Source organism: Rattus norvegicus, chromosome 3, assembly GCF_021556685.1.
Source record: "Rattus norvegicus strain SHRSP/BbbUtx chromosome 3, alternate assembly SHRSP_T2T, whole genome shotgun sequence".
Classification (NCBI taxonomy): Eukaryota; Metazoa; Chordata; class Mammalia; order Rodentia; family Muridae; genus Rattus; species Rattus norvegicus.
Genome location: NC_141536.1, coordinates 71166159 through 71238247, shown reverse-complemented (window position 1 = coordinate 71238247; position 72089 = coordinate 71166159). Strand labels below are relative to the sequence as shown.

The following is a 72089-nucleotide window of genomic DNA, read 5'->3' as shown; positions in this document are numbered from 1 at the left end:
CAACAAAGAAAGATTACTTCAGACAAATTTTGGTTATGAATATTGTGGCAAAAATGGTCAATAAAATTCTGGCAAACATAATCTAAGAACACACCAAAACTATCGTTCATGATAATCAAGTAGGCTTCATCCCAGTGATACAAGGATGGTTCATTACAAAAATGCATTAAGGTAATGTACTATGTAAACAAACTCAAAGAAAAAAATCCCATAATCATAATATTAGATATTGAATAAACATTTGACAAAATATAACATGTAAAATGTATTGGAGAATTCAGGAATTGAAGATCCTTCCCTAAGCATAATGATAGCAATATACAGAAAATAATCAGTCACTGCCAAATTAAATGAAGAGATACTAGATGCTATCTCATGAAAATCAATAACATGAAAAGACTGCTTACTCTCTCTGTATCTATTCAGTTTAGTACTCAAAGTTCTAGCTAGAATAATCAGACAAATGCAGATCCAGGGAATACAAATGAGAAAAGAAGATTTCAAGATATTAGTATTTGGAATGATGTGAATCTATACATAAGAATCCCCAACCTCTACAGCCGATAAACAATTTCAGCAATGTGACTAGATATAAAATTAACTCAAACAAATCAGGAGCCTTCCTTTACACAAACGATAAACAGATTAAGAAAGAATTTACAGAAACAGCACTTTTGAAAATAGCCATAAATAATATAAAATATCTTGGTATAACTCTTAAGCAACAAGTAAAAATTTGTAAGTCAAGAACTTCAAATCAATGAGAAAAAGAAGTCAAAGAAGCCTTTAGAAGATGGACAGATCTCCCATGCTCATAGATTGGTAGGATTATGATAGGAAAAATATTTATCCTACCAAAAGTGATCTACAGATTCAACACAATCCCAATCAAGATTGCAAGATAGTTCTTCATAGACATGGGTGGATCAATTTTCAATTCAATATGGACAAACAAAAAACACAGAATAGCAAATTAACAATTCCTAATAAAAAAAGAATATCTGGGGTAGTAACCATTCCTGACCTCAAACTGTACTAAAAAACAATAGAAATAAACAAATACATTTTATTGGTGCAGAGACAGACAGGTCAATCAGTGGAATAGAACTGAAGACCGCAAAATAAGCCCAAACATTAATGGACACTCGATCTTTGACAAAAGAATACATTGGAATAAGATCCATCTTCAATAAATGGTGCTGTTCTAACTAATGGTCTGCATGTAGGAGAATGGAAATAAATTCATATTTATCACATTTCAAAAGGCTCAAGTCCCACTGGTTCCAGAACCTCAACATAAAGCCAAATTCTTGAATGGAATAGAAAAAAAAGTGGGAAAGGTCCTCAAACGCATTGGTACCCAGGAAAATTTCCTAAACAAAATCTAATGAATCAAGCTCTAAGATCGTCAATTGAAAAATGAGACCTCATGAAACAGAAAAAAAAATCTATAAGGCAAAATACCGCCAATTGGGTAAATTGACAAGCTAGAGAATAGGGAAACTCCTCATTGACCCTACAAGTGATGGAAGGCTACTACATAAAATATAAGAAGAGTACAAGAAGCTCACTTCTAAAACAAGACCAAACAGCCCAATCCAAATGTGGTATAGAACTAAAATGAGAATTCAGAAGAGAAGAATTTCCAATCTCTGAGGAGAAATGTTCAAAGTTCTTGGTCCTCAAAGAAATGCAAATCAAAGGACACTAAAATTCCATTTGACACCAATCAAAATGACTAAGATAAAAATTTTCTATTACTGCAGGTGCTGGCAAGGATGAGGAAAAAGAAGGACACTCCTCCATTGCTTGTGGAATTGCAAAATGGTATAACCACTATGGGAATCAATATTGTGTTTCCTCAGAAAATTGGAAATAGACCTACCTGAAGACTTTTGGGCATATACCCAAAAGGTTCCCTAGTATACTAGAGAGACATGTACTCCATGAGGGTCATAACAGACTGATTTGTAATAGCCAGAAACAGGAAACAGCCAAGTTTGACATAAACCAAAGAATGGACACAGAAACTCTGACTTATTTGCACAATGGAATATGAGGACATCATAAATTTTGTAGTCAAATACATGGTAGTAGATAATATCATCCTGAGTGAGGTTACCTAGGAGCGAAAAGAACATACATGGTATGTACTCTGTAATTAGTGGATATTAGCCAAACAGTACAGAATACCTAGGATACAACTCACAGTAAAGATTTCTTTATTTATTCTGTATATAGAATTCTGTTTGTATGTATGACTGCAGGCAAGAAGAGGGTACTAGATTACATTAGAGATGGTTATGAGCTACCATGTGGTTGCTGGGAATTGAACTCAGGACCTCTGGAAGACTATCCAATTCTTTTTTCTCTTATTGGATATTTTCTTATTTACATTTCACATGTTACTCCCTTTCCCAGTCATCCCCCAGAAGCCCTCTATCTACCCTGCTTTTATATAGGTGCCCTCCCAATGCTCCTGCACCTTCCCACCCTGATATTCCCCTACATTGGGGCATCTAGACTTGACGGGACCAAGGGCTTCTCCTCTCATGGAAGCCCAACAAGGCCATCCTGTTACATATGTGGCTGGACCCATATGTCCATTACTATGTACACTTGGGATTGTTATTTAGTCCCTGTGAGCTATGGAACAACTGTTTGTTTGATACTGTTGTTTTTCATATGGGGTTAAAAACCTCTTCAGAACCTTCAGTCCTTTCTCTAACTACTCCATTAGGGACTTCATTCTCAGTTCAATGGTTGGCTGCAAGCATCAGCTCAGTATTTTTCAGGCTCTGACAGAGCCTCTGAGGAGACAGCTATACCAGGCTCCTGTCACCATGAACTTCTTGGAATCCACAATATTGTCTGGGTTTGGTGGCTGTATATGGAATGCAGGCCAAGGTGAGGGAGTCTTTGGGTGGACTTTACTTCATTCTCTGCTCCATATTTTGTCTCTTTAATTCCTCCTGTTAGTATTTTGTCCCCTTCTAAGATGTACTGGAGCATCTACTCTTTGGTCTTCCTTATGCTGAAGCTTCATGTGGTCTGTGAATTTCATCTTGGGTATTCCGAGCTTTTGGGCTAATATCCAATTATCAGTGAGTACATATCATGTGTGTTCTTTTGTGATTGGCTTACCATACTCAGAATAAAATTTTCTGGTTGCATCCATTTGCTAAGTGTTTTATGAAGTCATTGTTTTTGATAGTTGAGTAGATCTCCATTGTGTAAATGCACCACATTTGCTATATCCATTCCTCTGGTGAAGAACATCTGGGTTATTTCCAGCATTGGGCTAATAAATACGGCTGCAATGACAAAGTGGACTATGTGTCCTTGTTATATGTTGGAGCATCTTTTGGGTATATGCCAAGGAGTGGTATAGATGGGTTCTTAGGTAGTACTAAGACCATTTTCTGAGGAACTGCTAGATTGGTTTCCAGAGTGATGATTCCAGCTTGCAATTCCACCGACAATAGAGTAGTATTTCTCTTTCTCCACATGCTAGCCATTATCTGCTCTCACTACAGTTTTTAGTCTTAGCCATTCTGCCTGATGTGAATTGGAATCTCAGAGTTGATTGATTTGAATTTCCCTGATGACTATGGATGTTAAGTGCCTCTGGGCCATTCAATATTCCTCAATTGAGAATTCTTTGTTTAGATCTGTACACCATTTTTAATAGTATTATTTTATTCTCTGGAATCTAACTTCTTGAGTTCTTGGTATATATTTGATATTAGCCTTCTATTGGATTGACAAAAGATGTTTTCCCAATCTGTTGGTTGACATTTTGTCCTATTGACAATATCCTTTGTCTTACAGAAGTGTTTCAATTTTATGAAGTCCCATTTGTCAATTCTTGATATTAGCGAATAAGCCATTGGTATTCTGTTCAGAAAACTTTCTATTGTGCTCATGTATAAGAGTCTCTTCCTCACTTTTGCTTCTATTAGTTTCATTGTATTTGGTTTTATGTAGAGGACCTTGCACCACTTGGACTTGAGTTTGGCATAAGAGAATAAGAATGGATTGATTTGAATTCTTCCATATGACGACCTCTGGTTGAACAAGCACTTTTTGTTGAAAATGCTGTATCATTTCCATTGGATGGTTTTGCTCCTTTGTAAAAGATCAAGTGACCATAGGTGTGTGGATTCATTTCCCAGTCTTCAGTTCTATCCTATTGATCAGCCTGCGTGTCTCTATATCAATACTATACAGTTTTTACCCCAATTGCTCTGTTATACAGCTTGAGGTAATGGATGGTGATTCCCACAGTTCTTTTATCATTGACGATATTTTTTAGCTATCCATGGTTTTTTGTTATTCCAAATTCATTTGCAAGTTACTGTTTCTAAATCTTTAAGAACTGAGTTGGACAAGAAGGATGATGAAAATGCGGATGCTTCACCCCTTCTTTAAAAGGGGAACAAGAATAACATTAGCAGGGGATAGGGAGGCAAAGTTTAGAACAGAGACTGAAGGAACACCCATTCAGAGCCTGCCCCACATGTGTCCCATACATATACAGCCACCAAACTAGATAAGATTGATGAAGCAAAGAGGTGCAGACTGACATGAACCAGATGTTTATCTCTCCTTAGAGACACAGCCAGAATATGGCAAATACATAGGCGAATGCCAGCAACAAACCACTGAACTGAGAAAAGGACCCCAGTTGAAGGAATCCGAGAAAGGACTGAAAGAGCTGAAGGGGCTTGAGACCCTAAATGAACAACAATGCCAACCAACCAGAGCTTCCAGGGACTGAGCCACTACCCAAAGGCTATACATAGATTGACCCTGGGCTCCAACTGCATAGGTAGCAGAGAATAGCCTTGTTGGGGCACCAGTGGAAGGGGAAGCCCTTGACCCTGCCAAGGCTGGAACCCCAGTGAATGGGATTGTTATGGGGAGGATTGTAATTGTGGGAGGATGGGCAGGGGAACACCCACATAGAAGGGGAAGGGGAGGGACTAGAGGGATGTTGGCCTGGAAACCAGGAAAGGGAATAACATTTGAAATGTAAATAAGAAATACCCAATTTAAAAACGTGGGGAAAAAAAGGCAAGACAATGGTGTGGGCTGATTTTGTAAATTAAGATCATTTCAAGGGTTAGCTACAATGCTGTGAAGAGTAAATACATTTAGAAACAAATCTGCAACTTTTCAGGATATTACACATTCATTTCTTCTGTGAGATTACATGGTATTAAGTTGCAGTCAGAAAAGATAAGCCCAGGAAAATACTAATAGGATTTTTAAGGAGACCAGGAAAGGGATGCTTGTCATCAGAGTGCTCCACGCCAATGACTATTTAGTTTCCCCTTTTGAGTATGATTCACCCATCCTCTGTTGGAGCCTGTTTATTATTGAATTTCTTTGGGTCTGTAGATTGGAGAATGGTTATCCTACATGTTGTATATAAAAGTGAGTATACACCATGCTTTTCTTTCTGGCTCTGGTTTACCTAACACAGGATGATATCCACAAGTTCCATTCATTTGACTGCAAAATTCATGACGTCTTTGTTCTTAAGAGCTGAGTAGTATTGTGTGGTGTAGATGTACCACATTTTATTTATCCATTCTTCAGTGGTGGACAACAAGGTTGTTTCCAGGTTCTGGAATAAATCTCTTATGAACATAGTTGAGTCCTTATATAATGTTGGGGCATCATCTTTTAATTATTTGATCAGTAGTGATATAGCTGGTTCCTGAGGTAGAACTATTCCCAATTTTCTGAGAAACTGCCAAATTGATTTATACAAGTTTATATTTGCACCTAAAGTAGAGGAATGTTCCCTTTGCTCCACTTCCTTGCAAGCATGTACTGTCACTTGAGTTTATGATCTTAGGCATTCTCATGGTTATTAGGTATAATGTCAAAGTTGTTTTGATTTTAATTTCCCTGATAACTAAGGATGCTGAAAAATTTTAAGTGCTGTTCAGCCATTCAAGATTCCTCTGTTGAGAATTTTCTGTTTAGTTCTATATCTCATTGTTTTTTTCAATAATGTTGTTTGGTTTGGTTAGTTGTTTGGTTTTGGTTTTGGATTTTTGTGTTTGTGTGTTAACTTCTTGAGTTCTTTACATATTTTAGATAATAGCCCTCTGTCAGCTGAAAGGTTGCCAAAGTTCTTTTCAGAGTCTGGAGGCTCCTACATGTCCTGTGGCCATTGTACTTTGCCTCACAGATGCTTTTCATGAGGTCTCAATTGTCAGTTGTTTATCTTAGAGCCTGAATCATTGGTTAAAGAAGTTGTTTTCTGGACTAATGTATTCAAGTGTATTTTCCACTCTATCTGATTTCTCATATATTGGTTTACATTGAAGTATTTGATTCACTTAGACTTGAGTTTAGGGTGCAGGGTGCAGGGTGATGAGTATGGATCTATTTGCATTTTTCTACATGCAGACATCCAGTTTGACAAATTCCATTTCTTGAAGATGCTGTTTCCCTGATTACAATGTTTTCAGTACTATTTTTTGAAGAACTTTTTCCTTCACTGTAGTGTTTTGGCTTCTTTGTCAAAATCAAGGATCCATAGATGTGTAGGTTTATTTCAGGGTCATCAATTGAATTTCATGTATCATCTTGTCTTTTTCTATATGAATGACATGCAGTTTTTATCACTATTGCTGTAGTAAAAGTTGAGATCAGTGATGGTGATACATCCTACTGGATAATTGTACAGGAATACTTTAGCTTCTTGCAATTTTTTCTTCCACATCAAGTTATGAATTATTCTTTCACAGTCTGTGAGGAATTGTGCTAGAGTTTTGATGAGAATGACATTTATGGTGTATATTGCTGTTAGTAAGATGGCCCTTTGCACTACATTAATCCCATCAATCCATGAGCACTGCAGATCTTTCAGTTTTCTGATATCGTCCTTAATTTATTTCCTCAGAAACTTGAAGAGTTTTTTTTTTTTTAGTTTTTTTTTTAAATTATGCGTGTTTTATTTAGGCTATGATGACACTTTGTCTTGGATACTACATTTTGTCAGTAATATTTTATTTATTCATTTATTTACTTATTTATTTATTTTTAAATTTATAATTTATTTATATCCCTATTGCTACTAGTCTCTTGTTCCACAGTCACCATCTCACAGAGTTCCTTTCCTGTTTCCCACTGCTCTGAGAGGATGGTGTCCCCTGGTTATCCCTCAACCTTTGGGGAACAAGCAACAGGATGATTAGGCATATCTTCTTCCACTGAGGGCAGACAAGGCAGCCCTTTGTAACATATGTGCCAGCGTCCAAGTCTAGTCCCTGTATAATCTTTGGTTGGTGCTTCAGTTTCTGAGAACTCTCAGGGTACCAGGCCTATCGAAACTGCTTGTCTTCCTGTGGGGTTTCTGTCCCCTATAGGGTCTTCAGTCATTCCCCCAACTCTCCCATAAAAGTCTCTGATCTCCATCTAATATTTGGTTGTTGGTATCTGAACTCATTTCTGTCAGCTACTGGGTAAAGCCTCTCAGAAGTGTGTTATGGTAGGCTCTTGTCTGTAAGTATGATGGTTTATCATGAGTAGTGTCAGGGATTGACTTTTGCCCATGTACTGGTTGATAATTCCTTCCATCTCTTTTCCATCTTGGTCCCCTGCATTTCTTTTAGACACCACAAAATTTGGGTTAAAAGTGTTAAGGTTGGGTTTGTGTACTTACACACCATTGGGGGTCATGCCTGAGTACAGGAAGTGATCTCTTCAGGTTCAATATCCCCACTGTTAATCATCTCAGCCTAAATCACCTGCATTGACTCCGGGCATTCCCTCATTCCAGGTCTCAGAACTTCCTAGAGATTCTCTCGCCCATCCCTACCCCATGGCCAGCAGCTGCAAGTTTTTATTCATTCCTCTGGTCCTCAGAGATTCTTTTCCATTCTCTCCCGACACCCGATCCTGCCCCCTCTATCCAAGAAGACAATAAGCACCTAAAGAAACGTTCAACACACTTAGTCATCAGGGAAATGCAAATAAAACAACCCTGATATTGCATTTCACACAAGTCAAATGGCTACAATCAAAAACTCAGAAGATAACAGGTGCTGGTGAGGATTTGGAGAAAGAGGAACAGTCTTCTATTGTTGGTGGGATTTCAAGCTTGTACAATCATTCTGGAAATCAATGTGGAGGTTCCTTACAATATTGGACATAGTACTATCTGAGGAACCAGCTATAGCCCTCCTTGGCATATACCACAAAGATGCTCCAAATATAAGAAGGACACATGCTCCATTATGTTCAGAGAAGGCTTATTTATAACAGCCAGATACTGAAGAACACAGAAGTCCCTCAACAGAGGGATGGATAGAGAAAATATGGTAAATTTACACAATGTAGTACAGTTCAGCTATTGAAAACAAAGACTTCATGTAGTTCTTAGGCAAATGGATGGAACTAGAAAATATCAGCCCAAGTGAGGCTACCTAATCACAAAATACTCACATGCTATGTCCTCACTTATAAGTGGATATTATCTCAAAAGTTCGGGATACCCAAGATACAATCCACAGACTACACGAAGCTAAAGAATTTGGAAGACCAAAGAGTATTTGCTTCAGTCCTTCTGAAGGGAGAACAAAATATTCACAGAAGGAAATGCAGAGACAATGTATGGACCAGAGACTGAGGGAAAGGTCACCCAGAGATGAGCCCACCCAGGGATCCATCCCATATATTATCACCATACCCAGATAATATTGTGGATGCCAAGAACATGCTGAGTGGTGCCTGATATAGCTGTTTTCTGGGAGGTTCTGTGAGAAACTAAGAAATACAGTCAGATGCTCTCAACGAACCATTAGACTGAAGATAGGGCCCCCATGTAGCATTTAGTGAAAGGAAAGAAGGAGCTAAAGGGGTCTTCAACGCCATCAAAGAAAAGCATTTTTAGCAAATGTTGCTGGTTCAATTGGAGGTCAGCATGTAGAAAAATGCAGATCGATCCATGCTTATCACCCTGTACAAAGCTTAAGTCCAAGTGGATCAAGGACCTCCACATCAAACCAGATACACTCAAACTAATAGAAAAAAATGTGGGGAAGCACTTGGAACACATGGGCACTGGAGCAAATTTCCTGAACAAAACACCAATGGCTTATGCTCTAAGATCAAGAATTGACAAATGGGATCTCATAAAACTGCAAAGCTTCTGTAAGGCAAAGGACACTGTTGATAGGACAAAATGACAATCAACAGATTGGGAAAAGATCTTTACCTATCTTACAACATATTGAGGGGTTATATTAAAATATACAAGGAACTCAAGAAGTTAGACTGCAGGCAGACAAATAACTCTATTAAAAGTGGGGTTCATAGCTAAACAAAGAATTCACAGCTGAGGAGTGCCAAATGGCTGAGAAACATCTAAAGAAATATTCAACATCTTTAGTCATAAGGGAAATGCAAATCAAAACAACCCTGAGATTTCACCTCACACCAGGGAAAATGCCTAACATCAAAAACTCAGGTGACAGCAAATGCTGACGAAGATGTGGAGAAAGAGAAACACTCCTCCATTGTTGGTGGGATTGCAGACAGGTACAACCATTCTGGAAATCAGTCTGGCGGTTCAGAATGTCCAATCAGAAAATTGGACATTGAACTACCTGACCCAGCTATACCTCTCTTGGGAATATACCCAAAAGATGGTCCAACATATAAGAAAGACTCATGTTCTCCTATGTTCATAGCAGCCTTATTTATAATAGCCAGAAGCTGGAAAGAACCCAGATGCCCTTCAACAGAGGAATGGATACAGAAAATGTGGTACATCTACACAATGGAATATTACTCAGCTATCAAAAACAACGGCTTTATGAAATTCGTAGGCAAATGGTTGGAACTGGAAAATATCATCCTGAGTGAGCTAACCCAATCACAGAAAGACATACATGGTATGCACTCACTGATAAGTGGCTACTAGCCCAAATGCTTGAATTACCCTAGATGGCTAGAACAAATGAAACTCAAGACGGATGATCAAAATGTGAATGCTTCACTCCTTCTCTAAAAGGGGAACAAGAATACCCTTGGCAGGGAAGGGAGAGGCAAAGATTAAAACAGAGACTGAAGGAACTCCCATTCAGAGCCTGCCCCACATGTGGCCCGTACATATACAGCCACCCAATTAGACAAGATGGATGAAGCAAAGAAGTGCAGACTGACAGGAGCCGGATGTAGATCGCTCCTGAGAGACAGAGCCAGAATACAGCAAATACAGAGGCGAATGCCAGCAGCAAACCACTGAACTGAGAATAGGACCCCCGTTGAAGGGATCAGAGAAAGAACTGGAAGAGCTTGAAGGGGCTCGAGACCCCATATGTACAACAATGCCAAGCAACCAGAGCTTCCAGGAACTAAGCCACTACCTAAAGACTATACATGGACTGACCCTGGACTCTGACCTCATAGGTAGCAATGAATATCCTAGTAAGAGCAGCAGTGGAAGGGGAAGCCCTGGGTGCTGCTAAGACTGAACCCCCAGTGAACTAGACTGTTGGGGGGAGGGCGGCAATGGGGGGAGGGTTGGGAGGGGAACACCCATAAGGAAGGGGAGGGGGGAGGGGGATGTTTGCCCGGAAACCAAAGAATTATTATTAAGTATTAAATAAATTTAAAAAAAGGAAGGTGGAAAGAACCCAGATGCCCTTCAACCATAGAATGGATACAGAAAATGTGGAACATCTACACAATGGAATACTACTCTGCTATCAAAAACAATGACTTTATGAAATTCATAGGCAAATGGATGGAACTGGAAAATATCATCCTGAGTGAGGTAACAATCACAGAAAAACACACATGGTATGCACTCATTGATACGTGGCTATTAGCCCAAATGCTCGAATTACCCTAGATGCACAGAACACATGAAACTCAAGAAGGATGACGAAAATGCGAATGCTTCACTCCTTCTTTAAAAGGGGAACAAGAATACCCTTGGGAGGCAATAGGGAAGCAAAGTTTAGAACAGAGGCAGAAGGAACACCCATTCAGAGCCTGTCCCACAACCGGTCCATACATATATAGCCATCAACTTGGTAAGATGGATGAAGCAAAGAAGTGCAGGCCCACAGGAACCGGATGTAGATCACTCCTGAGAGACACAGCCAGAATATAGCAAATACATAGGCGAATGCCATCATTAAACCACTGAACTGAGAACAGGACCCTCGTTGAAGGAATCTTAGAAAGGACTGAAAGAGCTTGAAGGGGCTTGAGACCACAAATGAACAACAATGCCAACCAACCAGAGCTTCCAGGGACTAAGCTACTACCCAAAGACTATACATGGACTGACCCTGGACTCCAACTTCATACGTAGCAATGAATAGCCTAGTAAGAGCACCAGTGGAAGGGGAAACCCTTGGTCCTGCCAAGACTGAACCCCCAGTGAATGTGATTGTTGAGGGGAGGGCGGTAATGGGGGGAGGATAGAGAGGGAAACACCCATTGAGAAGGGGAGAAGGAGGGTTTAGGGGGGATGTTGGCCTGGAAACCAGGAAGGGGAATAACAATCGAAATGTAAATAAGAAATACTCAAGCTAATAAAGATGAAAAAAAAAAAAAGAACAACAATATCTACCCACCTGACACACCAGAGCTCCAAACTACTAAACCACCAACCAAAGAATATACCTACAGCGACCCATGGTTCCAGCCAAATATGGAACCGAAAATGGCCTTATTGGGCATCAATGAGAGGAGAGACCTTTTGCCTTTTGAAGGCTCAATGCCCCCATGTGGTGAAATGCCAGGGCAGGGAGATGGGTGGGAGTGGGTTGGTGGGGTACTACTCTCATAGTGGCAGGGTAGGGGGAAATGGATAAAGGGATTCCAGAGGGGAAATCAGGAAAAGGAATCACATTTGAAATGTAAGTAAAGAAAATGTCCAGTAGAAAAGAAAGAAAGAAAGAAAGGAAGGGAGGAAGGAAGAAGACAGACAGACAGACAGACAGACAGAACGAAAGTAAGAAAGAAAGAAAAAAAAGAAAGAAAGAAAGAAAGAGGAAAGTGCAGTTAAGCATGGGAACAAAATTAATAAAAGTCTACAGAATCTAAAAGTAAAAATAGAAACAATAAATAAAACTCAAACTAAAGGAATCCTGAAACTAAATGAAAACCAAGGGAAGAGAACAGGAATAACAGATGCAAGCAGCAACTACGGAATACAGGAGATGCAGGACAGAATTTCAGTCTTAGAAGAAACAATATAAGAAATTGATACCTCACTCAAAAAATATTATATCTAAAAAAATTTCTGCCACAATACATCCAGAATATCTGGGTTACTACAAAAAGACCTAACATAAAAAGAATAGGAGTAGAAGGTAAAGAATCTTAGCTACCAGGACCAGAAAATAATTTCAACAAAATCATAGAAGAAAACATTCCAGAACTAAAGAAAGAGAACTCTAAATACATTCAAGTAGCTTATAGAATACAAATCAGACTGGACCAGAAAAGAAAATTCTCTGAATATATATTAATTAAAACCCATAATGTATAAAAAGTAGGCTATAAAATTGGCAAGAAAAATAGGCCAGATATATTCAATTATCAACCCCTTAGAATTAAACAAGACTTCTCAACAGAGACTCCAAAAGGTAGAGATGCCTAGACTTATCTTTCAATCTCTAATGAAAAACACTGATGACCCCTAGACTACTATACCCAGGAAAATTCTAACATATTTCAAGACAAATCCCAACTCAAACAATATGTATCCACAAATCTAGCCCTACAGAATGTACTAGAAAAATATCTCTTATCCAAGGAGGATAACTGTATCCATGAAACACAGCAAATATGTAATTCCATGTGAGAACAAAGAGGGGGCTGTCACACAAATATACATATGCTAACACAACTCACACCAAAATAATAGGAAATAACAATCACTAGTTATAAATATTTCTTAACTTCAATGGAATCAATTTTCTAACAAAAAAGACACAGGGTCACAGAGTGGATGTTAAGTCAAGATCATACTTCTTCATACAAGAAACACATATCAGTAATAAAAATAGACATTACATCTGAGAAAAAGGTGAAAAATGTTTCCAAGGAAACTAACTCAAGAAACAAGCCGGAGCAGGTATTCCAATATCTAATAAAATAGATTCAACCTAAATGAATCAAAATAGTCATTGTAGGACACAACATACTTATCAAAGAAAAACCTTCCAAGATGATATCTCAATTCTGAAAATCTATGCTCTTAATTCAAGGCTAAGATAAAAAACTCAGGTGACAGCGGATGCTAGAGAGGATGTGGAGAAAGAGGAATACTCCTCCATGTTGGTGAGATTGCAAACTGTTACAACTACTCTGGAAATCAGTCTGGCGGTTCCTCAGACTGGACATTCCACTACCTGAGGTCCCAGCTATACCTCTCTTGGGCATGTACCCAAAGATGCTTCAATATACAACAAAGACACATGCTCCACTATGTTCATAGCAGCTTTATTTATAATAGCCAGAAGCTGTAAAGAACCCAGATGCCCTTCAACAGAGGAATGGATTAAAAAATTGTGGTAAATCTACACAATGGAGTACTAATCAGCTATCAAAAACAATAACTTCATTAAATTCATAGGCAAATGGAATGAACTAGAAAATACCATGCTGAGTGAGGTTACTCAATCACAGAAAAACACACTTGGCATTCACTCATTGATAAGTGGACATTAGCCCAAAAACTGGAACTACACAAAATGCATGCCACAGACCACAGGAAGGTTAAGAAGGAGGAAGACCAAAATGCAGATGTTCCCACACCTTAAGGGGGGAAATATTCATAGGAGGGGATATGGAATCAAAGTTTAGAGTGGCGACTCAATGAATGGCCATTCAGAGCCTGATACATATGTGGCCCATATATATATATATACAGCCACCAAAACTAGATTAGATTGATGAAGCTAAAAAATGCATGCAGAAATGGACTGAATATAAATCTCTCCTGAGAGACACATCCAGAGCACGTCCAATACAGAGGTCAATGCTAGCAGCAAAACACCAAACTGAGAATAGGAACCCCTTGGGTGGAATTAGAGGAAGGATTGAAAGAGTTGAATGAGCTTGCAACCCCATAAAAATAACAATACCAACCAACCAGACCTTCTCGGGACTAAACCACTACCAAAAGACTATACATGAACTGACCCAGGGCTCTAACTGCATATGTAGCAGAGAATATTCTTGTTGGATCACCAGTGGAAGGGAAAGCCATTGGTCTTGCCAAAGTTGGATCCCTAGTGCAGGGGAATATGGGGGAGGGCAAAAAGGGGGATGTATATTAGGAATACCCATACGGGGGAAAGGGATGTGGGAATGGTGGCTTATGGGCAGGAAACTGGGAAGTGGAATAACCTTTGAAATGTAAGTAAAGAAATACATAATAAAAAAATTTGAAAAAAAAATGTAAAAAAAAATAAGCCTAGAGAAGAACAAACAGATTTCTGCACACTTGATTGCTCTAGAGCAAAAAAGAAACAAACACACTCATGAAGAGTAGATAGCAGGAACTAATCACAGTCAGGCCAGAGAGCAACCAATAAGAAACAAATAGAATTATACAAACAATCAATAAAACCAAAGCTGGTCCTTTGTGAAAATTAATAATATAAATAAATCTTCACCAAACTAACCAAAGGCACAGAGTCAGTATCCAAATTAACAAAATCAGATATGAAAAGGTGTTCAGAATAACAGAAACTAAGGAAATTCAAAATAATCACTAGATTTTACAACAAAAGCCTATACTCAACGAAACTCGAAAAATCTAAATAAAATGAATGATTTTCCACAATATATCAGTGTACTTACAATATAAAATTAGAAGCCCGATTTTTTTTTGTACCCAGAAATCTTTCATTCTACAGAATGGAATGGCAATATGAGAGCTTTAAATGAAGCAGAATGTATCAAAGAAATATAAAGGGAAAAACATGATTTTGTTCTACGTGTTTTACATAGATACACTCCCACCATTGTTGATTTTGAATATCATGCACATTCTCTGTCATTGTTACAGTGTTCCTATTCCTTAAAATCTCAGTGCGGATAGGGAACATATAGAGCCTACTTCCATCAGAAGTACAGGGCATCAAGTGAAGAATGGGGTTGCTATCCTGTAGTCAAAACTCAGACTCATAACTGTTTGTGTCTGAAAAAAGTGCAGGGATGGAAATGGAGAAGAGTCTGAGGAAAAGAAGGTCTAGCAACAGACCCAAAGTGGGATCCAGCTCAAGGGGAGGCCCTAAGACCTGACACAATTACTGAGGCTATGGAACATTCACAAAAAGGGACCTATCATGACTGCCCTCCAAATGACCCAACAAGCAGCTGAAAGAGTCAGATGCAGATATGTGTACTCAACCAATGAACAGAATCTGGTGACCCGTCTGGTTGAATTAGGGAATAGCTGGATGAAACTGTGGAGGTAGGCAACCATGTAGGATGACAAGTATTCTCAATTAATCTGTACTCCTGAGATCTCTCAGACACTGTAGCACCAACCAGGCAGCATGCACCAGCTGAGATGAGCCCTTCAACACATATACAGCAGAGGACTCCTGGGTCTGGGTTCAATCAGAAGATGCACCTAACACTCAAGGCCTGGAGGCCGTAGGAAGTTTGGAGGTCTAGTCTAGTGGGTGTGATAGAACATTCTTGTGGAGAAGGGGGGTAGGGGTGAGATAGTATGTGATGTGAAATAGCAAGGGGTTAGACCTGAAAGGAAATAAAACCTGGAGTGCATACATGAATAATTGATTAAAAAAATACACAGTAGATATTTTTAAAGAAAAGGCATAATGAGTATGAAGTACTAAAAATTAAATCTTAAATATAATTAATAACATTGTGTATACTATGCTGATATTTGCTGATATTTGAGCATATTTAATATATTTTTCCATCACATGCTCCTAGAATTTGTATTTATTTTATAAATGTAAACAAATTAAGTGTAAACAGAGAATCATTAATCATTTCATGCATAGGTCATTACTTCATATATTATAAAATATATGAATATATTCTGAAGATGTTATTGTGTCAGTTATATTTTCAGGCTATAAATAACACATATTTATTTGTACCGTCATTAATGTGTTTCCTGATTTCCAAAATATGAAATTTTAGAAACCACATTTCCATTTATGTACAAGGTAGTGTTATATGAGAGAAACTCCACAAAGACAGAAATCATGCTCTCTGGTGCAGTTAGAGAGAAAAAAAAATATCTTAATTACTTAGTGCCACTCTGAACTTAAGCCTTGAGTTTTCCTGCTTTTTGATAACTCTATGAACAGCATTTTTCACTTCTTTGTTTCTGAGACTATAAATAAGTGGGTTCAGCATGGGGATCACAATAGTATAAAAAACAGAAGCCACTTGATCCTTTCCCAAGGAGTAGGAATTACTTGGTTTCAAATAAGTAAAAATCATAGTACTATAAAACACAGTGACTCCTAGGAGATGAGAGGCACAAGTGGAGAAGGCTTTGTGTTTTCCTGAAGTGGAATTGATCTTCAAAATAGTAGAAAGAATGGACACATAGGATGCAGATATTGTGATAAGAGACACCATTAGAGTAGAACCAGCAAAGATGAATATAATGATTTCAATGTTATGTGTATCATTACAAGACAGTATTAAAATTGGAGATGTGTCACAAAAAAAATGATGGATAACCTTGGGTCTGCAGAAATATAAGGTGTTCATACAAAGTATATTAATAGTGGAGTCCAAAGTTCCAATCATATAGGAACCAGTGAGAAGGGCACTGCAGAACCTTGTGGACATGATAACTGGGTAGTGTAAAGGGTTGCAGATAGCCACATATCTGTCATAGGACATTGAAGCAAGAAGGAAACATTCAGCAGCAGCCAAGAGGACAAAACCATACATCTGAGTGAAACAGCCAATAAAGGAAATGATTTTGTTGGAAGTCAGCAGATTCTGTAAAGTCTTAGGTGTGATGACAGTTGAGTAACAGAGGTCAAGGAATGACAGATGGGTTAGGAAGAAATACATTGGAGTGTGAAGCCGAGCATCTAGACGGATGATCAGCATCATGCCTGTGTTTCCCAGCACAGTGACCAGGTATATCAGCAGAAACAGCACAGCGAGGACCAGCTGTAACTCTTTGGAATCTGTCAGCCCCATGAGGATAAAGTCGGACTCTTTTGTGTAATTCCAGTTGTTCATAGTTAACAATCCTAAAACTGAAGAGAAATCAAAGGTGATACTCAGCTTGATTAACTTGAAAAGGATTTTTATGTAAATGTACATGCTGCTATTTTTATTATTTTTGTTAGCTTAATATTGATACATTATGAGGATGAATAGATATTGAATGTAGATAGCAGTAAAGAAAATCTCATATTTGGCTAGGGTATCCTAAGAGGCTGCATAATTCATGTTTTTAATTACCATAGTACTTTTATAAATGATTTCCTTTAATAACACCATAATTAGTGTCAGATATTTGTGTATAGGTACTACTGGTACACATCCATTTTTTTTTTATTTTTTATTAACTTGAGTATTTCTTATATACATTTCGAGTGTTATTCCCTTTCCCGGTTTCCGGGCAAACATCCCCCTCCCCCCTCCCCTTCCTTATGGGTGTTCCCCTCCCAACCCTCCCCCCATTGCCGCCCTCCCCCCATAGACTAGTTCACTGGGGGTTCAGTCTTAGCAGGACCCAGGGCTTCCCCTTCCACTGGTGCTCTTACTAGGATATTCATTGCTACCTATGGGGTCAGAGTCCAGGGTCAGTCCAGGTATAGTCTTTAGGTAGTGGCTTAGTCCCTGGAAGCTCTGGTTGCTTGGCATTGTTGTACTTTTGGGGTCTCGAGCCCCTTCAAGCTCTTCCAGTTCTTTCTCTGATTCCTTCAACAGGGGACCTATTCTCAGTTCAGTGGTTTGCTGCTGGCAAAGAATCTAAAAAGGACAAGTAACTTGTCAGACTGAGTTAAAATGAATGCTGCCTCTTTGGGATTTTCTGTATAGTTTTGCTACAAGGATAGTGAATATGAATTTGTGTCCTCTATATACTTACTCATCTAATCCTAATGTCTTATCTATTATGAATAATTAGAAGAGAAAAATACCTGAATATTTTTGTTCATTAAATTTTGATATCAATAAAACGTACAAATTTATTTTAATTTTGATAGAGTTAAATAGGGTACTTGATGACATATAAACATTGTTGTGGATTGTATGCATTATTTATCTGTCAATGAAATCTAAAGTATATTCTAAAATTGCATGCATCCCTCATAGACTCTTAATCAACATTGTGTGGTTGTTTGCATAAATCGTGACATTTATTTAGTTAAGTAACAAATGCTAAATATTTGCTTCTTTCTAAAGTAAACACAGATCCAAACTGCCAGTTTTAGCAATACTTACTGTGAGTTAGAGCTTGTAAATGGAAAACAATACAAATAAAAGTACATGAATGAATTTTTCAATATCACATATCCAAATTTATGCTGATTCCTAAATTTTCTTATGACTAAAATGTGAAATATGATTAGAGACACAAATATTACTGTATTATAGCATAAACATTGTATTTTCAATACCTTTGTATATTTGTCCAATCTTTTTTTTTAAATTCAGAGTCATGTTACCCAAGAAATTATTCTTGAGTATTGACAAAATTGAAAATTTCTTAAGCAGGTATGATCTGAAAGCATGTCAAAGAGTTACTATGGATGTAAGCTGAAGAGTTACAGAACTTTTATCTCTGCCACTGTCTAAGGACAAATGGGTGTCACCAATAAGTGGACTTTCTCAGGGACCAATTTTCCAGAAATATTATCTGGCCTGCTTTCAAAAACCAAAGTTCAATGATAATTCAGTAAAGCATTTGGGTTTTCCCAAGAAGCCAAACAATGAATATGTTCAAAGTGTTATTTTCATTATTACACTTAAACCCACTTTAAATAAAAAGTTAAAAACTGCAAATGGTATATATTTATGGAAGATAGTTACAACTATTAAAATGTCCATATCAGATAATTTCTTATTTATCTGGAAAAGAAAACATATTATTGATACATACATGTACGTTTTACACCTTTATCAAGTGACAGTATTAAGGGTGAATGGCAAATATTTCATGAGAAATATTTTAAATTGAAAATGGAGAGTCTTTTCTGAGTAAAATGTATTCAATAAGAGCAGTAGACTCTAATGAACTTGGCATTAGTCAGTACAGGAAATCTCCACTTAAGAGGTTTTTAAAAAACATAAACATGAGTTTTCTCAATCATATTATTTTGTATACAAGAGCAGATTTTAGTATCAATTGCATATTTGTACAACTATTATATTTTATATCAATTATTTTACCATAAGTGTTTTATGTACAATGGCCTGATGTGTGAGGATACTTTAAAAAGACTTCAGTTTCATGTATTTTGTATTGGGTGTGTATCCATCCTCACTAAGTGCATTGAACATTCTCAAACTAATAAGCATGTTTCAGTGTCCCAAGGATGACAGAGGCTCTGTTTTCTTGTTGGATTTTATCTTTTTTAACAAAATATGACACCTACATAATTTGTTTCATTTTTCTGTGAATGTTAGCTTTGTTTTTATTTAAAAACATACTATGAAAATATAAAGATGGAGTCTGTTGGAATATAATAAAAATCTTACACTTAGATGAAATAAAGTTAATTTCATATATTCACAATAAAGACACATGGGCTCTTTAGCAAGAATAAGCGCTTAGATGAAATGCCCTAATGTAGGTAGAGGAAACTTGTAGAGCCCACCTCCAGCAGAAAGACAGGGCATCAAGTGAGAGATGGGATTGCTATCCCACAATGAAAATTCTGACCCATAATTCCTCCTGTGTGAAAGAAATGCAGGGATAGAAATCGAGAAGATCCTGAGAAAAATAAGGTCCATCAACAAGCCCAAAATGCTATCCATCTCAAGCAGAGACCCCAATGCCTGTTACTGAGGCTATGGAGCACTCAGAAATAAGGACATATCATGACTGTCCTCTGCAAGACCCAAGAGGCAGTTAGCTGAAAGAGTTAGATGCATATATTTGCACCCAATCTATGAACAGAATGTGCTGACCTCTGTTGGTGAATTAGAGAAAAGTTGGAAGAAGCTGAGGAGGAAGGTGACCCTGTAAGAACATCAGCAGTATCAATTTACCTGGACCCCTGGAATCTCTCAGACACTGGATTATACCAGCTGACATGAGGCCCAGAACACATATACAGCAGAGGACTGCCAGGTCAGGGTTCAATCAGAGAAGATGTACCTAACCCTCAGGAGGGTGGATGCCACAGAGAGATTAGATGTCTGAGAGGGTGGGTGGGGTGGGGACAACCTTATGGAGACAGAGGCATGGGGAGTCGGTATGGGATGTGGAAGAGTTGGAAGGTGGACTGGGAGGGGAATAAAGTCTGGTGTATAAAAAATTAATAATAAAAATAAAAGAGAATAATTGTTAAGCTATGAGTGTTTATTTTTATAAAAATATGGTTGTCTTACTCTCATTCTTCCTTAAAAAAATCTTTCTTTAAAGTGGCAACTTATTGAAGTTCAGAGTTATAGAAAATAAAATACTGAGAACAAATGAGTTTTCAGTCCTCAGACATAAATGAGATTTCTATATTATCTCCTACAAGGTTCAGAGAATGTTGAGAAAGAGAATGGAACATGTAAGGGCCAGAGAATGAGAAGTCCTATGAAAATTTGAACAGGACCTGGCTCTTGCACTCAAAAACTCACTCTGATAGTGACTGTCTTCACAAGACTGAGCCCATCAATATCTACCTAATCATGAAAGTTGGGAAGTGTCCATGAGACCCCATTCCTCACTAAAGGTCTACAGAAAATGTATATTTGATAGAGATTGGGAAATCATATTCCTCAGTAGTCGTCATCAAGAAATTGACCTTGCTCAAATAAGTAAGCCTTATCCATTCTCTTGAATGTAATTCTAATTAAATATGCTGAATCACAACAAAACCAATCAGATAGTCATGCAAACAGAAGAAGGCCATGCTAAGAACAAATGCTTATTAGAGAGTGAGAAAAGAGAGCATAATAAAGGATAATACCATCAAAGTATGTTGTGTGCCTGTAATAAAATGTAAAAGAATAATTTAAAAAATATTTGTATAAGAATGTATAAATAATAAAAAAATTACCATCCTATCAAGCAATAACATCGCAAACGTACACTTGTGAAAATCACAGGTACTGTCTATAAGAAATAGCTAATCACTTATGACATAAACTTAACTTATAGTGAAGCCTTGAATCATGCTGGCTCTCAACAACAGATAAGTTGAAAGAGAAAGTCTGACATTGACGCATAATAAGCTATTCTATGGGTATTAGGGAAACCCAGACTTCTTGCTTATTGCTAATATAAAGTACATTGGAGGGAAGATCAACATGTCAAGTGAAATAAGCCAAATTCAGAAAGTCAAGTATCATTTTTACACACATATGTAAAATTGAGAGAAAAACAGAAAGAGACTTAAATAAGAATATGAACCAGCAGCAGGGGGAGTGGGGAGGAGCACAAAGTATGTTAGAAGAAAAAGTTAAGATGATCACATCATATACAAACCATCACATCATAATGCAAATCATCGTTTATATAATACTCACTAATACAATTAATTGAAAAAGTAAGTAAAATGTGAAAAAATAAAGCTGATCTTCTAATGACCTAAATATAAAGAAAATACAAGTAAAATAATACAAGTAAAAATAATTCAAGGAAAAGGAAGTGGTAGACATGGGGCTTAGTAAATAGTATTATTATGTAAACTGAAATGGCGTAAACTATGAAAACATTGACATGATATTGGCCTTCCTCAACAGATCTGGAATTCTTTCCATCTCTACTGGCATAAATGTCAATAAAAATGTCTAAGTAAAATATTTCCAAGATGATCTGGCAATAAGAATGCATACTGAGGGGAGATTCATAAGGAAAGCCTACCTAACTTCTCGGTTATTTGAAATCATCAAATTGACCTATTTGTCAAATAGTCATTCATTTCTACAAAAAACCTTGTCTGTCACTAATAACTAAGAGTTACTTGGCAAATAACAAGAGACACAAAAGACCTTTGAAGATGCAATAGATACAAAATAAGCAACTTTATCCAAAATAGTAAATAATATAGGGTATGGGGATTCCCTTATGAAAGAAATCCTAGTGTATGAACAGGTAATTGATCTCATCAGAAATTGATAAAAGGAATGCATTAGTCAAATTTTCTCTGTGGAAAATGCCTTTTTCTACTTTTGATTCTTCACATCTTACGTGTCAATTTTCTCTACTATTTTGAAGATCAAATCCACCTCAGGAAAGGAAAAGGCCTTCTCAACTTGTGCCTCTCATATTCTGGCAGTTACTATATTTTATGTTACCATGGTCTTCACTCATTTAAAATCACATAAGTCTTTCTCCTTGGGAAAGGATCAAGTTGCTTCCATGTTTTATACCATTATGATTCCCATGCTGAACCCACTTATTTATAGTCTCAAAAACAAAGAAGTAAAATGTGGTATTGGTAGAATTACAAAGAAAAGAGAGAAAGATCTGCACTATTGAGGCAAAAATTATAGCAAAGGTTGATTTTCCTTTATGTGCATTATACACTTGGCTTCTCTACCTTAAAAATAAAAAAACACTTGCATCTTCTTATATTTAGCAAGTTTTCAATACACAACACTGAATTGAAATTATTATAAATGAATCTGTATAGTCCACATAATAAAATATCCATTTGATTATGATCAAAGTGACCACTATGTCAAATAGGATCTTATATTATGAAATAACAACATTCACAGGGTGTTAAATCTCCAATTCTCCATCAACAGGGAATATGAATTCCAGAACAATGTGGTAATATAATGTATAAAACTATTTGAGGAAATAATAATAAATGTCATCCGTTAATATTGCAAAACTTACATTCTCGCCATATATTAATGCATATTGGTTTACATGGAACAATCATTGCTTATATATGAAGGCTACTAATTGATGTTTTAGAAATTACTTTCAGTTAAGCTAATTAACAAACACAATTATCTGAAAAAATGTTTAGTACTTCTTAAGTTTAGATTAAAACTAAATTATTAAATAGAATTAAGTTGTAGTTAAATATTATTTGCAACTAAAAAACTGACATTTTAACATGTACTTATTCTATAATAAATATTGATACTCTAGGTCATGTTCCTAGTCAAATAATATGAATATATGCACTTGTATGACAAAGACATAAAGTTTTTACTATTGTCTCCATACACTGCTTCACCATTTTCATAGTGATTTATGAACTATTATATGTCATATTCAGTTTTACATAAATTTTTTATAACCTCATAGGTAATTCACATTATCAGTAAATGTGTAATCAGTGCATACTTCATTTTGCATTTCTTTGAATATGAATATTGTACATTTTTCAAGTCAGAAATTTGCATAATTCAATATTCTGCATATATTTCTGGTGTTTTATAAACAAAATCATTTTTATAAATAGAAAAAGTTTACTTGCTCATTGTCCTTGATCTGATTAATTTTAGTTAAAGGAATATTTTGAGATAAGAGGTCTGTGAAATGCAATTTTATAGACAAAATACAGTTTGTGAAACCACAAAATAATAACAACAGTATATGTCTCTCCTGGCTCTGTCACTGAATTATCCTGGCAAACCCCAGACATGAAGAAAGGAATTGCCAAGAAGTCCTAACCTTCATTGCTGAAGAATTTGCTTCTGACAAAGTCAGGAAGAGGAGATATAATGCCTTAAATTAAATACACAATTGCAAACCCACAAAACTGCAATGTATTGCCCCAATCTAGCTATCATGACACGACCTTAATTAAAGAAAATTGGATACATTTATATGTATATGTATATGCACACATTTGTGTGTGTCAAAGAAAATTTTTTAAAATTGAAAAATCTGAAAACTGCGAAAATGTAATACAATGATTGATATGCCTTTTATTACATTTAGTTAAGAGTTTTTTATATAGAATTGACATGGTAGATATATATATATATATATATATATATATATATATATATATATATATTTGGTTACATGTAATAAATGTTATCTTATAGGGGGGAGGGGAAATAAAAAAATATTATCTTATAGAGGAATAATAGTAATGGGAGGCTTCTCGTCCTATATGAATATCTACATGTTAATGATTGGCTTGGATGATCACAAACTGGGGAGCAGAAATACAATATAAATGAGGTACTTATAGCTATTAATATTTAACCTAATTCATGGATACCCAGTGGCCTCTAGAATTTGCCAATTAAGCACTGCAGATTATACACCACTTGCATTGAATCTTACTATCATTTTTGCTTTATCGCTAAATTTTCCTCTCACTTGCAACAAATTCTTTCCTTTTCCTTTTCCTACCAAAGATGGTATTTTTATGCAGAATGAAACTTTATGTCCTCATGGTACTAGAAGACGGCCACATTGGCCATGGAACTTGTCTTGTGTTATTAGAGAGAGCCACATTTCAGTTTAATTTTCTTAGTCCTAGAAAAATACTCAGAACAGAAAGAGAGCAGATGAGTTGAGTGTCCCATTACTTTCCCTTTAACAGTTCATCCATAGAACTTTTAAAGGCTTGGGGCAACTTCTGAAAATTGACAAAAGTGGAAATGTACAGAGTGTAGCAGTTAAATTGCTTTTTAAAGAGGTTCCATATAAAGAGCTATGGTAACACTTTGTAGGTGGAAAAATCCAGAACACATGTGATAAAGGTATAACCTAGAGAATGTGTTATGAGAGTAGGTAGCATCTTCAACATAGAAAATGTGAACTATTACAGCAGGTACAAATCCTAATGAATAGGTAGTTAGGAAAATAAGGCATGTTTAACATTACTGGAGTAAGAAGACAAACAGAAAAATCATTTAAAGAGGCATTGCCAGATTTAACCTATGTGTCTGAAACACTGACGATTACCCAGCTTCCTTTATCTGTTATAAAATATAAAGACATTAGTTTGGTGGAAGAGCTTTAAACATTTTACATTTGTTTGCACAAGTTCTGAATCACCCAATGCATCTCATCTATTACATACATGAAGGGAATTTAAATAAATAATGTCATTAGAAAATTAGGTTTTTTTATAGAATATTAAGACACCTTTATTCATGAATGCAAAGTTTTTCCAGAAAAAGGTGCAGCTTATGCTACACATGAGCAAGAGACTATTAATCAAAGATGAATATCAGAAATGCCATGCAGATATAGGTTACTAAAACTGTATGTTTAGATGTTTAAATGAACCGGATATAGATCTCTCCCGAGACACACAGCCAGAATATGGCAGATACATAGGCCAATGCCAGCAGCAAACCACTGAACTGAGAACAGGACCCCGTTGAAGTAATCAGAGAAAGGACTGAAAGATTTTGAAGGGGCTTGAGACCCCATATGAACAACAATGCCAATCAACCAGAGCTTTCAGGGACTAAGCCACTACCCAAAGACTATACATGGACTGACCCTGGGCTCCAACTGCATAGGTAGCAATAAAAATCCTAGTAAGGCACCAGTGGAAGGGAAAGCCCTTGGTCCTGCCTAGGCTGGACCCCCAGAGAACGGGATTCTTGTGGGGAGGGCAGTAATGGGGGTAGGATTGGGAGAGGAACACCCATGTAGAATGGGAGGGGTAGGAGCTAGGGGGATGTTGGCATGGAAACCGGGAAAGGGAATAACATTTGAAATGTAAATAAGAAATACTGAATTTAATTAAGATGAAAAATTAAATTTCTTTTTTATTGGATTTTTTAATTTTACATGTCAAATTTTATCTCCTTTCCAGGTTTCCCACGCATAAATGCCGTTCCCATCCAACCACACCATTTTTTATGAGGGTGTTCCCTCACCAAACCACTCATCCAGTCCTCCCCACCATGACATTCCCTACACTGGGGCATCCAGCTTTGGCAGAAACAAGGGATTATCTTCCCAATGGTGCCCCAAAAATCCATCCCCTTCTACATACACATCTATAGCCATGTGTCTGTCCATGTGTATTCTTTAGATAATGGTTCAGTCCCTGGAAGCTCTGGATGATTTGTATTGTTCTTATGGCGTTGCAAAGCCCTTCAGCAATTTCAATCCTTTCTCTAACTTCTCCAATGGGGACCCTGTTTTCAGTTTAATGATTGGCTATAAGCATTCACTTTTGTATTTGTCATTGTATGGCAGAGCCTTTCTGGAGACAGCTGTATCAGACTCCTGTCAGCTTGCACTTCTTGACCTCCGCAATATTGTCTATGGAGGGTGGCTGTATATATGGGCTGGATTCCCAGATGGGGCAGGCTCATAATGCCCATTCCACCAGCTGATGCTCCAAACTTTGTCTTCTTATCTACTCCTATGAATATTTTTGTTTCCCCTTTTAGGAATGACTGAAGCATTGGCAGTCTGGTCATCTTTCTTGAGTTTCATGTGGTCGGTGGATTTTATCTTGGATGATCTAAGCTTTTGGGCTAATATACTCTTATCAAAGAGTGCATACTGTGTGTGTGTGTGTGTGTGTGTGTGTGTGTGTGTGTGTGTGTGTGTGTGTGCCTGTGTTTATGATTAGGTTGCCTCTCAGGATGAAACTTTCTAGTTCCATCCATGTGCCTATGAATTTCATGAAGTAATTGTTTTAAATAACTGAGTAGTACTCCATTGTGTAGATGTACCACATTTCCTGTATCCATTCCTCTGTTTAAGGACATATGGGTTCTTTCCAACTTCTGCCTATTATAAATAAGGCTTCTTTCAACATAATACAACATGTGCCCTTGTTATATGTTGGAGAATCTTTTCAGTATATGCCCAGGAGTGGTAAATATGGGTCCTCAGGTGGCACTATGTCCAATTTTCTGAGGAACCTTCAGAATGATTTCTGGAATGGTTCTAAGTAGCTTGCAATCCCACCAGCAATGGAGGAATGTTTCTCTTTCTGCACATCTCCACCAGTATCTGTTGTCAATGAGTTTTCGATCTTAGCCATTCTGACTGGTGTGAAGTGGAATTACAGGGTTGTTTAGATTTGCATTTCCCTGATGACTAAGGATGTTCAACATTTCTTTGGGTACTACTCAGCCATTTGATATTGCTCACCTAAGAATTCTTTGTTTAGCTCTGTGCCCCATTTTTCTAAGGTTATTTGATTCTCTGGAGTCAAACTTATTCAGTTCTTTGTATAAATTAGATCTAAGTCCTATGTTGGATGTAGGACTGGGAAAGATCTTTTCCCAATCTGTTGTTTGCTGTTTTGTACTAATGACAGGGTCCTTTGACTTATATAAGTTTTGTAGTCTTATGAGGTCCCATTTGTCAAATCTTGGTCTTAGAGCATAAGCCATTGGTGTTCTGCTCAGGAAATATTCCCCAGTGCCCATGTGTTTGAGGATCTTACCCACATTCTCTTCTAATAGTTTCTGTGTATCTGAATTTATGTGGAGGTCCTAGATCCACTTGGACTTGAGCTTTGTACAGGGCAATAAGAATGGATAAATTTGAATTCTTCCCCATGCTGACCTCTAGTTGAACAAGTACTCTTTCGTGAAAGTGCTATCTTTTTTTCCACTGGATGGTTTTAGATCCTTTGTCAAAATCAAGTGACCAAAGGTGTGTGGGTTCATTACTGGGCCTTCAATTCTGTTCCATTGATCTACCTTCCTATCTCTATACCAATACCTTATAGTTTTTAATCGCTATTGCTCTGTAATACAGTTTGAGGTCAGGGATGAGGATTCCCCAAGAAATTCTTTTATTGTTGAAGATAATTTTAGTTATTTTAGGTTCTTTTGTTATTCCAAATGAATTTGAAAATTGCCCTTTTAAATATATGAAGAATTGAGTCTGAATTTTGATGGGGATTGTATTGAATATGTAAATTGATTTTTAAAATATTAATTCTAAAAATCCATGAGCATGGGATATCTTTCCATCTTCTGAAATCTTCAGTTTCTTTCTTCAGAGACTTGAAGTTCTTTTCATCCCTTATTTTAGTGGGATTGTGTCTAGTTTCCCTCCATTTAGTTTGATGTTGGCTACTAGTTTGCTGTATATTGCTTTTATTATGTTTAGGAATAACCCTTGAATTTCTGATCTTTAATATGAAGTGGCGTTGAATTTGGTAAAATGCTTTCTCAGCATATAATGAAATGATGATATGGTTTATTTCTTTGAGTTTGTTTTTATAATGTATTGCATTGGTGTATTTCCATATAGTGAACCATCCCTGCATTCCTTGGATGACTTAATTGATCATGATGAATGTTTATATTGATGTGTTCTTGGATTACATTTGCAAGAAATTTATTGAGTATTGTGGCATCAATATTCATAAGGTAAATTGGTCTGAAGTTCTCTTTCTTTGTTGGATCTTTGTGTAGTGTAGATATAAATTTAACTGTGGTTTCATAGAACGAATTGAGTAGAGTTTCTTCTGTTTCTATTTGGTGGCATAGTTTCAACAGTATTGGTATAAGATCTGCTATGAAGGTCTTATAGAATTCTGCACTAAACCCATCTGGTCCTGGGCTTTTTTGTTTTTTGTTTTTTGTTTTTTGTTTTTTTTTTTGGCCAGGAGACATTTAATAACTGGTTCTATTTCTTTAGGAATTCTGGGACTGTTTAGATGGTTTATCTGATTCAGATTTAATTTTGGTGCCTGGTATCTTTCTAGAAAACTATCCATTTTATGTAGATTTTCCAGTTCATTTGAATATAAGGTTTTGTAGTAGGATCTGAACATTTTTTTGAATTTCCTCGAATTCTGTAATGTTTCTCTTTTATTTTCTGATTTTTTTTATTTACTATTCCTGTGCTCTCTGGTCAGTCTAGATAAGGGTTTTTCTATCTTATCGATTTTCTCAAAGAACCAGCTCCTGGTTTTGTTGATTCTTTGTATAGTTCACTTTGTCTCACTTGGTTGATTTCAGCCCTGAATTTGATTATTTACTGTGGTCTACTCTTCTTGGGTGTATTTGCTTCTTTTTTGTTCTAGAGCTTTCAGATGTGTTTTCAAGGTTCTAGTGTATGCTCTCCTCTCTCCAGTTTCTTTTTGGAGGCACTCATACCTATGAGCATTCCTCTTAGCATCGCTTTCATGTGTCCCATAAGATTGGGTATGTTGTGCCTTCATTTTCATTAAACTCTAAAAAGTTTTTAAATATGTTTCTTTATCTTTTCCTTCACCAAATTTTAATCAAGTAGAGTGTTGTCCAAATTCCATGTGTATGTGTGCTTTCTGTCATTTTTATTGTTATTTAAAACCAGCCTTAGCCTATGGTGATTTGAGAGGATACATGGGATTATTTCAATCATCTTGTGTCTGTTGAGGCCTGCTGTCTGAATGATTATATGGTCAATTTTGGAGAAGGCACCATGAGGTGCAGAGAAGAAGGTATATTCTTTTGTTTTATGATGAAATGTTTTATAGATATCTGTTCAATTCATTTGGTTCATTACTTCTGTTAGTTTCTCTGTGCCTTTGTTTAGTTTCTGTTTCCATGGTCTATTCTTTGATGAGAGTGTGGTGTTGAAGTTTCCAACTATTATTATGTGTGTTACAATATGTGCTTTGGTTTTAGTACGTTTCTTCAATGAATGTAGATGCTCTTGCATTATCACCATAGATATTTAGGATTGAGGGTTCACCTTGGTGAATTTATTTTTTGATGTATATGAAGTGTTCCTCCTTATTTTTTGATAACTTGGTTGAAATCAATTTTATTGGCTACTAGAATGGCTACTGCAGTTTGTTACTTAGCACAATATTTTGGAAAGTTATTTCCCAGCCTTTTACTCTTAGGTCTTGTCACTGAGGTGCTTTTCCTGTATACAGCAGAATGCTGGGTCCTCTTTATGTATCCAGTTTGTGAGTCTATATCTTCTTATTGTGGAATTGAGTCCATTGATTTTAAGAGATATTAAGAAATAGTGATTGTTGTTTCCTGTTATTTTTGTTATTCAAGGTAGTATTATGTTTGTGTGACTCTCTTGTTTTGGGTTTTGGTGAAAGATTTCTTCCTTGCTTCTTCTACATTGTAATTTTCCTCCCTCTGTTGGAGTTTCTTATTTTCCTTTCTAGGGCTGGATTTGTTCAAATTTATTGTCTAAATATGGATTTCTTATGGAATATCCTGGTTTCTTCATCTTTGTTAATTGAGAATTTTGCTGAATACAGTAGCACGGGTTGGCCTTTGTGTACTCTTAAGTTCTGTATGACATCTGCCCAGGATCTTCTGGCTTTTACAGTCTCTGATGAGAAGTCTTATGTAATTCTGATAGGTCTCCCTTTACATATTACTTTTCCTTTTTCCTTTACTGCTTTTAATCAAAAGATTCTTTGAATCTTTTGTGCCTTTGATGTTTTGATTATTATGTGACAGGGAGGAATTTCTTTTGTGGTCCAATCTCTTTGGTGTTCTTTGAGCTTCTTTTAGTTCATGGGCATCTCTTTCTTTCGATTAGGGAAGTTTTCTTTTGTAATTTTGTTGAAGATATTTACTGGTCCTTTAAATTGGGAATCTCTGTGCTCTTCAATACTTATCTTCTCATTTTGTTCTGGGTTTCCTGGATGTTTTATGTTAGGAGGTCTTTGCCATTACAAATGTGTCAATGTTTTCTATGGTATCTTCTGCCTCTGAGATTCTCTATTCTATCTCTTGTATTTTATTGGTGATTCTTGTATCTATGACTCCTAATCTCTTTCCTAGGTTTTCTATCTCAATGAGTGTCTCCTCTTGTGATTTCTTTACTGTTTTTATTTCCATTTTTAGATGTTGGTTGGTTTTATTCTATTCCTTTACCTGTTTGTGGGTTTTTTTTTTTGTATTTTTTAAAAGGGATGTTTGTGTTTACTATTCGACAGATTCTACTTATTTACCTTGGTGTCCTGTAATTTTTCCAGGGGTTTATTTATGTCCTTCAAGTCCTTACTTGTTTACCTGTGTAAAGTACTTTAAGGAGTATTTTACGTCCTTCTTCAAGTTTTCTATCATCATCGTCATGAGATGTCGTTTTAAATCCAAATATTCTGGATTGTTAGGATTTCCATTATTTGCTTTGGTGGGAGAACTGGGCTTTCCTGATGCCAAGTATGCTTAGTTTCTGTTGCTTAGGTTCCTGTGCTTACATCTCAGCATCTGGTTGTCTCTGGTTTTATCTGGTCTTGCTGTCTCTGACAGTGGCTTTAACCTCCTGTAAGCCTTATGGACACAGGCTTTCTCCCAGAGGGATCTGGGTACAGAGAAGTCTGTCACAGGTTCTTCTCCAAGCAAAGGCAGAAACTTGAAGGATCCTACCCTAGGCTGCTTTTTGGTTCCCGTGTTCTGAGTGTTTCAGGTAGGTCCCTCGAAGCAGAAGTGGCGAATTTCCCTCTGTTCTCAGATTTGTCTGAAAATTAGTTTTTATTGAAAAATTTACTCATGTAATATATTCTGATCAAGGTTTCTTCTCCCCATAATTTTACCAGATCCACTTTACTACTGACAGAACTCCAAGCCTTTATATCTCTCTAAAAATAAATATACAGGAAAGGAAAAGCAAGCAAACGAGAATAAAAAAAAATAATGATAACTAAAAAAAGCCCAAGCAGACAAAAGTACAAAACTTAGAAAACACAAAATCAAAAACAATAATTTGCAATCAAAAGAGTAGTAAGACAAGCAATGCCCTGAGAAAGTAGCATGAGAAAAAAATCTGCAAAAATAACATTGGATTCCTTTTTTGCTGACCATCTAGTAGGTATGGCAAACTCTAAATTTTTTTAAATCCTTTTTCATTGGATCTCAGTTCGAAATAGCTTCTTGGTTAGGGATAAAACATATCAACTTCCCCTTTCTTTAGTGGGACTCTGCTTGGAAACTGTGACGGTCCTGTTCATGCCTCTCTGAGGTCATATTTATCAGTCAGTCTGTGTCTAGAAGTCGACATTTCTTTGGTGTCATAAATCCCCACTGTCTCTTCTGTCTCCTCTTTCTCAGAACACCCTGAGTTCTGGGGGAGGGATTCAATGAGGTTATGGCATTTTGCTTTGAATGTTCCATCATCTCCCATTCTCTTCACATTGCCCAGATGTGATTTTCTTTGCTAGTTGCTATATCCAGCAAGAGAGACTTTCTCTGAGGTTCACTGAATGAGAAACATATCTATGTTTTTAGCAGAATATCATTAGTTATTATTTAAGTGCTTCATTCTTGTTGCAATAAAAAGTAGCATGTGGCCTTCCACTAGGTCAGCATTTCTTAACCTGTGATGAACAACTCCATTGAGGTTGAACAACCATTTCACTGTGGTTGCATATCAAATATCCTAAATATCAAATATTTAAATTATAATTCATAACAATAACAAAATTACAGTTATGAAGTAGGGACAATTTTTTTATGTTTGGGGGCTACTATAATATGAAGAACTGTATCAAAGCATTACAATATTAGCAAGATTGATGACCACTGTCCTAGGTCTGTGACCTGTCTGTTCTCTGTTCCATGCAAACTCAAGTAGTGTCAGACATGAGTTTTATCCAGTGGAGTGGAGGTTGTGTCCAATAATAGAGTGGTCATTTACTCCCACTGTTTACACATTGTGCCATTGTAATACCACTGTGTTATATAGAGAGATTACCTCTGTATATCACAGGATTTGCAGTTGAGTTGTTGGTTATCTTTCTCATGTGGAGTACCTTCTAGTACTATGATCACTAGTCAATAAGAGTAAATGCTGTAGTTATGTACCATCTCTATATCTGCATGTTAAATGAGACATTTAGATGTTGGCTTCAGCAATAAGGAGTTACCATCAATTTGTAGAGAGCAAACAATAATGTTGGAAATAGTCTGGATTGTTTACAGACTTCCATACCTCCTATTTGCAAAATGACTAATCTAGCTACAACTCATTTCTGACACTGGATATTTCATACAGTCTCAAAGACTTGGACCATCATCTTCCCCATTAGGGGAACTCCATTGAGATTCTCACATGTATTTATTTTAAGAATTTTCTACAATAGTCAGTTTATGTATGACCCCCAAAATGCCCTTAATATGTGATACTACACCCCATTTATTTTTTATCCTGAGTGATACATAAGAGATCTTCATACATTATCATACATGTTGAGATAATGTTTAGTCAGCACATTTGTTGGAGTTGTTGCATGTTTTCCAGTGAATATTTCTGGATTTACTTACCAAATCTAAAGCCATAGTTATATAAGCTTATGTCTAGGTCTTTAATTTGATTCCACTTTATCATGTGCCAATTTTCATGCCAATGCAATGCAATTTTTATTAGTAGATGCATGTGGTATCACTTGAATTCAAGAACACTAAAAGCTCAAGAACTGAAATAACCTAATGGTCCTTGTTCTTTTTTATGAATACATAGTATTCTTCCCTCTCTCTTCTGATTATTTTTTGTTTAAGGTCTATTCTGTTAGATACTAAAATGTCTATGTCATTTTGCTTCTTTCATCTATTTACTTGAGATAACTTTTACATAATATTATGCTGAATTCACTTCTACTCTTGATATTAAGTTATGTTCCTTGAATGGAGTAGAAGAATTGATCATGCTTTCCAAATCAAATTTCTTAGTCTGAAAGTTTTTACTACAAGAATTGTGATCATTAATATCGAGAGTTATCAGTAAGTATTTTTTGTTTATTCCTATTTGGGGGGAATGTGTGCTTTTTACGTCTCTTTGATCTGATGTTTCCAAAGTATTTATTCTGTGTGTGTGCGTGCGTGTGTGTGTGTGTGTGTGTGTGTGTGTGTGTGTGTGTGTTCTTTATTTTTTGGGTTCAGGTTAATCTCAATGGTTTGATTTTTTTCTAGAGCCTTCTAGAGAATGGAGCATTTTTAGATCCTGTGTATATTTGACTTTTTCATGGAATGTCTTTCCTACTCTTCATATTTAGATTGAAAATCTTGTTGCATATTGTAGTCTGTGATGCCATCATTTGTCCTTTAGAATTTATAAAATATTTATCCTGGCCCTGCTGTCTTTTAGACTCTCCACTGAGGAACCATATGTTATTTGAATAGATCTGTCTTTATATATTATTTGATCTTTTTCACTGTAAATGTAATTTTTATTCACCTAACAATTTTTATGTCAGAGGTTTACTGCTAAATAACTTCACCCTTTCTAGTTCATTCTCAACTCTAGCTAGCTATTTTAATTCAACTCTTCTGGCTCAAACTCCTCTCCAAGCTGACTGATTCAATCTGGCATCTCTCAATAGCTCACTTAATTGGTCTACTAAGCCTCAAATTATTATTATTATTATTATTATTATTATTATTATTATTATTATTATTATTTGTTGGATTTTTTAAACTTACCTTTCAAAAGGTATTCTTTTTCCCTGTTTCCCAGACATAAGCCCCCATCCCATCCCCCTTCCCTTCAGAAAGGGTGTTCCCCTCCCAAAGTGGCCCCCTTCCTACCATATGTCTGTCCATGTATAGTCTTTGGATACTGGTTTAGTCCTTGGGAGCTCTGGTTGGTTGGTATTATTCTTATGGGGTTGCAAGCCCTTTTAGCTCCTTCAATCCTTTCTCTAATTCGTCCAACAAGGACCCTGTTCTAAGTTCAATGGTTAATGCTAGCATTCACCTCTGTATTTGACATGCTTTGGCTGAGCCTCTCATGAGACATCTATATCAGGCTTTCTTATTCCTCCTTATTCTCTGGCTTCAGGTGGTTCTAATGACCTGCACTGAAATGCATGAGCTCATAAACAAACTCAATTGTACTCCAGTGCACTCACTATACTGACTGACTGACCGAAAGTGACTGAACTGATTTCACTTTTTCTGTGCTGTTCTTCAATAGTTTTACTCCTGTGAGTTATACATATTCTGTCTCAGATATATTTTCTCAAATATTTCTCTGTCTAGTCACTTTGCACCTTAATTAGATGCAATAGGTTGGCATCAAGGGTATTTACTAAAGGATTCCTGACAGAGGAACTAAAGGTGTGTAATAAGTGTATGTCTGCATTTCAGTCAAATCACACAGACCTAGAAGATCTTTGGTTGTGATGAGAGCAGCTGTGATGCTGAATTAAAGTTCCTCTATATTTCCCTAATAACGTTTATTGTTCTGTTTCAATTACATAAATTTATTGTTTTGATTATTATCTGCAATGTGTAGCTTTTCTGAGACAATTTATTTGTTGATTTGAATATTTATCATACCACTTCCTGGATGTTGGTTGACTGGAAATTTCTAGATTTAACATTTTTTATGACTAAGATACCCTTTTCTTCTATGTAGTCTTTGATTCCTATATTTTTATTATTTTTCTTAGTTTTCTGTTTGATGCCCTAGATTTTATTTTTTAATTTTTGCTATATTTCATTTTCTTTGCTTTTCTTTAATAATTTCCCTTGTACTTTTGTGTCTTTAACAATCTTCTCAATTTCATCCTAGCAGTGTGTGTGTGTGTGTGTGTGTGTGTTGTGTGCTTGTGCACATATGATCATGTATTATATTGATGTACTCATTCATATCCTCCTTAATGTCTTTTACCACATCCATAGCAACTATTTTAGTTTTTGTCTTGTTCTTTATTTATATTTTATTTTTCATGGCTAGATGTACTAGGATTTGGGGGTCTATTTGAGACATATTAGACTTAGTAGTATAGATTAAATTCTTATAACTAAATGGGGTAGATTGAATATGCTTGGTCCTTAGGTTCTAGCACTATTACAAGGTGTAGTCAGGCTGGAAGAATTGTGGTCTTGTTGGAGAAAATGTTTCATTGTTAGTGGGATTTGAAGCTCTGCCCAGTGCAGAAGAGACTATCCTGCTGACTCCCTTAGGAAACCCATCTCCTCCTGGCTGCCTTTAGACCAAGTTGTAGAAATTATCTAGTGTCATGCTGGCCCTGACACTGCTATGTTTTCCATTATGATGATAATGAACTATAAGCAAGCCCCAATTAATATTGTCCTTCATAAGAGTTTCCTTGGTCATGCTATCTCTTCACAGCAATGGAAATATTAATTAAGATAGAAGATAGAAATTAGTACCAGAGATTGAGGGAGGTATTGCTGTTATAAGCCTGACCATATTTTGTTTGAAGAAATGTATATTTGGATCTTTGGACTTGGAAAGTAATTGAATGCTTTAAATGGGGCTTAGGACCATTCCAGTAAAAGTATCAAAAAAGAACTTCTGAGTGTCACTTGAACTGTGGGGAGTTGGCTAAAGAGATTTCAAAATAGAAGAATTTAATGTTACCTAGAGATTATTCTTGGGACATTTGGTAATAACGTGGCTGCATTTTGACATTCTCTGAAGAGTCTTTCTGAAGGCAACTTAAATAGATTAATCACATTGACAAAGGAAGTCTCTAAAAACCCAGAGTGGACTTTCTCCTCTGGTTTACTCTTATGAAGAGAATTTTTTTTTATTAACTTGAGTATTTCTTATATACATTTCAAGTGTTATTCCCTTTCCCAGTTTCCGGACAAACATCCCCCTCCCCCCTCCCCTTCCTTATGGGTGTTCCCCTCCCAACCCTCCCCCCATTGCCGCCCTCCCCCCATAGTCTAGTTCACTGGGGGTTCAGTCTTAGCAGGACCCAGGGCTTCCCCTTCCACTGGTGCTCTTACTAGGATATTCATTGCTACCTATGGGGTCAGAGTCCAGGGTCAGTCCATGTATAGTCTTTAGGTAGTGGCTTAGTCCCTGGAAGCTCTGGTTGCTTGACATTGTTGTACTTTTGGGGTCTTGAGCACCTTCAAGCAATGAAGAGAATTTTAATCAAGCATAGCAACCTAGAAAAGAAAAAAGTAAAAACCAAAGTATTAAAGGGGCACCAGAAGGTAAAGGTAGGTAAATCCTGTGTTCAAAAATATTATAAGAAATTAAGGGAGTGGCAGCTCAGGGCAGGATCTCATCCAACTAAACTTATTGTTTATGCTTTTCCAGTAGAAATATAGATAGGTATGTTATGAAAAGTGGAAATGCTTCACTCCTTCTTTAACATGGGAACAAGAATACCCTTGGCAGGGAATAGGGAGGCAAAGTTGAGAACAGAGTCAGAAGGAACACCCATCCAGAGCCTGCCCCACATGTGGCACATACATATACAGCCACCAAACTAGATAAGATGGATGAATTAAGAAGTGCAGGCCGACAGGAACCGGATGTAGATCTCTCCTGAGAGACACACCCAGAATACAGCAAATACATAGGCGAAAGCTATCATTAAACCACTGAACTGAGAACGGGACCCCCATTGAAGGAATCAGAGAAAAAACTGGAAGAGCTTGAAGGGGTTCAAGACCCCATATGAACAATGCCAACCAACCAGAGCTTCCAGGGACTAAGCCACTACCCAAAGACAATACTTGGAATGACCCTGGGCTCCAACCTCATAGGTAGCAATGAATAGCCTAGTAAGAGCACCAGTGGAAGAGGAAGCCCTTTGTCCTGCCAAGACTGAACCCCAGTGAACGTGATTGTTGGGGGTAGGGTGGTAATGGGGGGAGGATGGAGAGGGGAAGCCCATATAGAAGGGGAGGTGCAGGGGTTAGGGGGATGTTGGCCTGGAAACCGGGAAGGGGAATAACAATCAAAATGTAAATAAGAAATACTCAAGTTAATAAAGATTAAAAAATAATAATAAAACATCTTTAAATGCCATATTCTGAAGATTTCTGAGGTTTTCATGTCTATCATCTATCTATCTATCTATCTATCTATCTATCTATCTATCTATCTATCTATTTGTAGTGTGTCTGAGTATTTCTAGCTGTTTACTATCTGTTCAATTTTGAAAAATAATCTCTGTAATAAACTATATTAGTACCTAAAAAAAGAAATGAAAAGTGTTACTATGATGTGTTCCTTGTTTTCATTTGGACATTTAACATGGAAGGCATTAAAATCCAGAAATATTTGGCATGTATGTGATGCAGATGTTGAGACATAAAGGCCATGCTTGTAAAGATCATATGAAAAATAATCAAAGAAACTCGTAGGTTCAGGCATGGTGGTATATTCTTTTAATCACAGGAGACAGGCAAACTGATTTCTGAGTTCAAGACTAGGTTGGTCTAGAGCAAATTCCAGGTAAAATGCTTAGGTCTAGGCCTGGTAGTATATGACTTTAATCCCAGAACTAAGGAGACAGAGGCATGCAGATCTCAGAGTTCAAAATCAGTTTACAGAACAAGTTTCAAGATATCCAAGCTTATACAATGGGTGAAGTAATAAAACCAGGGGGCTTTGTTTTACCCGAGGGAAACATCAGACCTTGGCAGCTTCAATCACATGGTTCTGGCTTTAGAGTCAAGAATAGTAACAGTTTCTGGGAAATTGATGCTGGTTAGATGGAGCTAAGAAATTAGCAGTGATTAAGAAGACACCAAGATCATGGAGGTTAAATCTTCTGTGTTACAAAACAATGTATTCCAGAGACAGCTGTAGAAAGACATGGTAATATGTAAAGGTCACATTGGTTGGTACTGATTTTGAAGGAATAAATGGGTCATGGAAAGCAACTGAGGCTAGCAACTGTGAGAGGTCAGGAAAGGCCATCAGTGAAGGTACAGCTTCAGTTGCATTTGACAGCCCAAGACTAAAGTGATCATGGAAAGAAGTTGAAGCTTGGCATCTGTGAGAAAGCCTATAAGAGTATACTAGTGAAGCCTAGATGAGTAGAAGACCCCAGTGTACTAAAAATGCCAGTTCCATGTGATCTCCACCAAAGGAGAAACAGTGATGGAATAGAGTCAACCAGAGCCTAGAGTGCTACAAAGGGCAGAGGTGGTGGAAGTGACTGAAATCCTTTGATGGAGCCCAGAATATCATGTGTAGAACTCAGACATTGAAACAAGAAGCTATATACTTCATATTTCCTTGGATACCCCAAGATGTTATAGATGACTGAGATATGATATAATTGCCCAGGAAAACTGCTAACAGGGAGTGGAATCAGCCCAAGAAAATAGTTTGTTGTAGTCAACAAAGATGAAAATAATTAAAGATCTGAATAATGGTTTGATATCAGACATAAAGATACAGAGATAGGTAGGAGTTGCCCAACTGGATTCCTGTCTTACTTTTGTCCAGTAGTTCCTTGCCAAGTTTTTTGGAATGGTAATGCATATCCTGTAATGTTGAAATTATGTGATGTACTTTATTTTATTTTTAAATGTGATTGTATATAAGAGGTTGCATGAATCTCAGAAGACAATGTGAATATTGGACAGGTGTGTGTGTGTGTGTGTGTGTGTGTGTGTGTGTGTGTGTGTGTGTGAAGATCCTCTTTGTGGGAGCTCCACTTCCTTTAATCCATCGAAGAACCAACTTGAAATCAGGAGATATAAGAACGAGAATAACTCTTTGACTGGTTTCTGTCCTACTTTAGTTAGAATATACTCCTGGCAGTACCAGGCTACACTCCATGTCTATGGACAATATGAATGAAAAAAAGAAAGAAAAAGATAGGAAGTATGGGAGGGATGGGAAAAGAGAAGAAAGGGAAGGGGAGTATAAAGAATGAAAAGAAAATGAAAACTGAAGAAAGAGAAGATGTTCGGTGGATACCTATAAGGACAAGTTTCTTTATGACATCGGGTCACAACAGCATTTCTCTGTTCAGTTTTTGTCTGGTATCCTGTCTATTGGTAACAGCAGCTGTTTGTTTGTTTTTTTAAATTACATTTAATAAAAGTTTACAACATATTCCAGGGTCCTTTATAAAAACAGTATCTATCTCTGCAATTTAAAAGGTATATAACAATTTTTCTCCTTAGAAATTTTAAAATTTAGAGATTATTCTACTGTTTTACCTATGATTTAAGGAAACTGTGGATATAAATTAGAAAATTAGTGGATTCCAGTATGAGCACTTATAGTATTTAATGAAAACTCTCATAACATCATTTGCTATTTAGTCCAATTATTTTTCCAAAATATTATCATTCCTTTGCAATGTAAAGACCATCTTGACACTTCAGTACGTTTTTTAAATTTTTTTACTATTTTTATTTTATTTATATTTACATATATAATATTTTATTTACATTTTAAATGTTATCCTCTTTTGTTGGTTCCCCTTTCATAAAACCTAAGGCCTCTCCCCCATCTCCCTGCTTCTATGAGCGTGTTCCCCCACCCACCCACCACTTCCCGCATCCCTTTCCTGATATTCCACTACACTGGGGCAATGAACCTTGGCAGGACCGAGTGCTTCTCCTCCCATTGATACATTCAAAGGCCATCCTCTGCTACATATGCAACTGAAGCCATGGGTCTGTCCCTGTGTACTCTTTGGATGGTGGCTTCGTTCCTAGGAGTTCTGGTTGGTATCGTTCTTATGGGCTTGCAAGCCCTTTCAGCTCCTTCAATTCTTTCTCTTACTCCTCCCCATTCTCTGTTCAATGTTTGTAAGCATCTGCCTCTGTTTTTGTCATAATATGGCAGAACCTCTCAGGAGTCATCTATAAGGCTGCTGTCATCATGAACTTCTTGGCATCAGCAATATTGTCTGGTGTTTTGTGGCTGTGTATGGGATGTATCCCCATGTGGGGAAGTCTCTGGATTGCCTTTTCTTCAGTCTCTGCTCCAAACTTTGCCTCTGTATTTTCTCCTGTGATGATTTTTGTTCTCCCTCTAAGAAGGACTGAAGTATCTGCAGTTTGGTCATTCTTCTTCTTGAGCTCCATGTGGTCTATGGATGATCTGAGCTTTTGGGCTGACATCCACTTATCAGTGAATGCATACCATGTGTTTATTGTTTGTTTTTGTTTTTCTGTGTGTGTGTGTGTGTGTGTGTGTGTGTGTGTGTGTGTGTGTGTGTGTGTGTGTGATTTTGGGTTATCTCACTCAGCATGATACTTTCAAGTTCCATCCATTTGCCTAAGAATTTCATGAAGTCATTGTTTTTAGTACCTGAGTGGTACTCCATTGTGTGAATGTACCACACTTTTTACATCCATTCCTGTGTTGAGGGACATTTGGGTTCTTTCTAGCTTCGGGCTATTATAAATAAGTCTGCTATGAACATAATTGAGAATGTTTACTTGTTATATGTTGGAGCATCTTTTGGATAAATGCCCAGCAGTCACATAGCTGGGTCCTCAGGTAGTACTATGTTCAATTTTCGTGAAACCTCCAGACTGATTTCCAGAGTGGTTGTACCAGCTTGTATAAAGCCAATGATTACAAACAATCTGAATGTTTAAATGTTAAAAGTATTAAAATCAATAAAAAATTCTTAGAAAAATGATAAAGGGACAATGAATATATTTTTCTTTCATCATGATTAGTAAGGACAAACTTCATTTAATCGAAATTTCTACATTTGAACCAACTCTGACTTTAACATTTAAGATAGAATAAACAATATGTATTATTTTGATCCCATGAATTCCATTTACCCAAGTTATACATGTCTTTGTAGAATAAAAATCACTTATAGAATAAAAAATGAGGTAATTATGAAATGTTTAGATATTCCATTTTACATATCTTCTTCTCCTCTCAAAAATCTTGAACTTTGGGTTTTTAAACATTGTCAAAACTAGTAGAATATAGGGACTTTTGAAGTTGAACTAAACATATTTTGCTTCATGCTATGCCTATTTATGCCCCCCTTTCCCAATAGACTCATGTATTTTAACAAGCCTACAGGGGCTAGTTTGTGGAATAGAATGATTTGAATATGATTAGCCTATGAGCAGTGGTACTATTAGGTTGTATAGCTTTTTTGGAATAGGTGTGACTTTGTTAGCAGAAGTAAGTCACTGTTTAGGTTGATTTTGAGGGCTACAAATTTTTGTATAGTCCCTATATTCTACCTTATCGCCTGGCCAGCTCTGCCCAGTACAAAAGAAATTATACACTGACTGGCTACATAAGCCAGTCTCCTCTTGACTGACTTTGGGTCATGATGTAGAAATTCTCCAATCTCATATCTGCCTGGATGCTGATAAGTTTTCCATTATGGTGATAATGGACTGAACCTCTGAACCTGTATGACAGCCCCAATATTATGTTGTTCCTTATAAGTGTTGTCTTGAACATGTTGTCTCTTCAAAGCAATGGAAACTATGACTAAGCCACTATACATCTGGGTTTGGCATAATCTTGATTCCAAGTGCTGCTATCTGTTGGTGTTTTCCTTTGGTAGCTATTTAAGTCCTTGGATTTTGTTATATTTTCTGGTTATTAGAATGGTGTGGTAGCTGTGGGTTGCTTGGTATAGAAGGCATATGAGATGCTTCCAGGTATAGCCACTGAGGATCCTGAATGGAAAATATTTCTAGGTATTGGCAACTGTCACTGTGTAATGGGAAAGGCTATATGGGATGTTGGCTGAAAACATGAACAGGAGACATGAAACTGGGTGTGATACTTGGATTTATGTAATTAATGAAAAAGGGGAAAGATAGCAAAGAGATTCTACAACAGACAGTCCACTAAAGTTCTGAGAATAAGACTGGGAAATGGAAATTAAGGGTGGGAGTGAAAATGAATGTGATCTATATTATCCTCTGGCCAGCTAAGCAAGCAGGTTCCTAGGGATGATCTGCTGGAGTTGGCAGTAAGGACAAAATGATGGAACTGTGATAAAAGGTTGTAAGAAAATATAATTTTGGTTTGTGCTATGTAGTTACACTAACCAAGATGATGGTAAATTCACATAACATTTGCCCTACTTATGGTATCAATAATAAAGATGAAGGTCATGTCACAAGGTTATGTCTATTTGATGAGGTCAGCTAGTCAACATGTCAAGAAATCATACGATTGTTTTATCCTTCTTGTTATTTCCCCACAGAGTAAAGTCATCTCATCCCCAATTGGGACATTTCAGAGTCCATTACAGAGGACAATTTGATAACTTAATGTCATACGCTTTTTATTGAAATGGGGGGTGCTTATCAGCCAGATTACCATCTGAGAGAGTTTATGGATGTGGGTTTAGAAGTTTGAGCTGGTAAAATCTGAACTGCAGAAATGGAGACATAAAAGGAAGGGCATGAAATAAGAAAAGCAGTGATTTAACACATGCAGCTTCAGAGTTTCTTGCTATTTTATCTATTGAGGATCTAAGTTGAAGAGAAGTTTCAAAGTAGAAAGTACTTAATATATATGAGGTGTGATTGCTGTTTAATTGATATTGGAGATTTTAAGAAAAAGCTTTATAAAAGTTGCAGGCCTGAATTGAAACATAAATTTAAAATTCATGTACACATCATGCAATTGCTACTTGAGTTAATTTCCGTTTGTTGATGCTTTACAAATATATTTCAGTTTTAGAAGTTTTAAATTTTATATCTAAACTTCTGTAACAATTACTAATTGAGTTACTTTGAGTTTTGGGTGGACTAGTTAGTTTATATTGTTCTTCCTATGGTGTGGCAATACCCTTCAGCTCTTTCAGTCATTCCCCTCCCTCATCCATTTGGATCCCTGGAGACTTAGTCTGATGGTTGGCTCTAAATATCTGCGTTTGTATTATTCAGATACTGACAGAGCCTCTTGGAGGACAGCTATACCAGGTTTCAATTACCAAGAGCTTTATTTTATCAGCAATATTTTTGGGGTTTGGTGTATGCACATAGAATAGATCCATTAGTGGGGCAGTTTATAGTTGTCCTTTCCTTCACTCTCTGTTCCATTCTTTTGTGCCTGTGTTCCTGTGCAGTGGAACAATTTTGGGTTAAATATTTTGCGATGAGTGTGTGGCCCCACCCCTCAACTGGGGGCTGTATCTATCTACTGTAGATGGTTTCTTCATGTTCTACTTCCCCTTTTTGGGTATTTTGCCTAATATTATCCTGGTAGCCTCTCCCTTCCATGGTGTCTGGGACTTCAATGGCTACTCCCAGTCCACATCCCTACTACTACATGTTTCTCTTCAATTTCCTGTACCTCTGTACCTTTTTCTTGTCCCTTCACATACCTAATCCTTACCCCCTTTTTTTTTCTTTTTCCCTTCTTGCTCGCTCCTAGGTCCCTACTTTCCCCTACCTTGTATGATTATTTTGTTCATCCTTCTATATAGGATTGAAGCATCCACCCTTTGGTCTTCCTTCTTCTTAAGATCCATGTAGTTTGTGGGTTGTAACATAGGTTTCCTGAGCTTATGGGGTAATGTCCTCGTATCAGTGAGTGTGTATTCTTTTGAGTCTGGGTTACCTCACTCAGGGTGATGTTTTCTAGTTCTGTCCACTTGCCTGTGAATTTCATGAAGTCATTGTTTGTAATAGTTGAGTAGTACTCTATTGTGTAAATGTACCACACTTTCTACCATTGAAGGACATATGAGTTGTTTCCAGCTTCTGGCTGTTAAAATAAGGCTTCTATGAACATAATAGTGTATGTGTCCTTGTTATATGAAGGAGCATCTTTTGGGTATATGACCAGTAGTGGTAGAGCTGGATCTTCAGGAAGAACTATTTGCAATTTTCAGAGGAATCAACAGATTACTTTCTAAAGTGGTTATATGAGCTGGCAATTTCAGCAGTCACGGAGGAGTATTACTTTTTCTCGTTCTTCTTGACAGCATCTGCTATCAACTGAGTTTTTTACTTATCCATTATGATTGATGTGAGATGAAATCTCAGGGTCGTTTGGATTGAATTTCCCTGATGACTAAGAATTTTGAACATTTCTTTAGGCACTTCTCGGCCATTTAAGATTCCTCAGATGAGAATTCTTTATTTAGTTTTGGACTGCACTTTCAACAGGGATATTTAGTTCTCTGGAATCTAATGTACTGAGTTGTTTGGATATTTTGGATATAAGCCCTGTATCTTATGTAGGGTTGATTAAAACCTTTTTCCAATCTGTAGGTTGTAGTTTTGTCCTACTGACAGTTTCCTTTGCCTTACAGAAGCTTTTCCATTTTATGAGATCCCATTTGCATATTTGTTATCTTGCAGCCTGATACATTGGTGTTCTATTCAGGAAAATCTCCTCTGTGCCAATATGTTTGAGGATCTTTCCCTATTTCCTTTCTATTAGATTCAGTGTTCTTTATTTTTTGTTTGCTTGTTTTTTTCACCCTTTTAACTTGAGTATTTCTTATTTACATCTCGATTGTTATTCCCTTTCCTGGTTTCTGGGCAAACATCCCCCTAACCCCTACAACTGCCTTTCTCTATGGGTGTTCCCTTCCCAATCCTCCCACCATAACCAACTTCCCCCCAACACTCATGTTCACTAGGGGTTCAGTCTTGGCAGGACAAAGGGCTTCCCCTTCCACTGGTGCTCTTACTAGGCTATTCATTGCTACCTATTAGGTTGGAGCCCAGGGTCAGTCCATGTATAGTCTTTGGGTAGTGGCTTAGTCCCTGGAAGCTCTGGTTGGTTGGCATTGTTGTTCATATGGGGTCTCAAGCCCCTTCAAAATCTTTCAGCCCTTTCTCTGATTCCTTCAGGGGAGTCTCGTTCTCAGTTCAGTGGTTTAATGATGGCATTTGCCTATGTATTTGCTGTATTCTGGCTGTGTCTCTCAGGAGAGATCTACATCCGGTTCCTGTCGGCCTGCACTTCTTTGCTTCATCCATCTTATCTAGTTTGGTGTTGTATATGTATGGGCCACATGTGGGGCAGGGTCTGAATGAGTGTTCCTTCTGCCTCTGTTCTCAACTTTGCCTCCCTATTCCCTGCCAAGGGTATTCTTGTTCCCCTTTTAAAGAAGGAGTGAAGCATTCACATTTTGGTCAACCTCCTTGAGTTTCATGTGTTCTGTGGATCTAGGGTAATTCAAGCATTTGGGCTAATATCCACTTATCAATGAGGTCACACCTTGTGTGTTTTTCTCTGACTGTGTTACCTAACTAAGGATGCTATTTCCCAGTTCCATCCATTTGCCTATGAATTTCATAAAGTCATTGTTTTTGATAGCTGAGAAATACTCCCTTGTGTAGATATACCACATTTTCTGTATCAATTCCTCTGATGAAGGGCATCTGGGTTCTTTCCAGCTTCTATTATAAATAAGGCTGCTATAAACAAAGAAGAGCACGTGTCTTTCTTATATGTTGGGCCATCTTTTGGGTATATGGCCAAGAGAGGTATAGCTCGATCCTCAGGCAGTTCAATGTCCAATTTTCTGAGGAACCTCCAGACTGATTTCCAGAATGGTTGTAGCAGTCTGCAATCCCACCAACAACGGAGGAGTATTTCTCTTGCTCACATCCTGGTTAGCATTTGCTGTCACCTTAGTTCTTGATCTTAGCCATTCTCACTGGTGTCTGGTGAAATCTTATGGTTGATTTGATTTGTATTTCCCTTATGACTAAAGATGTTGAACATGTCTTTAGGGGTTTCTCAGCCATTCAGAATTCCTCAGCTGTGAATTCTTTATCTCTGAACCCCATTTATTAATAGGTTATTTGTCTCCCAGCAGTTTAAGTTCTTGAATTCTTTGTATATTTTGGATATAAGCCCTTTATCATTGTAGGATTGGTAAAGATCTTTTCCCAATCTGTTTGTTTCATTTTTTCCTAACAAGAGTGTCCTTTGCCTTATACAGGCTTTGCAGTTTTATGAGATCTCATTTTTTCGATTCTTGATCTTAGAGCATAAGACATTGGTGTTTTGTTCAAGAAATTTTCTCCAGTTCCCATGTGTTCTAGATTCTGGGTTTATTTCTGGGTCTTCAATTCTATTCTACTGTTCTATCTGTACAACTCTGTACCAATACCATGCACTTTTTATCACTGTTCCTCTGTAATATTGCTTGAGTTTAAGGGTAGTGATTCCCCTGGAAGTCCTTTTATTTTTGAAGATAGTTTTAGCTATCCAGGTTTTTTTGTTATTCCAGATGAATTTGCAAATTCTTCTGTCTAACTCTCTGAAGAATTGGATTGGTATTTTGATGGCGAGTGCATTGAATCTGTAGATCGCTTTTGGTAAAATGGCCATTTTTACTATATTAATTCTGCCAATCCATGAGCATGGGAGATCGTTCCATCTTCTGAGATCTTCTTCAATTTCTTTCTTCAGAGGCTTGAAGTTCTTATTATACAGATCTTTGACTTGCTTGGCTAAAGTCACACCGAGGTATTTTATATTATTTAGGACTATTATGAAGGATGTCGTATCCCTAATTTCTCTCTTGACTTGTTTCTCTTTTGTGTAGAGGAAGGCTATTGATTTATTGAGTTAATTTTATGCCCAGCCACTTTGCTGAAGGCGTTTATCAGGTTTAGTAGTTCTCTGGTCGTCCTTTTGGGATCACTTAAATATACTACCATATCTGCAAATAGTGATATTTTGACTTCTTCTTTTCCAATCTGTATCCCTTTGATATCTTTTTGTTGTCTGATTACTCTGGCTCAAACATCAAGAACTATAATGAATAAGTAGGGAGAGAGTGGGCAGCCTTGTCTAGTCCCTGATTTTAGTGGGATTGCTTCAAGTTTCTCTCAATTTAGTTTAATATTAGCTATTGGTTTGTTGTATATGGATTTACTATGTTTAGGTATGGGCCTTGAATTCCTATTCTTCCCAGGTCTTTTATCATGAAGGGATGTTGAATTTTGTCAAATGCTTTCTCAGCCTCTAATAAAATGATCATGTGGTGTTTTTCTTTCAGTTTGTTTATATAGTGGATTACGTTGATGTTTTTCTGGATGCCAACATACAGAGGCAAACTACACCCTAGAAAAAGCAAGAAACTAATCATCTTGGCAACAAAACAAAGAGAAGAAAAGCACACAAACATAATCTCACATCCAAATTCGAATGTAACTTGAAACAAAAAATCACTATTCCTTAATATCTTTCAAAAGCAATGGACTCAAATCCCCAATGAAAAGACATAGATTAACAAACTGGATACACAATGAGGCATTCTACTGCCTGCAAGAAACACACTTCAGAGACAAAGACAAACACTACCTCAGAGTGAAAGACTGGAAAACAACTTTCCAAGCAAATGTTCTGAAGAAGCATTCTGTAGTAGCTATTCTAATATCGATTAAAATCGATTTTCAAGCAAAAGTCCTTAAAAAAGATAAGGAAGGACACTTTATATTCATCAAAGGAAAAATCCACCAAGATGAACTCTCAATCCTAAATATCTATCCTCCAGTACAAGGGCACCTACATACGTATATAAACCTTACTAAAGCTCACATTGTACCTCACACAATAATAGTAGGAGATTTCAACACCCCACTCTCATCAATGGACAGATCAGGGAAACCGAAATTAAACAGAGACATAGATGGTCTAAGAGAAGTCATGAACCAAATGGACTTAGCAAATATTTATAGAGCATTCTATCCTAAAACAAAAGGATATACCTTCTTCTCACCACCTCATGGTACTTTCTCCAAAATTGACCATATAATCAGTCATAAAACAGGCCTCAACACATACAGAAAGATAGAAATGATCCACTGCATCCTATCAGAACACCACAGGCTACAGCTGGTCTTCAACAACAATAAGGGAAGAAGGCCCACATATACATTGAAGTTGAATGATGCTCTACGCAATGATAACCTGGTCAAGGAAGAAATAAAGAAAGAAATTAAAGACATCTTAGATTTTAATAAAAATGTAAGTACAACATACCCAAACTTATGGTACTCAATGAAAGCTGTGCTAAGAGGAAAACTCATAGCTCTCAGTGCCTGCAGAAAGAAACAGGAGAGAACATATATCAGCAGCTTGATAGCACACCTAAAAGCTCTAGAACAAAAAGAAGCAAATACACCCAGGAGGAGTAGAAGGCAGGAAATAATCAAACTCAGAGCTGAAATCAACCAAGTAGAAACAGAAAGGACTATACAAAGAATCAACAGAACCAAAAACTTGTTCTTTGAGGAAAATCAACAAGATAGATAAACCCTTAGTCAGACTAACCAGGGGACACAGAGAGTGTGTCCAAATTAACAAAATCAGAAACGAAAAGGGAGACATAACTTAAGAATCAAAGGAAATTCAAAAAATCATTAGATCCTACTACATTAGCCTATATTCAACAAAACTTAATAATCTGGTGGAAATGGACAATTTCCTAGACAGATACCAGGTACCAAAGTTAAATCAGGAACAGATAAACCATTTAAACAACCCCATAATTCCTAAAGAAGTAGAAGCAGTCATTAAGGTCTCCCAACCAAAAAGAGCCAAGGTCCAAATGGGTTCAGTGCAGAATTCTATCAGACCTTCATAGAAGACCTCATACCAATACTATCCAAGCTATTCCACAAAATCGGAACAGATGGAGTGCTACCAAATTCCTTCAATTAAGCCACAATTACTCTTTTACCTAAACCACACAAAGACCCAACAAAGAAAGAGAACTTCAGACCAACTTCCCTTATGAATATCGATGCAAAGATTCAGTATTCTACTAGATAAACAAAACCAGTGTATCTGTTTTTTTTTTCTTTTTATTAAAATTTATTTAATACTTAATAATAATTCTTTGGTTTCCGGGCAAACATCCCCCTCCCCCCTCCCCTTCCTTATGGGTGTTCCCCTCCCAACCCTCCCCCCATTGCTCCCCTCCCCCCAACAGTCTAGTTCACTGGGGGTTCAGTCTTAGCAGGACCCAGGGCTTCCCCTTCCACTGGTGCTCTTACTAGGATATTCATTGCTACCTATGAGGTCAGAGTCCAGGGTCAGTCCATGTATAGTCTTTAGGTTGTGGCTTAGTCCCTGGAAGCTCTGGTTGCTTGGCATTGTTGTACATATGGGGTCTCAAGCCCCTTCAAGCTCTTCCAGGTCTTTCTCTGATTCCTTCAACGGGGGTCCTATTCTCAGTTCAGTGGTTTGCTGCTGGCATTCGCCACTGTATTTGCTGTATTCTGGCTGTGTCTCTCAGGAGCGATCTACATCCGGCTCCTGTCGGTCTGAACTTCTTGCCTTCATCCATCTTGTCTAATTGGGTGGCTGTATATGTATGGGCCACATGTGGGGCAGGCTCTGAATGGGTGTTCCTTCAGTCTCTGTTTTAATCTTTGCCTCTCCCTTCCCTGCCAAGGGTATTCTTGTTCCCCTTTTAGAGAAGGAGTGAAGCATTCACATTTTGATCATCCGTCTTGAGTTTCATTTGTTCTAGGCATCTAGGGTAATTCAAGCATTTGGGCTAATAGCCACTTATCAGTGAGTGCATACCATGTATGTCTTTCTGTGATTGGGTTAGCTCACTCAGGATGATATTTTCCAGTTCCAACCATTTGCCTACGAATTTCATAAAGCCGTTGTTTTTCATAGCTGAGTAATATTCAATTGTGTAGATGTACCACATTTTCTGTATCCATTCCTCTGTTGAAGGGCATCTGGGTTCTTTCCAGCTTCTGGCTATTATAAATAAGGCTGCTATGAACATAGTGGAGCATGTGTCTTTTTTATATGTTTGGGCATCTTTTGGGTATATGCCCAAGAGAGGTATAGCTGGATCCTCAGGCAGTTCAATGTCCAATTTTCTGAAGAACCTCCAGACTGATTTCCAGAATGGTTGTAACAGTCTGCAATCCCACCAACAATGGAGGAGTGTTCCTCTTTCTCCACATCCTCGCCAGCATCTGCTGTCACCTGAGTTTTTGATCTTAGCCATTCTCACTGGTGTGAGGTGAAATCTCAGGGTTGTTTTGATTTGCATTTCCCTTATGACTAAAGATGTTGAAACTAGGCACATAATGGTTCAGAATGTGGCTGAGTTTAGAGACACAGCCTTCAAAATGTCATTAGTTATAGTGAAGTCTTTTGATGGTTGTTAATATACTTACTATCCTTATAAGGACAGATTAGCAAAAAGACACAAATAGAAGGAGACTACAAGACAGATAATAAGAAAACATATATACCCGCAATCCACACAGAAAAACCTAAGAACAATTTATCGATGCACAGTTTTTGGTTTTATATATCTAACATCTAGACAAGGAAAAAATTATGTTCTGCATAAATCAGGCCGTGTTTGCTGTATTGTTATGGTAGTCCTACAAAGCGACTACAATAACTTTAGCAAATATGTTTAGAATATATGTGAGCACAGATTTTATAAGAAACGAAGGGATAGCACATCTTTAGATATGCAAATATAATGTAGAAGTTTGAAAGTAACAAGTATTTAATTAAAAAGTGAACATATAAGAACTGCATGATTTGAATAATGATAATTTAAAATAAAAATTAATGGAATTTTATGTTCTTCAAAATTCAAACATTGAAGTAGTAGTAGATGCCTCACATTGTGAAGTGCTCACTATGTATGTGTGGGAATGTGAGTTTGAATCCCTAGAACATACACAAAGCCAAGGGTGACAAGGTGCTTCTATGCCGAGATAAGTGGGAGACAAAGGAGATTGTAGGTCAGCTAACCTGGTATAAGAAGTGACAAACCACAATGATTTTATGTTTGAAAGATTTAAAGATTGATAAAAGTACAATATAAAAAAATCAAAACATTTTTTAAGAATTTATGGTATAAGAAACACATAAAATCATTTAATTTTTTAATTCAGTGTTTAATTTGAAATTTTTCTCAGAACTCTTTTCATCGCCTCTTTTACATCTTTGTTTCTCAGGCTGTAGGTGATGGGGTTGAGCATGGGAATCCCAATGGTGTAAAATATAGACACTATCATGTCATGCTCCAGTGAATAGTTGGAACTAGGTCTTACATACATAAAGAGGCTGGTGCCATAACAAATGGACACAGCAGTGAGGTGAGATCCACATGTAGAGAAGACTTTTCTCCTCCCTTCAGAAGAATTCATTTTCAGAATTGACAAAAAGATAAAAGCATAGGAGAACAGAATGATCAGGATGGTGACTAGCTCTATGAAACTCACAAAGAGCAAGAGCAAGAACTCATTTATATAAGTTTCAGAACAGGAAATAGCAAGTAGAGGAGGTATATCACAGAATATATGTTTGATTTCATTGGACTGTCAGAACGACAGGCTGAAAGTGGCCGCTGTGTGGATAATAGCATGCAGAATTCCACCAGCATAGGAAGCAATGATAAGTGGCACATAGACTTTAGGAGACATGCTCACTGCATACAGAAGTGGGTTGTGAATGGCTTCATATCGATCATATGCCATTGCTGCCAAAAGAAAGCATTCTGTGGTTCCAAATGTAACAGCAAAGAACATCTGTGTTGCACAACCATGAAATGAAATGATTTTACTGTTAGACACAAAACCTACTAACATATTTGGGGTGATATCTGAAGAATAACAGGCATCTACAGAAGACAATGCACTGAGGAAACAGTACATAGGGTTGTGGAGCTGGGGATCTCCAACAACTAAAAAAATAAGTCCTATATTTCCTATTAGAGTAAAAAGGTAAACTGCTAGAAATAGGAAAAAGAGAATGATCTGAAGTTCCTTGTTGTCTGTGAGTCCCTTGAGAACAAACGAAGTAGCTTCTGTGATGTTCTTCATGTTGGAATCTCATGAAATAATGTTGAATATACTCAGGCTATGGTCCATAGTACTATGATAACAAGAGATATTATGTAAGTCAATGAACATAGACTAATTGATATATGCCAATCAGTACTCTAGAAAAAATAGTTGTATGGTAACATAATCATATATGCCACTTAAATACAATGAAATAGAAATACAAATGTTTAATATTGTGAGATGGATACAGTACATATTATGCTCTATTGGTCCAATGCAATTAATATCTAAATTTGTTACAGACTTTTTATTTTAAAAAGTACTGAAATAATGGGAAATGAAGTTACTTCTCTGAACATGAAATGGTCTCTAAGAAAACAATTGTAAAGCTTTCTCAATACTTGATTGCAAAATATAGTCCCAAACCTTAAGATCAAAGACAGTGTATATTGCTACAATATCTATATGAAAATTATGGAATGGAGAGAGATATATAGAAATAAACACATATTCATGTAATATTGAGACTTTTGACAAAGATTTCAAAACAAACATTAGAAACAATCTTCAATGGGTGCTGATAGGAAAATGGTGATTATGAAGAAGTATTAGAAGAATGAAATTAGACACCACCTCTCACTTTTCTCAAAAGTAATTTTCAGTATATCAGATATCATAATTTTAGGATTGACTTACTAAAAATTCTTGAGGAAAAATCAGATGGAACACCTCACGATATAGAGAAGAACGTTCTGAAAAGAACTCTCAGAGCATGGAAAATAATCACTTAACATGACAATAAGAATTAAAAGAGATTAAATAGCTTTGTCCAACAAAGGGAATTATCATCAGAATGAACACAGTCTGTATCTCCCCCAAAACTCATTTTGTTAAATATTTATCACACAAGAGATATTAATATTTAAAAGTCATACAGAATTACTATAATGGAATTCCAATGAATCAAGTCTTTCACACAAATGGGTCAAAGAATTGAATAAATAACTTTCAAAAAGATAAAAGAAAGAAAGAAATATAGAAAGAGGAATGAAAATAAGCAGTATTCCTACGAAAAACTGCTTCCTAGGAATGAAAGTACTTCAAGTATTATTCTCAAAACAATCAAATGGCTATCCATGAAAAAACAAAGGGCAGCATGTACTGGGAAGAGAGGAATACTCCAATGGTCTAGTGCATGTAAAAAGACATGGAACCACAGTGGAAAACTGTATTATGTTTCAGAAAAAAATTGAATGTGGATGGCATATGATCAAAGTTCTTCCACTCCTGAACAGATATCTCAAGGTCTGCAGGTTCTACCACAGAGAGAGTAGCACATCCACTTTTTCTACTCTTCACAAAGTCTAAGAGATGGAACTGGCCTCTATGTCCTTCAGCATTTGAATTGATATAAGAAATATGATACAAAACCAGAGAAAAATTATACTATCCATAACTAAAAGTTAAATCATATGGAAGAAATGGATGAAGCTTTGGATGATTTGTTAAGCAAAATGAACTAGAATTTGGAAAATGAACACTCATGTGCTTATAGGCTCACTTGGTTCTAAATTGTGTGTGGTGTGGGGGAGTGTGCGGGTTTTGTGTGTGTGTGTGTGTGTGTGTGTGTGTGTGTGTGTGTGTGTGTGTGTGTGTGTTGGGGATCATCTGCCTAGAAAATAGTAAGAGTAACAGGACATCATCAAGGAAGAATATTGATATAACAAAAAAGCACATCAAGAGACAATTGTATAAAAATTTATTTGGAAATCCATAAAATAAATTAATGGTGTATTTGTAAGGAAGGATAGATGATGAGAGTTACAAAGTCTGGTAAATTATAGCTTAACATACATGTAAGCTTTAAAATAAAGGATGGATAGGTGCTAAAGTGATTCTTAAAGGGAGTGATGAAACATGATGTTTATATTGGAATTATATCTGCACATTATATATTCATGTATTTTCATGCATATATACTTATGTACTTTGACTTTACCATGAATTTTGAAATAAATAAGCTTGAATAGGTGAGGTATAGGCATATTTTCAAAAGAAATAGACATATTCTATAAAATATAGCTTTTAATGTAACCAGAAATCAAGGAAATTAACAGGCTCAGTAAAATACTTTAGTTCTCAAGAGATCTATCTGGAGATTTGAATACAGGGCATGGGAATTTAAAATGTGGATTTTTGTAATTCATGAATACAAGCCATGTGTCAGGTTAAATGTGAGGTTTTCTCTCAAAATTGCTTCTCAATGTATATATCCATTTGAATAAGTAAGGTATAGGATGGTTGATGGTCAAATGAAATGACTACATTGGGAGTACATTTTCAAAGAAGTTCCTGTAGTATACCACACAAAGCAATAAATCAATTTAAATATGAATGACTTTCATAATAATTGTTAAGTTAGAAAATATCCAATGTTAGATCATAAAATAAGAATTAAAATAATATTATCAAAAATATGTGAGTAAAGAACACAGCCAAATATTTAATTCTTCATCTATACAATTATTTTGATTATTTATGTATTCTAATGTTATTTAATGTTATTTTATTAGGATTAAATCTAAAATATTTTCAATAATATATATATATATAAATTATGAATTATAATTTTTGTTAATTCAACTTTGAATATATGTGATCTATTGATGTATCCTCATTCACCAGAGTTAGATACAGAAAACCACAATTCAATTTGCTACATTATGGTGAGTTCAATTAGTTTTCAATTAATAAAATTGTAAAAACTATGCTACTTGGACATAGAGCTACATCTGTTCTAAGATCTAAGTTTGTTGGTCAGGATAAATATACAAGGGGAAAATTTAGAATTATAAAAATAAAAACAAAGTATTCTGGAAGAAGTTAGTAATGGTAAATGTGAAGTGTCGTACACAGTGGCTATAATTCTACACTGTAAAGGCTGAAGTAGTAGAGTTATTGTGATCTTGGTATTTTCTTGCACAACATAATGAGCTGGAGAATACCTACCCTGGTGTAGAAATACAGAATTAATTATTACAACTACTACACAACAGTATCAAATTGTTAACCTTGAAAACATATATAAATCCTGAAGTGTTGTGTTTATTTATTTAGGAACAAAGGTATATACATCATATCTTTGTGTGTGTGTGTGTGTGTGTGTGTGTGTGTGTGTGTGTGTGTGTGTGTGTGTTATGGTGGACAATGAATTAAAGAGACCATTAATTTTTAAAAAGAGTAAGGAGGGCTATATGGAGTATTCCAAGTATTGTACTTGGAAAATTCTTTTATATAGTCAAATGTTTCTAAGGAAGAGTTTCTTTTCAACATTTTGAAGAAATTTGATATAAATCATGTATGGATAAATATATTTTTTCGACCATGCAATTAATCAGTAATTAAAGGTTTCACACTATATACAATAGGCAAGAATAACATAGAAATGTTTATGGTCCAATATTGTAATCATCTTAAATGTTCTTAAAGTGAACTAAAATTTATCTTACCTGTGAAGCCAACAATTTCATGTTTCTTAGCTTGAACAATATGGTAAATGTAGAATGTTTATATCTACTTAAACAAATGGTGATGAATGCCCAAGAGATTAACCAAGGGGAATATTTACTAATTACGTACTGGTTTTAAATAGCAACATAATAGAGTATTTCATCATAAAAGAACTATTATTTTTGAAATGTAATACAGATCAATAATCTTGAAATAAATTAAACTTTTAGTTTCTCATTCTGAATTTTAAATTGCTTAATTATTAGTGAGAAAATAATCTGACATGGTAAACATTATGATATGGCTTTGAAATTTTGTTTTAAATTTCACTTCCCGGAAACTTGATTTCCTCTCAGTGGTAAAAAAAAAATATGTTAAATGTTTTGTCTAGTTGGTAATTAAGGTAAGGTATAAAGAAATGCATGTACAGAAATGTAATAGAGAAATTTGACATTGGTAAATATAATGATACGAAGCAGTTTCTCTCTTAATTAATATCCCAGATGCTTTTTACTATATTAAAATTAAAAAGTAGATAATATAACATTCACATTTTATACAAATGAAATTGTAGCTTGGCGTGCTAGTATATGCTATGTTTGCAATTTGAGCAGTTGTGAGGGTAAGTCAACAAGACTCTATTGTTCAGGAGTGCAGTATATATTAGCAAATCAATTTAAAATACGAATATAAATCTTGAGGTAGTGTAATTATTAAGCATTCAGCTAAATATCAGGACTCATGAGCAAATTTGAAGTTTCTCTCTCAAAGAGATAAATATGAAGTACTGTTGAAAATAATACCAGAAAGAAAAAAAATATGAGAAAATAAAAATACATAAAAGTGTCACAGGTTTATCATAATTTAGATTGATAGAACAATGAAATGCATATACACAAAGAGATCAATTGTTTGCCAAATTGATCAATTGTTAGTATATAAAATTGAGAATAGTTAATAAAAATCTTGATTTAATGATAAGCATACAGAAAGATTATAGAATAAAGAATGTTATACATATAAACATCCATTGTACTAATTAAAAGAAAATGAATTAAAATTAATATAAAATGAAATGGAACTGAGGCAAATCTGACAAAATGGTGTTGTTTATTAATAAATTCCCAATATTCTTTAAAACAGTTCATAAAAAAGTGTTAAAATACTCCATAAAACAATAAAAAACCAAATGAGAAATTAAAATAAAATGATTATATAACATAATAAAGCTCAAGATACCCCACGAAGATTTAGTAAATTAATCAATAAATGTGCTGGATATTGCATTGCGCAAGGATAATAGACAAAAATCAAATGGGAGTATCAATGGATGTTAAACAAACTGTTGACAAACTTAAGCATTTATTCACTGAATAAAATACAAATTTCACATATAAAGAATGTTTCTCTTCATAAGAATGGCCATTTAATGGTAACAGTTAACACAGTGCAAGAAGTGCCAAAACCTTGTAAGATCTGAGATAATTCAAACATGTCCATATTATATTCTGTGGAATAATTTGAGAAGTATTGGTATTAGGTCTTATTTTAAAAATCTGAAAGAATTCTGCTCTAAAACCATCTGGGCTGGACTTTTTTTTGGATAGGAGACCTTTTATGACTGTTTCTAATTCTTTAGGAGTTATGGAACTGTTTAGATGGTTTATCTGATCCTAATTTACCTTTGGTATCTGGTTTCTGTCTAGAAAACTGTCCATTTAATCCAGACTTTCCAGTTTTCTTGAGTCTAGGCTTTTGCAATAGGATCTGATGACTTTTTGATTGTCCACTGATTCTGTTGTTCTGTCTTCCTTTTCATTTCTGGTATCTGTCTAGAAAATTGTCCATTTCATCCAGATTTTCCAGTTTAGTGGAGTATAACTTTCTGTAGTAGGATCTGATAATTTTTTGAATTTCCTCAGCTTCTGCTATTACGTCTCCCTTTTCATCTCTGATATTGTTAATTTGAACAATGCCTTTGTGCCCACTAGTTAGTTTGGCTAAGAGTTTATCTATTTGCTGATTTTCTCGAAGAACCAGCCCCTTGTTTTGCTGATTCTGTGCATAGTTATATTGATTCTACTTGGTTGATTTCAGCCCTGAGTCTTATTATTTCCTGCCATCTACTCTGCTTTGGTGTATTTGCTTTTGGTTGTTGTTGTTCTAGGGCTTTCAAAAATACTAGAAGTTGTATAAAGTAGTCAAGAAAAGCAAGCTGTAACTGTTGCTTGTGAGGATTGCATGTGTGCTTTCCACCAGGGCCCTGTAAGTTCATGGACCTAGTGTTCCTAGTGTTAATTACAGGAAGCTGATTCAAGCTTCAGTGCTGAGGCTATACAGTACAAGTTCTCAGGAACCACAAGAAGCACTACCTGCAGTTTCCTCTATTCCAACCCCAAATAAATTTCTTACCAACCCTTAGTAAAATAGGAAGAAAGGAAAGAAAAAAGAAAGAATGAAAGAAATGGCAAGAAAGCACAAACAAGGAAATGAGAAAATGTCAATTTTTTTCCTACAGTTGGCTGAATTTTGGAGATCATAAGCCATGAATTTTGAATAAAATAAAGAGATTCAATAAAGGTACAAAACACAAAACCAGTCTAAACAAATCAATTACTTTGCTGTATGTAAGTACCAAATTGTCAAATAGGCCAAGAAAGAATTCTCCTTCACAACTCCTCCAAAATTATAAGGGATTACTGAGATAAAGTAATGATTTGATGATATGATGAATGCATTTTACCTAGAACATGGAACAGAAAACATTATTTTGGTGTATCTTAAATATGCTATGAACATTGCTAGTACCTGTGAGTATAAAATTTTGAGGTAGAGGGACTTCAACGATGTCTTCGAACATCATATGGCAATATTTGAGTTATGAATCAATGATCACAACACATTATATCTAAATTTCTCTGCACATCTGATATCCTTGTCCATTTCTCTCCCCATCCTCTCTATTTCCTCTCTCACTCAGTTCCCTTAATGCATCCATCTCTGATATCTATTTTATTCCCCCTCTGAGAAAGATTCAAGCATCTTCATTTGGGCATCCCTGTTGTTTTGCTTCTTGGGTCTGGGGGCTCTATAATGGCTATCTGGTAAATTATTGATAATATCCACTTATAAGTGAGTACATACCTTACATGACATTTTGGATCAGGGTTACTTCATTCAGAAAGTTATTTTCTCATTCCATGCATTTGCCTGGATAACTTATAATTTCCTTGTTTTTAATACCTGAGTAGTAATCCAGTGCATAAACGAACCACATTTTCTATAGCTATCCATCACTTGAGAGACATCTGGATTACTTGTAGCTTCTGGATATGGCAAATATAGCTGCTGTGAGCATAGTTGATCAGGTCTTCTTGTGGTATGGTGAGTGTCATTTGGGTATATGCCCAGAAGAGATATATCTGGGCCTGGAAGTAGAACTGTTCCCAGTTCTCTAAAAAATTACCAAATTTATTTCCAGTGTGGTTGCAGAAGCTTTATCTTTCAACTGCAGTGGAGGCATGCTCCATTTGCTCCACATCTTTGGCATCATGCCTTGAAGTTCTGTCATAGAGGCCATTCACTTGCCTGATTAAAGTTATGCATAGATTTTTAATAATGTTTAAACCTATGGTGAAGCATGTTTTCTCCCTAACTTCTCAGACAATTTACCGTTTATATAAACAGGGCTATTGCTCTTCTTGAGATTATTATGTGTCCAGGAACTTTGCTAATGTGTTTATCATCTGTAGGAGTCTTCTGGTAGAATTTCAGAGGCCACATGTGTATACTATTGTAACATTTTCACATAGAGACTAAGATTTATTCCTGTACCTCCTTGATCTCTTTTAATTGACTTTTACTGATTTAGCTAGAACTTCAAGAACTGTATTGAAGCAATATGGAGACAGCCTTGTTTTGTCTCTGATTTTAGTGGAATTCCATTAAGTTTTTCTCCATTTAATTTGATGTTGGCTAGTGGCTTACTCTATATTTCCTATTTTCTTAAATTTTTCTCTGATTCTTCACTGTATCTGCCATTCAATTACATATTTCTTTTAAAAGTATGTGCTACATTTTTGAAAAATAACTTTACCTTTATTGTTTGGAATTAAAGATGTAAATTAAAGGAATGACTATATTCCAGCAAGAAAGATTAAAGTTATGTTCTAAGGACTGAGCCACATCACAACTAGCAACAGATTTTCTCCATAAATAACAAAATCTCTGGATTCACAGTGTGATCAGATATCATGGAAGAAGTGATACTAACTCTGTGTTTTAAATGAATTGCTAAATATTTAAAATATAGACTTAATTGTAAATATAATAATTCTATTTGTGTTCATCTTTTTCTTTGCTTAGAGTATCTATGCTTGTTTATTTGAAAACAAACAGACTCATGAAAAAAAAGTTCATGATTAAAACATTCCCTCCATGCAGGAGTGGTTTAATATATGAAAATCTTACTCCACCACATGAATAAACTTAAAAATATTACTCTCTCAAGGGCTGTTTAATAAGGCATAGATAAAACTAACACTCTACATGTTAAACGTTTTGAAGAGATCATGGATACAAGGCAAATGCCTAAGATTCCAATAGCCTGGGTTCACTCTGGTTTCTCCTGGGAAAAACACACTAGACTTTTTCACTTAAATCTCTCTTATCCCAATCGCATTACAGTGGTTTTACATATAAAGCTCCTTGAATGTTGAATAAACATACACAAGATGGACAGACTTCATATATATTTAATGTATATATGCCTTTGACCTTAACAAAGCAGCTGTATGCGCTATATATTCAACACCCGATATTCATGCACATAAGATATTTCATTAGTATTATTTTAATGAATATCATAATTAAAGAACTATGAAAGTGATTTCCAAAGGTAAAAAAGAATATCAATATTTTTTCTAATAATTTTTTTCTTTTTTTTGCCTCCATCTTTATTAACATGTGTATTTCTTATTTACATTTCAGTTGTTATTCCCTTTCCCGGTTTCCAGGCCAACATCCCCATAACCCCTCCCCATCCACTTCTATATGGGTGTTCCCCTCCTCATCCTTCCCCCATTACCGCCCTTCCCCCAACAATCACTTTCACTAGGAATTCAGTCTTGGAAGAACCAAGGGCTTCCCCTCCAACTGGTGCTCTTACTAGGCTATTCATTGCTACCTATGTAGTTGGAGCCCAGGGCAGGCCATGTATAGTCTTTGGGTGGTGGGTTAGTCCCTGGAAGCTCTGGTTGGTTGTTCATATGGGGTCTCAAGTCCCTTCAAGCTCTTTCAGTCATTTCTCTGATTCCTTCAACGGGGGTCCCGTTCTCAGTACAGTGGTTCGCTGCTGGAATTCGCCTATGCATTTGCCATATTCTGACTGTGTCCCTCAGAAGAGATCTACATCCAGTTCCTATCAGCCTGCACTTCTTTGCTTCATCCGTGTTATCTAGTTTGGTGGCTGTGTATGTTTGGGCCACATGTGGGGCAGGCTCTGAATGGGTGTTCCTTCAGCCTGTGTTCTAAACTTTGCCCCCCTATTCCCTCCCAAGGGCATTCTTGTTCCCCTTTTAAAGAAGGAGTGAAGCATTCGCATTTTGATCATTCGTCTTGAGATTCATGTGTTCTATGCATCTAGGGTAATTCAAGCATTTGGGGTAATAGCCACTTATCAATGAGTGTATACCATGTGTGTTTTTCTGTGATTGGGTTACCTCACACAGGATGAAATTTTCCAGTTCCATCCATTTGCCTATGATTTCATAAAGTCATTGTTTTGATAGCTGAGTAATATTCCATTGTGTAGATGTACCACATTTTCTGTATTCATTCCTCTGTTGAAGGGCATCTGGGTTTTTTCCAGCTTCTGGCTATTATAAATAAGGCTGCCATGAACATAGTGGAGCATGTGTCTTTGTTGGGCCATCTTCAGGGTATATACCCAAGAGAGGTATAGCTGGGTCCTCAGTTAGTTCAATGTCCAATTTTGTGAGAAACCTCCAAACTGATTTCCAGAATGGTTGTACTAGTCTGCAATCCCACCAACAATGGAGGAGTGTTCCTCTTTCTCCACATCCTCGCCAGCATCTGCTGTCACCTGAGTTTTTGATCTTAGCCATTCTGACTGGAGTGAGGTGGAAACTCAGTGTTGTTTTGATTTGCATTTCCCTTATGACTAAAGATGCTTAACATTTTGTAGGTGTTTTTCAGCCATTTGGCATTCCTCAGCTGTGAATTCTGAACCCCATTTTTGGATAGGGGTTTTTGTCTCCTTGCAATTTAGCTTCATGAGTTTTTTGTATATTTTGGATATAAGCCCTCTATCAGTTGTAGGATTGGTAAAGATATTTTCCCAATGTGTTGGTTGCCATTTTGTCCTAAGAACAGTGTCCTTTGCCTTTCACAAGCTTTGCAGTTTTATGAGATTCCATTTGTCGATTCTCAATCGTAGAGCATAAGCCATTGGTGTTTTATTCAGGAAATTTTCTCCACTGCCCATGTGTTCGAGATACTTCCCCACATTTTCTTCTATTAGTTTGAGTATATCTGATTTGATGTGGAGGTCTGTGATTCACTTGGACTTAAGCTTTGTACAGGGTGATAAGAATGGATCAATCTGCTTTCTTCTCCATGCTGACCTCCAGTTGAACCAACACCATTTGCTGTAATTGCTATCTTTTTTCCTTTGGATGGTTTTGACCCCTTTGTCAGAAATCAAGTGACCATAGCTGTTTGGATTCATTTCTGGGTCTTCATTTTTATTCCACTAGTCTATCTGTCTGTCTCTGTACAGTTTTTATCATTATTGCTCTATAAGACTGCTTGAGTTCAGGGATGGTAATTCCCCTGGATGTCTCTTTATTGTTGAGGATAGTTTTAACTCTCCTGGGTTTTTTGTTATTCCAGATGAATTTGCAAATTCTTCTGTCTAACTGTCTGGCGAATTGGGTTGGAATTTTGATGTGGATTGCATTGAATCTTTAGATTGCTTTTGGTAAAATGGTCATTTTTACTATATTAATCCTGACAATCCATGAGCATAGGAGATCTTTCCATCTTCTGAGATCTTCTTCAGGTTCTTTCTTCAGAGGCTTGAAGTTCTTATCATATATATCTTTCACTGTTTGGTTAAAGTCACACCAAGGTATTTTATATTATTTGGGACTATTATGAAGGGTGTCATTTCCCTAAATTCTTTCTTGGCTTGTTTCTCTTTTGTGTAGAGGAAGGCTACTGATTCATTTGAGTTAATTTTATACCCAGCCACTCTGCTGAAGGTGTTCATCTTGTTTAGTAGTTCTCTGGTGGATATTTTGGGATTACTTAAATATACTATCATACCATCTGCAAATAGTGATATTTTGACTTCTTCTTTTCCAATCTGTATCCCTTTAATCTCCTTTTGTTGTCTGATTGCTCTGGCTAGAACTTCAAGAACTATATTGAATAAGTAGGGAGAGAATGGACAGACTTGTCTAGTCCCTGATTTTAGTGGGATTGATTCAAGTTTCTCTCCATTTAATTTAATATTAGCTATGTGTTTGCTGTATGTGGCTTTTACTATGTTTAGGTATGGGCCTTGAATTACTGTTCTTTCCAGGACTTTTATCAAGAAGGGGTGTTGAATTTTGTCAAATGTTTTCTCTGCATCTAATGAAATGATCATGCGATTTTTTTATTTCAGTTTGTTTAGATAGTACATTATGTTTGTGGTTTTCCATATATTAAACCATCTCTGCATCCCTGGAATGAAGCTTACTTGATCATGATGAGTGATTGTTTTGATGTGCTCTCGGATTCCTTTTGCAAGAATTTTATTGAGTATCTTTGCCTTGATATTCATAAGGGAAATTGGTCTTAAGTTCTCTTTCTTTGTTGGGTCTTTGTGTGGTTTAGGTATAAGAGTAATTTTGGCTTCATAGAAGGAATTCAGCAGTGTTCTATCTATTTCAATTTTGTGGAATAGTTTGGATAGTATTGGTATGACGTGTTCTATGAAGGTCTGATAGAATTCTGCACTGAACCCATCTGGACCTGGGCTCTTTTTTGTTGGGAGACTTTTAATGACTACTTCTATTTATTTAGGAGTTATGGGGTTCTTTAAATGGTTTATTTGTTCCTGATTTAACTTTGGTACCTGGTATCTGTCTAGGGAATTGTCCATTTCCTCCCTATTTTCAAGTTTTGTTGAATATAGGCTTTTGTAGCAGGATCTGGTGATTTTTTTAAAATTTCTCTGACTCTGTTGTTTTGTCTCCCTTTTCATTTCTGATTTTGTTAATTTGGACACACTCTCTGTGCCCTCTGGTTAGTCTGGCTAAGGGTTTATCTATCTTGTTTATTTTCGCAAAGAACCAGCTTTTCATTCTGTTGATTCTTTGTGTAGTCCTTCTTGTTTCTACTTGGTTGATTTCAGCTCTAAGGTTGATTATTTCCTGCCTTCTACACTTCCTGGGTGTGTTTGCTTCTTTTTGTTCTAGAGCTTTTAGTTGTGCTGCCAAGCTGCTGATATATGCTCTCTCCTGTTTCTTTCAGCAGGCTCTGATAGCTATGAGTTTTACTCTTAGCACAGCTTTCATTGTGTCCCATATCTTTGCGTATCTTGTACCTTCATTTTCTTTAAATTTTAAGAAGTCTTTAATTTCTTTCTTTATTTCTTCATTGACCAAATATCATTGAGTAGAGCATTATTCAACTTCCATGTATATGTGTGCGTTCTTCCCTTATTGTTATTGAAGACCAGCTTTAGCTGTGGTCGTCTGATAGGACGCATGGGATAATTTCTATCATTCTGTATCTGTTGAGGCCTATTTCATGACTGATTATATGGTCAATTTTGGAGAAAGTACCATGAGGCTGTGAGAAGAAGGTATATAATTTTGGTTTAGGATAGAATGTTCTATAAATATCTGTTAAATCTATTTGGTTGATGACTTCTCTTAGTCTGTCTATGTCTCTGTTTAATTTCTGTTTCCATTATCTGTCCATTGATGAGAGTGGGGTGTTAAATTCTCCTACTATTATTGTGTGAGGTGCAATGTGTGCTTTGAGCTTTAGTAAGGTTTCCTTTATGTATGTAGGTACCCTTGTATTTAGAGCATAGATGTTTAGGATTGAGAGTTCATCTTGGTGGATTTTTCCTTTGATGAATATGAAGTGTCCTTCCTTATCTTTTTTTGATGACTTTTAGTTGAAAATCAATTTTATTTGGTATTAGAATGGGTACTCCAGCTTACTTTTCAGAACATTTGCTTAAAAATTTGTTTTCCAGCATTTTACTCTGAGGTAGTGTTTGTCTTTGTCTCTGAGGTGTGTTTCCTGTAGGCAGCAATATGTTGGGTCCTCATTGCATTTCCAGTTGGTTAATCTGTGTCTTTTTATTGCAGAATTGAGTCCACTGATGTTGAGAGATTAAGGAAAATGATTGTTGCTTCCTGTTATATTCGTGATTGGATGTGAGATTATGTTTGTGCTTGTATTCTTTTTGTTTTGTTGCAAAATGATTAGTTTCTTGCTTTTTCTAGGGTGTAGCTTGCCTTCTTATGTTGGGCTTTACCATTTATTATCCTTTGTAGGGCTGGATTTGTAGAAAGCTGTTGTGTAATTTTTTTTGTTATTGAATATATTGGTTTCTCCATCTATGTTAATTGAGAGGTTTGCTGCATATGAAAACCTAGGTTGGCATTTGTGTTCTCTTAGAGTCTGTATGACATCTGTCCAGGATCTTCTGGCTTTCATAGTCTCTGGTGAGAAGTCTGGTGTGGTTCTGATTTGTCTGCCTTTATATGTTACCTGATTTTTTCCCTTTCTTCTTTTAATATTCTTTCTTTGTCGTGTATATATATGGTGTTTTTACTATTATGTGACAGGAGGATTTTGTTTTCTGGTCCAATCTATTTGGAGTTCTGTAGGCTTCTTGTATGTTTATGGGCATCCTTTTCTTTAGGTTAGGGAAGTTTTCTTCTCTGATTTTGTTGAAGATATTTATTGGTCCTTTGAGTTGGGAGTCTTCACTCTCTTCTCTACCTATTATCCATAGGTTTGATCTTTTCATTATTTCCTGGACTTCCTGCATGTTTTGGGCCAGTAGCTTTTTCCATTCTACATTATCTTTGACCATTGTGTCAATGATTTTTGAAATCTTCTGCTCCTGAGATTCTTTCTTCTATCTCTTGAATTCTGTCGGTGATTCTTGTATCTGCAGCTCCTTTTTTCTTCCTTTGGTTTTCTATATCCAGGGTTGTCCCCCTTTGTGCTTTCTTTATTGCTTCTATTTCCATTTTTAATTCCTTCACCTGTTTGATTGTTTATTCCTGTAATTCTTTCCAGGATTTTTGCATTTCCTCTATACAGATTTCTGCTTGTTCATTTGTGTTTTACTGCATTTCTCTAAGAGAGTTATTTATTTCTTTCTTGAAGTCCTCCATCATCATCATCAAATGTGATTTTAAATCTAGATCTTGCTTTTTTGGTGTGTTTGGAATTTCAGTGTTTCCTTTGTTGGTAGAATTGGCCTCCAATGATGCCATGTAGTCTTGGTTTCTGTTGTTTGGGTTCCTGTGCTTGCCTCTTGCCATCAAGTTCTCTCTGGTGTTACCTTGTCCTTCTATTTCTGACACTGGTTGGACTGTCCTATAGGCCTGTGTGTCAGGAGTGCTGTAGACCTGTTTTCCTGTTTTCTTTCAGCCAGTTATGGGAACAGAGTGTTCTGCTTTCAGGCATGTAGTCATTCCTGTCTACTAGTCTTCAGTTGTTCCTTTGGGCATGTGTCCTGAGTCTACCAGGCAGGACACTTGGAGCAGAAAAGTTGGTCTGACCTCTGGTCTGAGGCCTGGAGTTGCTTCTCAGAGCAGGGTTTCAGTTCTTCATGAGGGAAGCACCCAGAAGGGCCTGCCCCACCTTCGCTTGGTACCCTGTGCACAGGGGGCCCAGATGGCACTAGGCGTTTTCCTCTAGAGTCAGAAATGTGGGCAGAGTGTAGTCTCTTCTGGCTTCCCAGGCATGTCTGCTCCTTTGAAGGTCTAGCTCTTCCTTCCATGGGATTTGGGTGCAGGGAGCTGTTTGACCAGGTCCCTTCAGATCCAGGTGGTGTCTGGACCACAGCATTGAGTGCCCATATCTTCCTGTTCCCAGAGGCCCTATAAAATTTCTTCTTGGGCCAGGGAAGTGGGCAGGCATGGGCAGTACTGACAGTCTCTCCTGCCCTGCAATCTCAGGAATGCCCATCTGTTTGGGCGGTGAGCTCTCTCTCCCTTGGTGTTTGGGCTATTATTATTATTATTATTATTATTATTATTATTATCATCATCATCATTATTATTAAATCTTTTTTTACAGTCGAATCCATTTCTCCTCACAGTCTGCCATCTCACTGTTCTTCATTCCTTTCCTACTCCCCTTTCTCGAAGATATCCCCACCTCATCCCTTTATTCTCCTGGTGGTTTTTCAGGATATTTTTCTTTTTTTCCATATAAGCCTTGTGCTTGCATATTATGGCCTCTGAATTTCTGGGGGAATGAATGTGTGTGTGTGTGTGTGTGTGTGTGTGTGTTTGTGTGTGTGTGTGTCTGCATAGACATGTTTTTTGTCCTTTTTCTGTAGCTCATTTTATGTACTTTGTCCTACTCTGTTTTTCTAATTGTTTGAGTTTAATGTTTTTTTTTCCTAATGAGGGAGAGAAAAAAGGATATGGATTTAGATGGGTAGGGAAGTAAGGTGATATGGCAAAAATTTGAAATAGAAAAAAGTAATAAGATTATATTTTATCAAAATATTTCAATATGTAGTATGCAAAAATGCATTTGTGCAACAGGAAAAAAAGGAAAATAAAAAAGGATTTTCCATTTTACTAGATTACATATTTTAAATTATATCCTTATGATTAAAAACAAACAGATCAAGAACTCAACAGGACCCCCGTTGAAGGAATCAGAGAAAGAACTGGAAAGCTTGAAGGGGCTCGTGACCCCATAGGAACCACAATGCCAAGCAACCAGAGCTTCCAGGGACTAAGCCACTACCTAAAGACTGTACATGGACTGACCCTGGACTCTGACTTGATAGGTAGCAATGAATATCCTAGTAAGAGCACCAGTGGAAGGGGAAGCCCTGGGTCCTGCTAAGACTGAACCCCAGTGAACGTGATTGTTGGGGGGAGGGTGGCAATGGGGAGAGGATGGGGAGGAGAACACCCATAAAGAAGGGGAAGGGGAGGGGTTAGGGGGATGTTGGCCCGGAAACTGGGAAAGGAAATAACACTCGAAATGTACCTAAGAAATACTCAAGTTAAAAAAAAAAAACAAAAAACTCAAGGCCTATACCTAAACATAGTAAACATAATATATAGCAAATCAGTAGCCAACATCAAAATAGAGAAAAACTTGAAGAAATCCCACTAATGTCAGGAACTAGACAAAGCTGAACACCCTCTGCCTACTTATTCAATATAGTATTCAAAATCCAAGCCAGAACAATCAATCAACAGAGGTCAAAGTGATAGAAATTGGAAAGGACATAGGCAAAATATCACCATTTGCAGATAATATGGTAGTATACTTAAGTGACCCCAAAAGTTCCACCAGGAAACTGCTAAGCCTGTTAAACAACTTCCACGAAGTGGCATAAAATTAACTCAAACAAATCAGTAGTCTTCGTCTACTCAAAGAATAAATAAGCTGAGAAAGAAATTATGGAAATGACACACTTCACAATAGTAACAAATAACATAAAATACCTTGGTGTGATTCTAACCAAGCAAGTGAAAGATCTGTATGACAAGAACTTCAAGTCTCTGAAGAAAGAAATTGAAGAAAGATTTCAGAATATGGAAAGATTTCCCATGATCACAGGTTGGCAGGATTAATGTAATAAAAATGTCCATCTTGCCACTCCTGGGCATATATACAAATGATGCTCCACTATACGACAAAGGCACATGTTCCACTATATTCACTGCAGCCTTATTTACAACAGCAAGAAGCTGGAAAGAACTGAGATGTTCTCAATAAAAGAATGGATACAGAAAATGTGGTACATTTACACAATGGAGTACTACTCAGCTATCTGACTTCATGAAATTCATAGAAAAATGGATGGAACAGAAATATATCATCCTGAGTGTGGTAAGCCAATCACAAAAAGAAAAAAGCAAAAGAAAACATGGTATGCACTCACTGATAAGTAGATATTAGCCTAAAAGCTCGAATTACCCAAGATACAGTCTACAGACTGCATGGCACTTAAGAAAAAGGTTGACCAAATTGTGGATGTTTCAGTCCTTCTTAAAAGGGGGAACAAAATTTTTCATAGGAGGAGATATGGAGACAAAGTTGTTGGAGCAGAGACTGAAAGAATGGCCCTTCAGAGCCTGCCCCATTTGGGGATCCACCTCATATACAGAGAGAGCCACTAAAACTAGACAATAATGATGAAGCCAAAGAGTGCATGTTTACAGGATCCTGATATAGCCATCTCCTGAGAGGCTCAGCAAGAGTGTGGCAAATACAGAGGCCAATGCTAGCAGCAAAGCATTGAATTGATAATGGGTTTCTTGTTGGAGGAGTTAGAGAAAGGATTGAAGTAGCCAAATGGGCTTGCAATCCTATAAGAGCAACAATGCCAACCAACCAGAACTCCCAGGGACTAAACCACTATTAAAGACTATATACATGGACAGACCCATGGCTCCAGCTGGATATGTAGCAGAGGATGACCTTGTTGGGCACAAATGGGAGGAGAAGCTCTTGGCCCTGCCAAGGCTTGACACCAAGGTTAGGGGAATGTCTGAACGGGGAGGAAGGAAGTGGGGGTGTTTGGGGAGGTTGAACACCTTTATAGAAGAAGGTGGAGAGAGATGGGATAGAGACCTTTGAATGGGAAACTGCAAAAGGGAATATCATTTGAAATGTAAATAAAACATATCCAACAAAAAACAATGCTGAAAATAAGAAAAAAACAAATTGTATGGATTAATATGTTAACTTATTTTTCATCAGGAAAAATATTTTGCATAGTATATTGCAGTCTTTAAAACATATATTTAGGGATGGGGAAATGAAAAACTATAAGCAAATGCATTATATGAAAAATTATTTTCAGTAAAAACTCAGTTTCTTCAATATTTGAATACATGTAGATATGCCATAAAGAATTTTAGCTTCAACTAGTTCACAAATTGACCTATATGAATTGTAGTATATATGGATATAAATAAATGTAGTAGACAAGGCAAACATTTTATATTTATTGGAAGTTGCAGCTATATAGCCACATATAATCTCTTCTAGGTGACCAGTATTTTGTAGAAAATTCCTAATTTTATATTTATATTCATTGAAATGTAAGTTTCTTTTCAATTCAGAAGCTATTTACATTGTAACATATGTTATTGACCTATGTGATCAAGAAAAAAATGTACTAGAAATTTTCTAAATTGTGGAAAGAAGCATATGGGTAAAGAAAAAAGGAAAACCACATGTTAAATGAATGGACAATAAGAGAAAACCTGAAATTGCACAATATGGGTTAGAAATGACAAAATTCAATTAATGTATGAATTACAAATGTTTTAAAATAATTACTTTAAGAAAAAAATTGAATAATAGGAATATAAAAATAGAGTCTAGAAAACACAGATACTAGATAAATCATAAATCCTTTCTAAAATATTGATGTATAATATTGTCAGTTTGTAAAGCAGCTTCTTATTAAAATGTGACTATATACATATTACACAATTTGAAGTAAAAATAATCTTGATCCTATGTCTGATAGATTTTATGTCAGTCAAGAAAACATAAATTTATTATCAATTAAATAATATAGACCAATAGAAGGGACCAGCATGTAGGCACATAACAAAACCCCTGTGTAGGGTAACAGAGATACTTGTATTCATGGAATCCCTGACCAGCCAGCATAGGCAATAAGTTCATCCTGGGTTCAATAAGACAAGCATTCTCAAAAACTAATGTGCAGAAGAATACATAAGGACACCATACATCAATTATCCTTTTTCTCTTCCTCATGCATCTTCAAGCACATATGCATGTTCAAGCACACATGCACCCGAAAAAACAAAAGCACATACATAGGACATGGATACCTACTACATACACACACACGCACGTTATACAATTTATTTTAAAACAATTTAACATACACAATTAATAGTATAAATGAAAATTAACAAAGAGTATTACCATTAAGTAAGTCTAAGAATTGTATGTCCTTTACGGGTTAAATAGGTATACATCAAAGGGACAGTAATACATGTAGATATTGAATGTGATAGATTTACAGTATGTCATGTCTAAAGCAACATATGAAAGAACTATTGATCTGCCCCAGTCACTAAGAAGATATTTGTTCACAGTTTGCTATGATAAAGAGATAATCAAATAGTAAAATTTCAAGTGAAAGAAAAATGATATTAATGAGTACAGAGAAAAATGACAAGCATTCAGCTTTTGACTGAAAAGAACGTGCTTTCGAGTGTCAATACTTTTTAACTTTTCACCTTCTGAGCTATAAATGTTTTCAAAATTGTCACTAGCATGTTATGATTTACAACAAAGTATGATTTTCCTATAACTTAATGCTACAGCAGACTGTTAGGTAAAATTCAAATTTGGAAATAATTGAGTATATTCACATGCTTGTGAATTAAATTATCTAAAAGTAACTTATAAAACACCTCCGAATATTCTTGAAGAAATGATAACCCTTGAAAATATTTCAGTAGTTGAATTTATTAATCACAATAATCACAATTCATTAGTTTCTCAAATATATTAATTCCATCAATTTATCACATGTATGTGGAATTATTGTTTATGTTGTACTGCTGAAGTAACTTAATACTAAATTTAGTTTCTTGTGAAAAACTACTAAAGAAATAGACTTCAAATTATATGGTGAGTAATTTCTAAAAATATAGTCATTGCCCCTGAAAATAATCATTGCCTAAATTAACTTCTCATTATATTTAATCAAAAATTTAACATTTGAAATTTTATATGATCTGATTCTAAGAATTTTAAAAATATTTTCTTAAGTTCCAAATGTGTTATTCTTTAAAACAAAACAC

At 36.3% G+C, this 72089-nt stretch overlaps 1 protein-coding gene and 2 pseudogenes across 1 annotated transcript; 1 reads left to right on the top strand and 2 right to left on the bottom strand.

Annotated features, from left to right (window-relative positions):
- Positions 1–16275: 16275 nt before the first annotated feature.
- Positions 16276–17241, bottom strand: Or8h10 (olfactory receptor family 8 subfamily H member 10). Its single transcript, NM_001001375.1, has one exon. It carries the CDS (start codon positions 17239–17241, stop codon positions 16276–16278), a length of 966 nt encoding a protein of 321 aa, NP_001001375.1.
- Positions 22355–22651, top strand: Olr525-ps (olfactory receptor pseudogene 525; annotated as a pseudogene).
- Or5t15-ps1 (olfactory receptor family 5 subfamily T member 15, pseudogene 1) lies at positions 51595–52521 on the bottom strand (annotated as a pseudogene).

Bases quoted from the DNA above. Each gene is read 5' to 3' on its own strand.
- Or8h10 (NM_001001375.1), bottom strand. From the start codon at position 17,241: ATGAACAACTGGAATTACACAAAAGAGTCCGACTTTATCCTCATGGGG.